Raw genomic sequence first — 72,089 nt, 5'->3', positions numbered from 1 at the left:
GCCAATAATTAGACTGCTTCATTTTGGCACATCACATGACTAGCAGGAAGATCTATTCCTTTGCCAGACTTATCCACCGAGAATCTTGGAATTTAAGTCATCTAAAGCCCAAAAAGCTAAATAAAGACTAATCTATTGTTCATTGACAAATACACTATATTGCCAACACTGCTGGGATGACTTCCTTTCCGCACACATGAACTTGAATGGCATCCCAGTCTTAGTCCGTAGGGTTCAATATTGAGTAGTCCCGCCCTTTGTAGCTCAAACAGCTTCTAATCATCTGGAAAGTCTGTTTAATCTTTTCAGATACTCTGAGACTGCCACATGAGTTCATTATTTTCTTTTTCAAATTGAGTTTGCAGGAGACCTGCGGTTTAAAAGTGATTAAAGGAGTTTTGGATGCATTGCTCTTGGTCTCTTCAGATCAACAGTTATATCAACAATTCCTTTGGGTGCATTTACATGTGTTTGACTTTGGAAATATTTTGGGGAACGTTTATATTTGATTTGACCCATTTTTTTTCCTGGGCGACCCTTCTATAACCTATTGAATCCTTTTTGGAATGTTGCCTTAACAACAAATGTTATATCTTTTGCTTTAATGTTTGAAGCCCATGGTCAAAATGGCTGCAGTAGCTTATGGGCATAATGGAGCCATCCTAACACATCTGCCTCCTTGTTTGGCAGGAAAGGTGGCCCCTCATTCTTGTGGCCCCTGCTCCTGAGCCTTACCATGCCTCTTTCTACTCCCTACCAGTCTCCTGGGCTGTGGCTGCCAGTGTCCTATTTGTCTGGATAAACTGGAGTGAAGAACATACCAATGAGCAATCCCTCAAACCTTGGTCACAAATGTCACATCATACATACAGCCTAAGTAGTATCTGTTACTAATCAGCATCTTGAACTCTATTTGCAAATCATATTTTTCCCCTGGATGCCCCAGCTGTTGGAGTGGGAGAAGAATCTGCATCTGATGTTGGGGTACGGGAACTGCTGCAATGGGGTGGGGATGTACAAATGCATGTTACATGTGTATTTGGGAAATGTCATGTATTTTTTTTTTGTTTTGTGGTGCAGGGAAGTTCAGGCACTCCAAACTTGTGTGAAATGCCGTCACCTCCACCTGAGTTGCCTGAACATCCGGTAAGAGATGCTAAAGATGTTCTCCCTAATGAGTCTCCCATTTAGAGTATAACTCCGTTCCTGGCTGGGCAGGATTTGGCAACGTGATGTGTAACTTACTTTTTTCGGATCATTGCTTAGTCAGGAGCTGGAGGGAGTGATGTGCATGTGACAAATCAGCAGGAAGGTATCAGTCTGGGGAAAGATGCCAAACCATTCATTTCAGTCAAATGTTCATCCAGTGTAATGTGTCAGGGAAAGGCATTCACCAATACCTGGTCCTAGGGGTGGGACAAGAACATGATCTAGTGTTTGGTGTCAGACGAGCCCCCTGTCCTACTGTACCCTTGTGCTGTGTGTTACACGCTTTCATTTTTTGTTTGTTTCTCCTTGCAGCCAACATTGGATGCAGCTGGATCAGCACCCCGTCTACCTGGACCCAGTCGCCTTCTCAAGCTTGGGGAAAGGCTGGTGTTCAACATGGAGAGATTATGGGAGCAAAGGAGGCTTTCTAATGCATCCAGTAATATAGAAAGGTTACTGGAGCTCCAACATGAAGCCCTGCTTGGACTTGTCACCGCGGTCAGGGAGCAGACTGCAGCGTTGCAGGACCTTAGTCATGACATCCGGGCCTTATGTCAAGCAGGGGCTGAACAAAATGCGCCTTCGGCCAGAGGCTCCCAACCCCCGTGCAGTAGTAGTTTGGGGCCAATGCCAAGGTTGCCAAAGAGTTTCCCTGTAGAAAGTGCCCGGGAAGCAGCAGGGGAACAAGCCTTGGAGGTGCTGATTCTGGAACTACCCACTCTGGAGCAGCCCCCTTAAGAAACCCCACCTGAAGACCAGTATGCCTCCTTCCCCATGGATCCCTCTTCTGCACCTTCCTCACACTCCACTTTGCCCCTTGACCACACCCCCACTTTCACACCCCCTCCCCTTGTTTCTACACGCTCCTCCTCTCAATCCCGTTTCCACCCTTACCTTCCATGTCCTGCCCACTCTCCTCAGCCCTCAAATGCCCCTCCCCACATTCTCCCTGTCTTCCATTTCCCCCATTCAGCCTCTCCCCCAGCACTCCCTCCCCACCACTCTTTCCCAGCCCCTCCACACACTGTACCTCACCAACCCTCACACCCACCCCCTCTGCAGCAGCCTCCTCCTCCCCATTCATTTTGTATGTATTTTGTAATAAACATTATTTGGAAAGTAGCAGAACGTGTCTTTCAAATTGTCAGAAATGCATTTGGGGTAATAATGGTGGCTTGGTCATGTCGGGAATCCAACACAGGGGCTTTTCTGAGTATGGCTACCAATAATTCCTAATAGCGAACACTAAAAAAGCAGCACTTCAGAAAGAAAACTAAAAGGTGACCCTTCCAGAGGCATTGGGGGTTAGACTCTTTGGCCTTTCTGCTGCTTTCACCTGGTGGTCTGTCCTGCAAATAGTTTTAGCTGTTCCCCATCACACAAGTTCTCTGGCACATGTAGCGGTTGGCCATTATCTGCTAACCATTTGGCTGTCCCAAGGGAGCTTAGAATTCTCAGTGGACTCTGTGGGCAAGGCTAACGTTCCCCAATATGGGAACACACAATATTGCAGCTTGTTTTCTAAGTGTCGGCTAGCTTTTGTCTTTTTGGGGTGCTGATTTTGGCCAAGACTCCTGCATGGAACACTCACCTCCCCAGAGACTGACACTGCTGTCCAAATATGTTCCCTGTGCTACTTCATTGACACACACTATACAAGAAGTGTGTAATATCCAGGACACCAGGCGTGACACCAGGACACAACTTACACACAGTAAGCCTGCCAAGGAATGCTAGAGACACAGAAAAGTTGGGAGAATAAGAAGAAGGCCTTCTGTTGTTTGGACTATCATTATGCTGGACTAACTGGACCCAGACTAAGTTTGCTTTACACCCCGTGTAACATCTTGTCCTGAGATTGGTTGGGGAGCATAGGATCTTTAGCTGCCTGATTCTAGATGTGTGTGCCTATGGAATTTATGTGCCCAGTGGACACTTGTTCCTCACTTCATTCCCTCCCCACCTCTTGTTGCCAAAACACTGATATGTGAATGAGCAACAAGTTGGATCCAAGTGGTATGTGTGGAGCAGATAGACAATTTGCCCATTAGGGCCCCTTCTTTTCTGGGGGACATTGCATGTAACTGGTCTCATCCATAACTGATAGTCCATCCAAGAGCAGCTTTCAAGTCATGTGACTTCTGTGTAATGCCAATCCCAACTAGAGATGAGGTGATGGGAGACATCTTGACAGAGTTGGGCCACAGGATCCCCCCCACATTGTCTACTTGGCTGCACCCCCTTTTGGCAGTCTGCAAAACTACACCCCACCAAGCTATGTAGAAGTCCCTGGATGGAATGAAGAGCTACTCCAAACGTGAACAATGTAACGTGAATGGAGTGTTCTGTGTAAACTGTTGCAGCATTTCACAAGAGGAAGCAAACCAAGATTGGGAGTAGCTGCAGACAGCAAGCAGACAACTTCAATCTTTATGTATCCCAGCTTAGGATTGAAGGAGCTGGTTTACCTCTCGGAAACATGCAATCCTATCTGCTACAGTCCTAAAGCTGGACTTGCCAGAAAACACTTTGTTTGGACATTACCAGAAATTCCAGGTAAGCAAGATTGTCCAGTGCAGCTGGAGCTAGCAGAGTCCTGCAATGCTTTAGGGACATGCAGATCAGCTCCAACTGCAATGAAGAAGATTGCCGACCTGCAAAGGCTGAAGAAGGCCACAACACAGGGCACTGTCCAAGAGAAATAGAACATTTATTACCAACAATCAATAGAAAACTATAAAACATCATAAAAAATTGTAACTAAACTAAAATTGCTGCCTGAAATAGGCTCCAAGGCTGGGCTGGTCCTCGTCTGGTTCCACCTCCAGGGCTTGCTCCAGGTCCTGGATCCAGCGGCACATCCAGCCCAGGAGGCCACGAATGTCAGGATCGGGGAACAATGTAGAAAAAGCCAAACAAAATGTATTATCTGTAATAAAAAAGGAGACAGACTTGCTTCACACAACAACAGCATGCAATGCTTGTCTACCTTTGTCCATTATCCTGAAAGCACTCTATGCTGTTGTCACCTCATAATTGGAACACAGAACTTACATTTCTTGCCTGGATGATATCATGGCCCAAGGAGTGAGCTTGGAATCCTTAGTCCTAGATTACCCGCTTCCCACCCGCAATGTACTGTGGCCAGGCGGCAGCTACAGGCAAAGCAATGTACTTGTACGTCACTCTGGCTGTACTAACACAGGAGGCACACCACACACCCGAGCCGGCACACAGCACTCCCCTCCCCCGACTGCTGTGTCTGGTGGATACAGCGAAATGAAGATCCCAGTGATTGTGACCCGGTGATCATGTGATCTCTAGGTGATCCCAATGTAAGCAGTTATTATGAATCAATCTCATTCATAACAGCTCTGCTTCTCCTCCTAGTGAGCTGTGATTGGCCCACAGCTGTCACATGATACATGGGGCCAATCACAGCACCCTGTACCATGTGACCAGCTCCAGCCAATCACAGATCACTATCTTGAGCTGTCAAAAATCTAACTCACTGATGACAGTTGATGAATGAGTTCGGTTCTGACAGCAAGCTTTGCATTGCAGGAGAAATGACCATTATTTCTACAGCAAAGAAAAATGTGAAAAAAAAATCCCTGATCACCCCCCTCCCCCCACAGTAGTACAATGCTTACTATGGTAACATCCTACTATTCTGATAAAAGTATTAAAAAAAAAAGTTAAATACCATATTGAGAATTTTGTTTTAAATTTATTTAAGGTTTTTTTTTTTAACTACTTGCCAACCACTTACCTGCATTTTGTGGGCGAGCAGCAGCTCTTGGCAAAGTGGTGTAATCTGCATCGCTTCCTGTTTTGGGGTGTCAATGCGCCTGCGCCCCCCCACTGCCCCCCCGGTCAGTCCAGGGAGAGAAGAGAGAACACGGCACCGAGTAAAAGCACCACTACATTGTACACACAGGTTAGATTAGCACATTTAACCCTTTGATGGCCCCGTCACCCAGCCAGTGCCATTAGTACAGTGTCAGTATATAGAATGTATCACTGATCTCTGTATTCCTGCCACTAGTGACATCACATAGTGTCAGGGTCAGTAAGCCCCTCCCAGCCAGGGTCATCTGGCGTTAGATTGGCCGCACACTGTCGCACTCACGCTATAGGTCGCTGATCACCGCCATTACTAGTATAGTGTTTGTACGGATCAATATATTGATCATGAACAGAACTATACTAGTGCCGGCTTTGTATAGTGTCCCCAATACTCAGTGTTAGCCGGATCGGCCCGGTCACTGCCAGCACTAGTGTTCAGCCCCTCCACTGTTCTTCACAGAAGATTTGTACCAATTGTGGGCCAAGGCAATTTATACACCACAATACATGGCCGCCCCCCAAATTCAGCTCTTGTCACACAACTCACATGGAACTCTATCACCGTTTATGAAATTAAAACTTATTGGGCCGAACCCTCAACATGGACATTACAGAAAAGAATGAATTGCAGTCATGTTGGTCCGCAGACCCGATTCATCGTATGTCCGTGTTCTCTGCTGGTACATATATGTCCAACATGGACCAGCAATGTACTGGAACGTCGCTGGACTTGGAGTGGTTATACCGGGAGGATGCTTGCAGCTACAGGCATCATTCTAGTGCTGCTTTATTAGCTGGTGGTCGGCTTTCATGTAAGAGTAATCCTAGTGGCCAATTAGCTGCAGAATTGTTTTTACAAACAGCGAGATGGGACATCATTATAAATGATTTCCTATAGCAGCAAATCTGATGAGATGAATGAAGTGGGTGTAAAGTTGAAGCAGTGGATCTGCAGGGAGCAGCATCTTGAGCACAAAGCACTTTATGTTGTGGATGGATTTGCACACGGTTCAGTTTCCTTCATTTATTGATAAACCCCATAAGACCAATGAAGTGGGTGTAAAGTGGAAGCAGTGGATGTGCAGAGAATAGGATTTGGAGCCCCGAGCTCTTTATCTCTGAATGTCTCCACATATTTGTAGTGTATTTGTGATGATTTCTGTGCACACACAATAGGACAGCGCTGTGACACATAATGCTCTTCTAGATGACAGGGAATCCTTCCCTTTGTTACAGCAGCAGTCCGCTAGAAGGTTTTTGTAGGTTTGGAGTTGTTACACATAGCGCGGGTTTTATCCATTTATAGTGATGACATCATTGCCCAAATCTGGGGGTCACCAGCCATTTCCACCCTTTACTCCCAGCTGGGGGGCTTTGTATCCATATACCAGATGTTCTACAGGACTAAATCTGCAATCAATGTTACTGCAAAATCAGAGGGGCCAAAACCCCTCCCCCGAGCAGTCATATATTTCTGTCCCCCTTGGTGGGAGTGGAGGTGACCCCTCTATAAGGATCTACAGTCCATACACACCCAGCACAAGGCCGGGGTCACACTACCAGACGCTTCTTGGGGCTGCAGTTCCTCTGAGCTCCACAAGGTGGTGATCTCACTTCTACCCAGACAGGAAGTCTCTATGGAAGACAGACAGGAAGTGATGTCAGGTACAGACAGGAAGTGATGTCAGGTACAGACAGGAAGTGCCATGGATGAGGAAGCAGAGAGGAGACATTCCTGGATCTGGCAGCAGAGGAGGTAATACGTAGATGAACCCCTTCAGGGGGAGGAGTTGATGATAATATATTTGCCCCCAAAGCTGGCCTACATGGTTCAGTTTTATCGTTCAGCCAGCGGGATGACCATAAAACCTGAAGCGATTCCCCCATCCACACATTGGAGGTGGATGGGGGAATCCTCCCCGCTGCACTCTTGTATTCTGACAATGGGGGGACTCCTCCGCTCTCAGAATACACAGATCAGCACTGAAGCTATTGGCTGCAGCTGCTGGGGGAGTGGCTTTTATCTGGCAGTGGCCACACATGGATGGAAATGTGAGCGATCCCTGCTGAACCAGCTGAATTTCCATGGATCTATGGTCACCTTCAGTGACTTCCTCCCCTCCCCCTCATCTCCTTCATGATGGAAGTCATGCTGAGATCATCTCCCATTGGCTGAGCAATATTCTCATTTGTCTCTCAGCTCCTTCTTGCTATTCCTCGTCCTGCCTGTTGTTTCCTTGGATTGATTTTCTGTGTAGTGACCCCGGCTTGGTCTCTTGGATGCGCTCGTCTGTTGCTTGCCCTGACCTTTCTCCTGATTCCTGGATCTCCTCCTCATCTCTCCTCCATATCCTCTTACACAGCTTTTCTCCACACCTGCAGTGACCCTGGGGGGAGGAAACATCACACTGACCTGACAACTCCTCCTCCCAATGTTCCTCCATCCAGAATCAGAGAATCCTGTGACATCACACTGACCTCACAGCTCCTCCTCCCAATGTCCCTCCATCCAGAGTCGGAGAATCCTATGACATCACACTGACCTCACAGCTCCTCCTCCCAATGTCTTTCCATCCAGAGTCAGAGAATCCTATGACATCACACTGACCTCACAGCTCCTCCCCCCAATGTCCCTCCATCCAGAGTCAGAGAATCCTATGACATTACACTGACCTCACAGCTCCTCCGCCCAATGTCCCTCCAACCAGAGTCAGAGAATCCTATGACATCACACTGACCTCACAGCTCCTCCTCCCAATGTCCTTCCATCCAGAGTCGGAGAATCCTATGACATCACACTGACCTCACAGCTCCTCCTCCCAATGTCCCTCCATCCAGAGTCGGAGAATCCTATGACATCACACTGACCTCACAGCTCCTCCTCCCAATGTCCCTCCATCCAGAGTCGGAGAATCCTATGACATCACACTGACCTCACAGCTCCTCCTCCCAATGTCTTTCCATCCAGAGTCAGAGAATCCTATGACATCACACTGACCTCACAGCTCCTCCCCCCAATGTCCCTCCATCCAGAGTCAGAGAATCCTATGACATTACACTGACCTCACAGCTCCTCCTCCCAATGTCCCTCCAACCAGCGTCAGTGAATCCTATGACATCACACTGACCTCACAGCTCCTCCTCCCAATGTCCCTCCATCTGGCTTTTTTCTGATGCTCTTAGGATGTGGGGCCCCTTGGTATCCTCACATGTAAAGTGGGACTGTTGGTCCTGTGTTGTATGTAATGACATCAGAATGCTGCAACAAGCCTATACCCTGCGTAGTGTGGGGGTCCTGTGGGGGGGAATTATACCTCAGCCTGAAGTGGGGCTTTAATAAAATGGAGACCTGAATGGAGAGGTGAGGAGGATTCTGGGAATATCATTTGATGTGACTATTTGTGTTCAGATGTAGAGTTTTCCTCCTGTGAAGTCTGGAGATCATATGACATCACATTGCCTCCACCTCCCTCCCTGATAGAAGAGAGAAAGAAGAAGAAGATTCTAGAAGTCACCAGAGAGATCACTGAGCTGCTGACAGGAGAGGTGAGCGGTGCCGGGAATTCTGGGACATTCTCCAGTAACAGACAAGGGATGTGTCTGGATGGTGACTGTATCATTGTGTGTGTCAGGTTCCTATAAGGTGTCAGGGTGTCACTGTCTATTTCTCCATGGAGGAGTGGGAGTATTTAGAAGGACACAAGGATCTCTACAAGGACGTCATGATGGACAATCAGCCGCCCCTCACATCACCGGGTAAGAGGAGACTTTATTGTAAAGGAGAGAGCAGTACGGAGGATCCACCTAGATCCCCCATCATCTGATAAACACATAGAAACAATGGATTCAGTCAGTGTGTGTGTTTCCTACAGATGGATCCAGTCATGGGAACCCACCAGAGAGATGTCCCCGTCCTCTGTATTCCCGGGATTCCACACAGGAAGGTCACACCATCCCTCACCATCATCAGGTAGATGAGGAACAATCACTGATAGTATCATTAGGATCTGTACATTATCTGCATTGTTACCATTGATGTCATTTTTATTATATATTCAGAGTGGAAACCTGAGAGATCCTAAAGTTGAGGTTAAAGAAGAGATAAAAGAGGAGGAGGATGAGGATGGGGGGATGGAGGAGTCAGAGCTTCTAAAAGAACACAAAGATCTGTACCAGGACACCATGGTGGAGTCATCCAGCTACAGGAACCCACCAGAGAGATGTCCCCGTCCTCTGTATTCCCGGGATTCCACACAGGAAGGTCACACCATCCCTCACCATCATCAGGTAGATGATGACAATTATTGGTAGTTGTGATTTATACACAGCATGTTTGTTACAATGAATGTTTTATTATATCTTTCAGAGTGGAATCCTCGGGGATGAGAATATTGATGTTAAAGAAGAGTATAAAGAGGAGGATGAGGAGTATGGAGTGATGGAGGAGTTTTCAGAAGGACACAAGGATATGATGGAGCCACCTAATACCAGGAACCCACCAGAGAGATGTCCCCGTCCTCTGTATTCCCGGGATTCCACACAGGAAGGTCACACCATCCCTCACTATTACAAGGTTGGTGGGATGGAGCATCTAGTACATAAACTTGTGGAGACAATGTGTGGATTTTGTGTGTGATGTCACAATCATAAATCTTACATTTTACAGATGATATTTTCTCTCATTTCCTTGATTTAGAGTGGAGATCCAATCGATATAGAATTTGAGGTGAAAGCAGAAGAAGAAGAGGCGTATGTGAGGGATGATCAGCAGTCTATGGAGGAGGATGGAATAACGGGGACATTTATAGAGGAGGACACTCCTACAGAGATCAGCACAGGTGGGTCATGAACACTAAATCCATTCCTCCACCCATACTGCTCACTGATTGGTCCAGAGTAGGGCGGGGACTGGGTGATATCAGCCTGTAATCCCCTGGTCACTTTCCTGAGCTGTGTTCCCCGTCCTGTATTCCTGGATTTCTCTCGGATAATCTTCCTTCTCTGTGCTGCAGACACAATTTATGTCTCTAGACTGGATTTATGGAGGTTCTGGGGTTCAGCTGGCAGCAAAATGTTCATTTCACCATAGACGTTACTAGACCTAGGCACCTGGGGTGTGTCTTGGGTCTCCTTCCCCATGCCCGGGTCTAATAAAATCTTTGACAGAACAATTCTCCCAGGGTTCCTTGCTCTGTGGTCTGCTGGCTGTGCCGGGTGGAGGGATATGTCTGTAGTGTCTCAGACCCAAGTCACTGAGTGCAGTCTCAGGAGATGGGAGGCAGCGGTGTGGGATCTCTGCAACTTGTCTACAGTAAACATTTAATCTTCCACTGATTACTGAATACCAATATTATGAGTCCTGACCCTTACACTGTATAATTTATATTGTACATTACATACTCCTGACCCCTGCACTATATACTCTGTGTTGTACATTACATCCTCCTGACCCCTGCACTATATACTCTATGTTGTACATTACATACTCCTGACCCCTGCACTATATACTCTATGTTGTACATTACATCCTGCCTGATGTAGGTGGAGTCCTGGTTTGGGGGAACCAATCAGCTCCTGTCTAGTAATCCTCTTTGTCTTTGTATTTTAGTCCATGGCCGGGAGATGAGGAAAACCTCCGAGGATTGTCTCACTTTGTCTCCAGACTGGAAAGTAGAAGATGAGGACATCACACAGTATAGTCCAGGAGAAAACCCGGCTCCCTCCAATGTCCATCCGGCACCACCCAGTGTAGATGGACCATCGGATTCCTCGTATCCTGAGGAACCTCAGACTGTGCGGGACCGGGCCGGCCTTCCAACAGGGAAGAGCTTCTCCTGTACTGAGTGTGGGAAGGGGTTCTGTTCTAAATACAAACTTAATAGGCATAAAAGATCTCACACGGGGGAGAAGCCATATTTCTGTCCTGAGTGCGGGAAATGTTTTTCAGACAAGTCCAATCTTTATGCACATCAGAGATCTCACACGGGGGAGAAGCCGTATTCCTGTCCTGAGTGTGGGAAATGTTTTATAAAAAAATCAAAACTTATCATACATCAGAGGTCTCATGCAGGAGAAAAGCCGCATTCCTGTTCTGAGTGTGGGAAATGTTTTGTAGAAAAATCAAAACTTTTCATACATCAGAGATCTCACACTGGGGAGAAGCCGTATTCCTGTCCTGAGTGCAAGAAATGTTTTTCAAAGAAGTCCAATCTTTCCATACATCAGAGATCTCACACAGGGGAGAAGCCATATTCCTGTCTTGAGTGTGGGAAAGGTTTTGTAGAAAAATTAAAACTTCTCAGACATCAGAGGTCTCACACGGGGGAGAAGCCATATTTTTGTGCAGAGTGTGGAAAATGTTTTTCACAGACGTACCAACTGTATAAACATCAGAGATCTCACACGGGGGAGAAGCCATATTCATGTTCAGAGTGCGGGAAATGTTTTTCCGAGAAGTCCAATCTTCACACACATCAAAGATCTCACACGGGGGAGAAGCCATATTCTTGTCCTGAGTGTGGGAAATGTTTTTCACAGACGTCCACTCTGCACAAACATCAGAGATCTCACACAGGGGAGAAGCCATATTTCTGTCCTGAGTGCGGGAAATTTTTTTCAGAGAAGTCCAATCTTTACACACATCAGAAATCTCACAAAGGGGAGAAGCCGTATTCCTGTCCTGAGTGCGGGAAATGTTTTTCAAAGAACTCCAATCTTTCCACACATCAGAGATCTCACACAGGGGAGAAGCCATATTCCTGTCCTGAGTGTGGGAAATGTTTTTCACAGAAGTCCAACTTTTACAAGCATCAGAGATCTCACATGGGAAGAAACCACTTTCCTGTCCTGAGTGAGGGAAATGTTCCTCTCTGAAGTCCTGTCTTCCTGTGTATCGGGTCCCACACAACCCTAGAGGTGTATTAGTGCCTTGAGTGCGGGAAATGTTTTCTAGATGAATGTTGCTGGACATCCTAGCTCTCATGTGGGGAAGAAGCACACCCTGATATACACCCCAGATATACTCCATGGCTGATCTTCATCATGGAAGAAACAGTTCATAAGGAGATCAGAGGTCCCCAAAGACATGGATGAAGTGTGGGACCGGGTTGGCCATTGCTAGCAGTAGAAAAATAAAAATGGAGTCCTGCCCTGTGATTGGCTGAGTACATTTTGTGGTGGGAGATTTCACAAACACTTGGAGGTCTATGGAGAACAATGTTGAATGGATGTGACCGGCATTCTCCAGCTGGGAGGAGTTTTGGCCATATTTATTTCTTATGATCATTGGCTCCATCTAGTGGCCATAATATCATATTGGGCTAGTTTTACTGATGGAGAGATTTTAAAAAAATCACCTCATTGTGGCCACTAGATGGAGCCGGCGATCATAGGAAATCACTTTGTTACTTAACATAGGGCAGGATGTTGTCACAGCTGGAGGAATGATTGTCTCATTGGTCCAATGAATGTTCTATAAATAGAGCCCTTGATTTCCTTCATCAGACAGGGCTCCATACTAATCCCTGAGGTCATACTCCTGCACTCTGAGGTCACACTCCAGCACTGTGAGGTCACACTCAGGTCACACTCCCGCACCCTGAGGTCACACTCCCGCACCCTGAGGTCACACTCCCGCACCCTGAGGTCACACTCCTGCACCCTGAGGTCACACTCCCGCACTCTGAGGTCATACTCCCGCACCCTGAGGTCACACTCCCGCACTCTGAGGTCACACTACCGCACCCTGAGGTCACACTCCCGCACCCTGAGTTCACACTCCCGCACCCTGAGGTCACACTCCCGCACTCTGAGGTCACACTCCCGCACTCTGAGGTTACACTCCCGCACCCTGAGGTCACACTCCCGCACCCTGAGGTCACACTCCCGCACCCTGAGGTCACACTCCCGCACTCTGAGGTCACACTCCCGCACTCTGAGGTCACACTCCCGCACTCTGAGGTCACACTCCCGCACTCTGAGGTCATACTCCCGCACTCTGAGGTCACACTCCCGCACCGTAAGGTCACACTCCCGCACTCTGAGGTCACACTCCCGCACTCTGAGGTCACACTCCCGCACCGTAAGGTCACACTCCCGCACTCTGAGGTCACACTCCCGCACTCTGAGGTCACACTCCCGCACTCTGACACAGATAAAACTTTATTTTGGTGGTATTTATTCAACACTGGAATTTTTATTTTTTGCTATATAAATGAAAATGTCCAAAAATTTTAAAAAAAGTTTTATTCTTATGAAATTTTGCAAATAAACAATCTTTCTTCATAAATCAGCCAAAATGTATTCAGATATCTTTTTAGTAAAAAAAAAAAAATAACCCAAATTAGTTTATAACCAAAAATTATAAATTTTCAAAAACATTTTTTACATTTTTATTTTTTTATATTATTATTTATGTTTTTTTACACCCATAAAGGTTGTAAAATCAACCATTTCTCCTTTCTGGCTGCATTCCTGCAGCCATTGAGAAATACTGTAAGAGCTGTGATTGGTCACAGCTTGTCACATGATACAAGTCTGTTGGGAATAGCCCTGTACCATGTGACCTCGGTGATCATTCACAGATTTCACTAGTAGTAAACAATGATATCAGGAAGTGACATTCTCCTTACTACTATTCATGTGATCACTTGTCTTCTGTTCACTGGTCTTCCCAGTGAATGGCTGTGCAGGGAGGGGGATGTCAGGACAAGTCTGATGATTGGAGGAGAGCAGACTGAGCTCCCAGCACAGCTACAGAACTGACCATGCTACGGAGCCTACAGTCTACAGTCCCTAACATTCATACATACACATACTGGGGCCAATATAGACAGGAGCCAATTACCTTACAACATGTCTTTGGAGTGTGGGAGGAAACCGGAGTACCCAGAGGAAACCCATGCAGGCACAGGGAGAACATGCAAACTCCAGACAGGGAAGTGGTTGGGATTCAAATCAATGAGACTAGAGCTGCTAGGAGGAAGTGCTAACCACTGAGCCACTGTGCTGCAGAATATGTTTCTATAAAGGTGGGAAGTATGTAGCAGTGAATAGACCTCCCAGCAATGTTATTACCAGGCTGCAGCTAGGGGGCGCTCTAATGTGTACAGTGTGACCCCAGCAGAGTGATCCCATCTAGCCCACATTAACCCTCTCACTGCCAGAGCTGTTTCTGCATTTTTCTTTTGCGTACATATTAAACCGCTGTCTTTGGGCCTGAAGATTAGTAAACCCCCAAACATATATATCATGAAAGGAGAGGCCCTGGAGAATACAATGGTGATAGTTTTGAATTTTTGAGAATACAAATACATTATTTTACCAATTTGTTAGTAAAATATAAAAGATGAGGTTGTGCCAAGTCAATAGATACCCAACATGTCCAGCCCTAAAATGGGGCGTGCCACTGAGATGATGAAAAACGTTTTATATATATATACTGCTCAAAAAATGAGAGGAACACTTTGAAAACCCATCAGATCTCAATGGGGAAAAGTCTCTTGCTGAATATGTATACTGATATGGACAGGGCAATGTAAGGACACCCCATCATTTGAAGGAAATGAAAGTGATCGATCTACAGAGGACTGAATTCAGACACCATGAAAATCAAAGTGAAAAAGTGATGCAACAGGCGAGTCCATTGTGCTGAAATTTAATTGCAACTCAAAATGATACTCAGTAGTTTGTATGGCCCCCACGTGCTTGTATGCATGCCTGACTGACAATGTCGGGGGAGGCTCCTAATGAGACCACGGATGGTGTCCTGGGGGATTTCCTCTCAGATCTGGACCAGGGCATCACTGAGCTCCTGGACAGTCTGAGGTGCAACCTGGCAGAGTTGGACGGACCAAAACATGACATCCCAGAGGTGTTCTATTGGATTTAGGTTTGGTGGCCATTCAATGGTATCAATTCCTTCATCCTCCAGGAACTGCCTGCATACTCTCACCACATGAGGCCGGGCATTGTCATGCACCAGGAGGAACTCAGGACCCACTGCACCAGGAGGAACCCAGGACCCACTGCACCAGGAGGAACCCAGGACCCACTGCACCAGGAGGAACCCAGGACCCACTGCACCAGCATAGGGTCTGACAATGGCCTAATAGCAGTCAGGGGGCCTTTGTCTAGCCCAGGGGTGGGCAAACTTTTTGACTTGAGGGCCGCAATGGGTTCATATATTGGACCCGGGGGCCGGACCAAGAGTAGATGAATGATGTGTATGTGTCATCCATAGTAAGTATAGTAATATTCCCCCATAGTAATTAATCCCCCATATAGTAATTCATCCCCCATAGTAATTCATCCCCCATAGTAATTCATCCCCCATATAGTAATTCATCCCCCCTATAGTAATTCATCCCCCATAGTAATTCATCCCCCATAAAGTAATTCATCCCCCATAGTAATTCATCCCCCATAGTAATTCATCCCCCATATAGTAATTCATCCCCCATAGTAATTCATCCCCCATATAGTAATTCATCCCCCATAGTAATTCATCCCCCATATAGTAATTCATCCCCCATAGTAATTCATCCCCCATATAGTAATTCATCCCCCATAGTAATTAATCCCCCATATAGTAATTCATCCCCCATAGTAATTCATCCCCCATATAGTAATTCATCCCCCATATAGTAATTAATCCCCCATATAGTAATTCATCCGCCATAGTAATTCATCCCCCATAGTAATTCATCCCCCATATAGTAATTCATCCCCCATATAGTAATTCATCCCCCATAGTAATTCATCCCCCATAGTAATTCATCCCCCATATAGTAATTCATCCCCCATATAGTAATTCATCCCCCATAGTAATTCATCCCCCATATAGTAATTCATCCCCCATATAGTAATTAATCCCCCATATAGTAATTCATCCCCCATATAGTAATTCATCCCCCATAGTAATTCATCCCCCATATAGTAATTCATCCCCCATATAGTAATTAATCCCCCATATAGTAATTCATCCCCCATAGTAATTCATCCCCCATATAGTAATTCATCCCCCCTATAGTAATTCATTCCCCATATTAATTCATCCCCCATATAGTAATTCATCCCCCATAGTACTATTCCCCCCCAAGTAGTAAGCCAAGTCCCCCCTGTGTCAATTTACTTACCTTTGCTCCGCGCGTTCCTCTCGCCGTGTTCCCGCGCCGTTCCGGTCTTCAGGGCGGACTGTGAGAGGAGCCTAGCTCCCCTCACATTCGTCACGCTGCCCCGCCTACACACATCCTGACAGCCATCCTGACAGTATCACGCTCCGCGGGCTGGAATAAAAGGTCCGCCGGGCCGTATACGGCCCGCGGGCTGGATTAAAAGGTCCGCCGGGCCGTATACGGCCCGCAGGCCGTAGTTTGCCCATTGCTGGTCTAGCCTGTAGAGGTCTGTATGTTCCTCCATGGAGATGCCTCCCCAGACCATCACTGACCCACCACCAAAATAGTTATGCTGAACAATGTTATGGGCAGCATAACATTCTCCACGGCGTCTCCAGACCATTGCATGTCTGTCACATGTGCTCAGGGGGAACCTGCTCTCATCTGTGAAAAGCACAGGGCGCCAGTGGTGGACCTGCCAATTCTAGTGTTCAATGGCAAATGCCAATCCAGCTCTATGGTGCTGAGCAGGGAGCATAGGACCCACAAGAGGATGTCGGGCCTTCAGTCCACCCTCATGAAGTCTGTTTCTGATTGTTTGGTCAGAGACATTCCCATTAGTGGCCTGCTGGAGGTCATTTTGTAGGGCTCTGGCAGTGTTGTTCCTCCTTGCACAAAGGAGCAGATACCAGTCCTGCTGATGGGTTAAGGACCTTCTACGTCCCTGTCCAGCTCTCCTAGAGTAACTGCCTGTCTCCTGGAATCTCCTCCATGCTCTTGAGACTGTGCTGAGAGACACAGCAAACCTTCTGGCAATGGCACGTATTGATGTGCCATCCTGGAGGAGTTGGAGTGCCTGTGCAACCTCTGTACGGTCCAAAGAGACCTCATGCTACCAGTGGTGACACCGACCCTAGCCAAATGCCAAACTAGTGAAAAACAGTCAGAAAAGATGATTAGGGAAAAAATGTCAGTGGCCTCTGTGACGATTGCGCCATTAGACCCCAGCCCCTCTCACCAAACTTGTGACCAAAGGACTAGCCAATCTAAAACCGTGCTGTCACGTGCGTAACAATGCCACACCCAGCACAACAATTTTCCAGCTAATGGATCGCAGATCGACGTACCGGCAGCCTGAATGCGCTTGTTACTGGGTCAGGTTAATTATGCAATGAACCCTTCACACTGCCACCACCTCCTTTTTATACAGAGAAAGAGGAAACTCAGCAATACACTAGGATGATTGGTTAATTGACAGTATACCACTATCTCTACAGACCGGTTATACAGAGGGTTAAACACTCATTTACTTATTTCAGGTACTTATATAGTGCTGTCAATTTACACAACGCTTTCAACATATATACCTATATTGAACATTCACATCAGTTCTAACCCTCAAGGGGTGTACAATCTAAGGTCCCTAACTTACATTCATACATACACATATTACGGTCAATTTAGACAGGATCCAATTAACCTACCAGCATGCCTTTGGAGTGTGGGAGGAAACCGGAGGAAACCCACGCAAGCACAGGGAGAACATGCAAGCTCCATGCAGGAGGCACCATGATCAGGAATCGAACCCATGACCCATTTACTGCAAGGCAGACGTGCTAACCACTAAGCCACTGTGCTGCCCACAGCAGGGACTCGTAAATTGCAATTAAGAGCTATAGAAACAATTCAACACTTTCAGAAAGTAAGATTTATTACTAAAAGGTCAAAACGGCGCAGTAGTAATATTTACAGGAAGAAGATGTAACATATATATATATAAATATACAGAGCAATACAGCCTAGCAAACAGATAACAGAAAGAAGTTTAGGTAAGTAAGTACTTGCCAAATATATTTCTGGGGTTAAGCAGTTTAAAGTCTGATGAGCTAAAAAGGGGTTTCTGGTCTCTCATTGGGTTTCATTGTTGCCGTGAGATTCTCCTTTGCTTTCTGTCGGATAGATGTTATATTGAACGGTCCTCACTTGTCTGACTCCTCACAAGAACTAACTGCATCTTTTTCCTACACAAAATCTCTTCCCACGATGGACAAGCCAAGCCTTATTTGGCAAGAGGATTGTATAGACAGCCCCTTAACAAGGTACGCTGAACGTGTTCCTGAGGGAGGGGGACATCGGAGGAGAGAGACTGATTTGGGAGCTTAAGAGAAATACCAAAATATAGTTATTTGGAGCAGAATGGATGACCGCGCCCATCTCTGTGTGCATGATTGTGACAGCCTCCACCTGTAAAACCATGTCTGTTTTGGGGGTCGTCTCATTTTTGCCCATCTAGTGTACCTGTTGTTAATTTTATTAACACCAAAGCAGCTGAAACTGATGAACAACCCCCTCTGCTACTTACCTGAGCAGATCAATATCCCAGGAGGTTCATTGGCTTGGTGGTAGACTCTGATTAAAAAGTCTTCCTTTCATTTTTTTCAGCAATATCTATTCCTATGTATGATTTGAATGTCTGAGGTCAGCTCTTTATAATCCCATTTTTCTGACTGCTCTTCTTTATCAATGTCACACGTGAAGATCTCTTTGTATCATCTCAGCTTGAGTCTAGTAGGAACGTGTGGATTCTGTTCATTCCTTCCACCTTCCAGTGGCAATGTTGCTGCATATTCTTCTCAGGAAATTGTTGGCCTCATGGATCTGTTGCTACTAGAAGGTTTGTTATGGAATGACTGAGGCTCTGTTTTCATCTAAAATATAAAATCTATAAAAGAGATAACATCAACGCAGAGTTGGAGGAAACAGAACAGACCTCCCTGTTGGCCCCAAACTGATCCCCAAAAAACTGCCCATGAACCCCAATCCCTTCATCCTGGGGGGAGTAAAGATGATCAAACCTGATAAGGACACCCCGTCCTGGACTCATCTCCATCCCATCTCTTTCCTAAATGTCGATGTCTAAATCCTCATCCAATTTCTATCTAAATGGCTGAATTTATCCCCAAATCTCCTCATTTATAAAGTCTAAGTGGGCTTTGTTCCCTATAGACAAGCAGCCGACAATGTCTGACACACAATCCTCCTGAACCATCGAGTCCATCAGAGATCAGAACAGATGCTGCTTTCTTTGGATATGTACAAAGCAGATGAGACACCATCATGGTCCTATCTACCCCCCACCCTAACTCACTGGGGTCTAGGTGATGTCTTCCTGAAATGGGTCATGGCTCTATACAACCTCCATCTGTGATGAGTCAATGCCATGGAGTCCAGTCTTCCTGCTTTCTGATTTGTTATGGAACATGTCAGGGATGTCACCCCCCTCCCCCATTCATTCTAGTACCAGAACCGCTGGCTGCGCAGATCAGATCCAACCTGTGCATTAACCCTTTCTCTGCTGGGCCCTGAGATCCCCTTTTAACCCCTTGCCTACCGTGCACTGTCACCCCCTTCCTGCCCAGGCCAGTTTTCAGCTTTCAGCGCTCTCACACTTTGAATGACACCAACTTTTCATCATTTTTGAGACAGATAGAGCTTTCTTTTCTTTTCTTTTGGTGGTATTTAATCACCACCGTGGGGCTTTTATTTTTTGCTAAACAAACTAAAAAATTACAATTTTGAAAAAAGTTTCTGTTATAAAATGTAAAAAAGTAATTTCTCTCCTTCACTGATGTGTGCTTATGAGGCTGCACTGATAGATGGTACTGATAGGTGACACTGATGGGTACTGACAGGCATCATTGATGGGCACTGAAAGGTAGCACTGATGGGCACTGATAGGTGACACTGACTGGCAGTGATAGGTGACACTGACTGGCAGTGATAGGCAGCACCAACTGGCACTGATAGGCAGCACTGATGGGTACTGATAGATTGCACATATGAGGAGGCATTGATGGGCATTGACAGGTATCAGTGATGGGCACTGAAAGGCAGCACTGATGGGCACTGATAGGCAGCACTGATCGGTACTGATAGACTGCACTGATGAGGAGGCACTGATGGACATTGACAGGCATCACTAGTGGACACTGAAAGGCTGCTCTGATGGGCACTGATATTTGGCATTGATGTACACTGATTGGAGGCAAAGGTGGGCACTGAAAGGCAGCACTGATGGAGCTGCACTGATGATCATTGCCCTAATTAAAAGTGTAGAGGAGAGGACTGCCGATAGCAGCATTTCCTGTTTACATGTGATCAGGTGTGATTGGACACAGCTGATCACATGGTAGAGCCTACATCATTGGCTCTTTACCATGATCAGTGATCCACTGTGTCCCCGGGGGTGTGCATGCGCAGATAGAGTGGGAGGATGTCATATGTCCTCCCAGAACAAGAGAGCTCCCCCCCATCCCCCATTTCTCTGTACGGTGGGCAGGAGGCGGTTAAACTCAGGTGGTCAGACCATTTTTTTAAAGTTTCCATTTTTTATTTTTTACAAACAGCCTTGAAAATTGAGAAAATCAAATCTACACAAAACTGTCAAAGAGCAATTTTGTCTAAAAATTATAATTTTTCACTTACAGTTTCCAAATTGTATAAAACCGTACATTTTATGAAAGCACAGGATGGGTAGAATGAAGAGAAGGAGACCCCCCCCAAATCACACATTTTCTGAAAGCATAGGATTGGTAGAATGAAGAGAATTTGCCCCCCCCCCCCACAAACTACATTTTATGAAAGCATAGAACTGGCAGAATAAAAAGAAAGTGACCTCCCCCCAAACTGTACATTTTCTGAAAGCATAGAAGCGGGAGAATAAAAACGTGACCCCCCCTAAATCGTACATTTTCTGAAAGCATAGAAGCTGGAGAATAAAAAGGTGACCCCCCCTAAATCGTACATTTTCTGAAAGCATAGAAGCGGGAGAATAAAAACGTGACCCCCCCTAAATCGTACATTTTCTGAAAGCATAGAAGCGGGAGAATAAAAAGGTGACCCCCCCTAAATCGTACATTTTCTGAAAGCATAGAAGCGGGAGAATAAAAACGTGACCCCCCCTAAATCGTAAATTTTCTGAAAGCATAGAAGCGGGAGAATAAAAAGGTGACCCCCCCTAAATCGTACATTTTCTGAAAGCATAGAAGCGGGAGAATAAAAAGGTGACCCCCCCTAAATTGTACATTTTCTGAAAGCATAGAAGCGGGAGAATAAAAACGTGACCCCCCCCTAAATCGTACAGTTTCTGAAAGCATAGAAGCGGGAGAATAAAAACGTGACCCCCCCAAACTGTACATTTTCTGAAAGCATAGAAGCGGGAGATTAAAAAGGTGACCCCCCCTAAATCGTACATTTTCTGAAAGCATAGAAGCGGGAGAATAAAAACGTGACCCCCCTAAATCATACATTTTCTGAAAGCATAGAAGCGGGAGAATAAAAAGGTGACCCCCCCCTAAATCATACATTTTCTGAAAGCATAGGGCAGGTAGAATAAAAAGAAGGTGACCCCCCCAATCGTACATTTTCTGAAAGCATAGGGCAGGTAGAATAAAAAGAAGGTGACCCCCCCAATCGTACATTTTCTGAAAGCATAGGGCAGGTAGAATAAAAAGAAGGTGACCCCCCCAACCGTACATTTTATGAAAGCTTAGGACCAGTAGAATAAAAGAAGGTGCTAGTGATTTTTCAGGTCCCGTGATATTTGTGCAAATGTTAATAAAAATATATATATATTTTCACTAAAAAAATACATAAAAGTCATTGTTAGCCGAGACAAACAACAAAACTCACAAAATTCCCGCTAACTTCCCACTAAATATAAAACTGGACTGCGGTAATCAATAAGAAATATTTGTACATTTTAGATTGCGCCTTTTTGGGAAATGGTGAAAATCAAATATTTGCAAAACTGTAAATGTGCAATTTAGTCTAAAAATCTGAAGGTTATAATTTTTCACTTAATATTTCCAGAATTTGTAAATGACCCCCAAACCAGACATTTTCTGGAAGCATAGAACCAGTGGAATAATAAAAAGTGTTACAGATATATTAGACCCGCAATAGTTGGGCAAATGTTTATCCAATCTCTATTTTTATTAAAAATACACTAAAATCATTATTAGAGACATAAACACAACACAACGTACAACATTCCTGCTATAGTCCTACTAAGGCCTCGTTCACACAGGAAATCCTATAGTGTACGCCCTGCCAGGCCTCGGTTCCCCACACGGTGATGGACACGTGCTGTGCGGTCCCATTGGTGTCATTGGGGATTCAGAGACTGCATGGAGGACACAGCTGCTGCTCCCATCCTGACATCCATGAGGGTGCACAGCCCTGAATGCAGACAGTGTGACTTCTGGGACATGCATCCATATGGATGTCAGATTGAGATCAGCAGCTGTGTGTGTGCAGCCGCTGCGTGCCAATTGGCATCAATGGGACTGCTTGTGCAGGGATACACAGAGCACTGCTGTATACCCATGCGGGTGAACAAGGCCTGACATGGGCCTATGCTGTAATGTGCTCTGTAAGGATGACGCCTCACTGTTTTATTATTTTAATTGTTTTTATAATTTTATTGTATTTATTTTTTTGTGGGGGAGGGGGGTGGTTAGATATCAGAGGACTAAAGAAACCCTCAGAGTCCTCAATGCAACCTCAGCTGCACTGTAGATGAATAAATAGGAGTCTACTGTACAGAAGCTTCTATTCATTCATGAAACTATAGCAAAGAAAACACTCTTTACTATGCTTCAGTGATGAATGAACACAGGAGTGATCGGTACTGATCACTCATTGTGTTCATTCAGGAAGGGGCTGGTAAACATAACATGCCAACCCTCCACTCTCCATCCTGAACATGACACTGATCTCCCACTCCAGCAGCAGCTACAGCCATGGGCGGGGGTAGAGGGGAAGCCGTCCAGCAGCACTGCAGGGAAGGTGCTTCAGAGGATCAGTAAGAGGTCTAAGGACAAGGGGGGAGTCTGAGCGGCAGAGGGAAATATTTAGACATTTTGATTCCCCATGGCTCCCCTGCAGCAGCTGAAGCTGGTGGGAGGGGAGAGAAGAGGCCAGCAGCAGGGAAGCTAAAGGTAGATCTGTGCTGTGGGCGAGCAATGGGTGCTGCGTGGGGGGATCGGTGCTGTAGGGGGATGTTAGAGGTGCAGGGAGCCATCCTAGAGGACAGGCAGAGGGTCTGTGGAGTGGAGGGAAGCTCAGGAGACCATGAGGTTATAGCAGAAGGGGAAAGCCATGGACATACGTCGTACTGACCTGGCCAGCTGGAAGCAGTTCTATAGGTCAGTACAACACCCATCCATGGCAGCACAAGGGTTAATGATCACCTCGGGGGGGTTTAGGGCACCAACATTTTCCATCATTTCATCAGCACACACCATTCCAAGGATGGACATGTTGGGTGTCTATTTACTCGGCACAACCTCGTATTTTACCCCACAAAAAAAGTAAAATCTTACATTTGTGTTCTCTAATATGACATTTAGTGTATTTATTTACTGACATTTAATCTTGATAAATCATTGAGCTTAATCATGTGAAATACAAAACGGGAACTACCACCATTTTATTCTCCAGGGCCTCTGATGTCACAGAATAGATGTTTGGGGGTTTATCTCATCTTCAGGACCAAAATCTGCATTTTCCCATGTGTGCAAAATCATGCAGAAACAGCTCTGGCAGTGAGAGGGTTAATGTGGGCTAGATGGGATCACTCTGCTGGGGTGACATTAGAGCTCCCCCTAGCTGCAGCCTGGTAATAACATTGCTGGGAGGTCTATTCATTTCTCTGCTCCATACTTCCCGTCTTTATAGAAACGTCTCCTGACATTTGGGGGTCTATTCATAGAATGTTTGTATAGCAATTCCCTCAGTGAGAGTTCATGTCCATTCCTCCTGTGTGAATGGGGAACCAATGTTATTGGGATCACATCTGAGCTGCTGGAATGTCTTCCATTGATGGAAAATACATTGAAAACTTCTTCTCCTGCCATCAATGGCCGACCCGGTCCCACACTTCATCCATGTCTTTGGGGGCCTCTCATCTCCTTATGGACTGTTCCTTCCATGATGAAGATCAGCCATGGAGTATATCTGAGGTGTATATCAGGGTGTGCTTCTTCCCCACATGAGAGCTGGGATGTCCAGCAACATTCATCTAGAAGACATTTCCCACACTCAAGGCACTAATATACCTCCAGGGTTGTGTGGGATCCCTGATGTACAGGAAGACAGGACTTCAGTGAGAAACATTTCCTTCACTCAGGACAGGAATATGGCTTCTCCCCTGTGTGAGATCTCTGATGTTTGTGCAGACTGGACTTCACTGAAAAACATTTCCCGCACTCAGGACAGGAAAGTGGCTTCTCCCCCCGTGTGAGATCTTTTATGTTTACAAAGACTGGACCTGTCTGAAAAACATTTCCCACACTCAGGACAGGCATACGGTTTCTCCCCCGTATGAGTTCTCTGATGTATGTAAAGATTAGACTTCAGTGTAAAACATTTCCCGCACACAGTACAGGAATACGGCTTTTCACCAGTGTGAGATCTCTGATGTCTGGAAAGATCGGACTTCTGTGAAAAACGTTTCCAGCACTGAGAACAGGAATATGGCTTTTCCCCTGTGTGAGATCTCTGATGTTTATAAAGACTGTATTTTTGTGAAAAACATTTCCCACACTCAGGACAGGAATGTGGCTTCTCCCCTGTGTGAGATCTCAGATGTTTGTACAGAGTGGACTTAGCTGAAAAACCTTTCCCGCACTCAGGACAGGAATACGGCTTTTCTCCCGTGTGAGATCTTTGATGCCTATTAAGATAGGATTTATAACGGAAACATTTCCCACACTCAGTACAGGAGAAGCTCTTCCCTGTTGGAAGGCCGGCCCAGTCCCGCACAGTCTGAGGTTCCTCAGGATACGAGGAATCCGATGGTCCATCTACACTGGGTGGTGCCGGATGGACATTGGAGGGAGCCGGGTTTTCTCCTGGACTATACTGTGTGATGTCCTCATCTTCTACTTTCCAGTCTGGAGACAAAGTGAGACAATCCTCGGAGGTTTTCCTCATCTCCCGGCCATGGACTAAAATACAAAGACAAAGAGGATTACTAGACAGGAGCTGATTGGTTCCCCCAAACCAGGACTCCGCCCACATCAGGCAGCTTGGTCTCTGAGGAGCTTACAATTCCACCCTCAAGGGAACTAGGAAATGGCTCCTCTGATCTCCTACCAGGTCATTTCTTTATTCATGGACCTTAGTCAGAGAGTGAGGAAACAACCAGAACTGTCTTTTATAGGAGGGACAGTGATGAGGGGATTATAGGACGAGGGTCCCCACCCCCTCTATCACTCATCGCCATCTTCCCAACACAAGAAGTACTGCACTTCCTTATTTAGTCCATGATTTAGTCATGAAGAACAGCGGGGCTGAGCCCCACCAGAGGTCAGAGAGTGAGGATGGGGGGAGAACAACCAAGATGAAGACTGGACTGATCCTGAAGACCACCATCATTGGGGTATTGACTCCTCCCTCATTATCACTTTCTGTTTAAGGGTCCAAAGTTGGAGGATGTTATCACATTATTATCACCATGTAAAAGTCTGTGCTCCAATCACATCATCCGATATAAAATGTCCAGCTGGTAGGAAATAGGTGTAACCAAAGAGAATCCATATTATGTGTATATATAGCAGTGGGGGGAGGGGGAGAGCAGAAGTCAGGACTATGGAATGTACAACATACAGTATATAGTGCAGGGGTCAGGAGTATGTAATGTACAACATAGAGTATATAGTGCAGGGGTCAGGAGTATGTAATGTACACCATAGAGTATATAGTGCAGGGGTCAGGAGGATGTAATGTACAACAGAGTATATAGTGCAGGGGTCAGGAGTATGTAATGTACAACATAGAGTATATAGTGCATGGGTCAGGACTATGGAATGTACAACATAGAGTATATAGTGCAGGGGTCAGGAGTATGTAATGTACAACATAGCGTATATAGTGCAGGGGTCAGGAGTATGTAATGTATAACACAGAGTATATAGTGCAGGGGTCAGGTGTATGTAATGTACAACATAGAGTATATAGTGCAGGGGTCAGGAGTATGTAATGTACAACATAGAGTATATAGTGCAGGGGTCAGGACTCATAATATTGGTATTCAGTAATCAGTGGAAGCTTAAATGTTTCCTGTAGACAAGTTGCAGAGATCCCACACCGCTGCCTCCCATCTCCTGAGACTGCACTCAGTGACTTGGGTCTGAGACACTACAGACATATCCCTCCACCCGGCACAGGTGACAAATACTGGGAGAATTGCTATGTCACCACCATGAGGAATAAGATCAAAATCACACACCCCAGGTGCCTAGGTCTAGTAACGTCTATAGTAAAAATGAACATTTTTCTGCCAGCTGAACCCCAGAACCTCCATAAATCCAGTCTAGAGACATAAATTGTGTCTGCAGCACAGAGAAGGAAGATTATCCGAGAGAAATCCAGGAATACAGGACGGGGAACACAGCTCAGGAAAGTGACCAGGGGATTACAGGCTGATATCACCCAGTCCCCGCCCTACTCTGGACCAATCAGTGAGCAGTATGGGTGGAGGAATGGATTTAGTGTTCATGACCCACCTGTGCTGATCTCTGTAGGAGTGTCCTCCTCTATAAATGTCCCCGTTATTCCATCCTCCTCCATAGACTGCTGATCATCCCTCACATACGCCTCTTCTTCTTCTGCTTTCACCTCAAATTCTATATCGATTGGATCTCCACTCTAAATCAAGGAAATGAGAGAATATATCATCTGTAAGATATAAGGTCACATAAAAAAACACCCACACATTGTCTCCACGAGTCCATGTTCTAGATGCTCCATCCCACCAACCTTGTAATAGTGAGGGATGGTGTGACCTTCCTGTGTGGAATCCCGGGAATACAGAGGACGGGGACATCTCTCTGGTGGGTTCCTGGTATTAGGTGGCTCCATCATATCCTTGTGTCCTTCTGAAAACTCCTCCATCACTCCATACTCCTCATCCTCCTCTTTATACTCTTCTTTAACATCAATATTCTCATCCCCGAGGATTCCACTCTGAAAGATATAATAAAACATTCATTGTAACAAACATGCTGTGTATAAATCACAACTACCAATAATTGTCATCATCTACCTGATGATGGTGAGGGATGGTGTGACCTTCCTGTGTGGAATCCCGGGAATACAGAGGACGGGGACATCTCTCTGGTGGGTTCCTGTAGCTGGATGACTCCACCATGGTGTCCTTGTACAGATCTTTGTGTCCCTGTAGAAGCTCTGACTCCTCCATCCCCCCATCCTCATCCTCCTCCTCTTTTATCTCTTCTTTAACCTCAGCTTTAGGATCTCTCAGGTTTCCACTCTGAATATATAATAAAATGCCATCAATGGTAACAATGCAGATAATGTACAGATCCTAATGATACTATCAGTGATTGTTCCTCATCTACCTGATGATGGTGAGGGATGGTGTGACCTTCCTGTGTGGAATCCCGGGAATACAGAGGACGGGGACATCTCTCTGGTGGGTTCCCATGACTGGATCCATCTGTAGGAAACACACACACTGACTGAATCCATTGTTTCTATGTGTTTATCAGATGATGGGGGATCTAGGTGGATCCTCCGTACTGCTCTCTCCTTTACAATAAAGTCTCCTCTTACCCGGTGATGTGAGGGGCGGCTGATTGTCCATCATGACGTCCTTGTAGAGATCCTTGTGTCCTTCTAAATACTCCCACTCCTCCATGGAGAAATAGACAGTGACACCCTGACACCTTATAGGAACCTGACACACACAATGATACAGTCACCATCCAGACACATCCCTTGTCTGTTACTGGAGAATGTCCCAGAATTCCCGGCACCGCTCACCTCTCCTGTCAGCAGCTCAGTGATCTCTCTGGTGACTTCTAGAATCTTCTCCATGTTGTGTCTCTCAGGGTTTAGGGAGTCACATGGAGGCACTGTGATGGTCATATGATCACCTGACATCAGAAGAGGAAATCTCTGTATTGAGGAACCAATAGGAATATCATGTTAGACTCCCAGAATCCTCCTCACCTCTCCGGTCAGGTCTGTGTTTTATTAATAGAAAGAAGAGTGATGTCATGTGACCTCCCAGAATCCTCCTCACCTCTCCGGTCAGGTCTGTGTTTTATTAATAGAGATAAGAGTGATGTCATGTGATCTCCCAGAATCCTCCTCACCTCTCCGGTCAGGTCTGTGTTTTATTAATAGAGATAAGAGTGATGTCATGTGACCTCCCAGAATCCTCCTCACCTCTCCGGTCAGGTCTGTGTTTTATTAATAGAGATAAGAGTGATGTCATGTGACCTCCCAGAATCCTCCTCACCTCTCCGGTCAGCAGGTAGATGATCTCCAGGGTGAGGTTTAGTATCTTCTCAGTCATGTGACTCCGGTCCTCCTCCATCCTCATTGGTGCCATCATGTGATCTATACAGGTCTCCTTGTAGACGGATAACTTTGGGAAATGAAAGTAAGAATGATTTGGATGGTATTGGTCACACAATAATAGGATGTGGATGTGAGGGGGGAATAGGAGGGTTGCTGGACATTGAAGAATTACTCCCCCCATGGGAAGACATTTAGTCTGGACTGTTTAGGGTTTATAAAATTTTAAAGGTCCCGGGACCCTCTTGACCTGCTGCATCAGAAATCCCCTTTTCTCTGTTGGGTTTGTTTGGTCCCTGAACTGGTTTGATGAGTATTAGATCTGCAGACAAGGAATGATAAATACGATCCTTCCTATGACTTGTTTGCTCTGAGGCAGTGCTGTGAGGTCAATGTCGGCTCATCATGAGGTCCAGGAAGGGGAACTTGCTGGCCGGAATTGCTGGATAATCAGGATAATTGGCAGAACTCCGGCTGCAAGGCTCCAATCTCCAGCAGCCTGCTGACTGACAGGAGTGATGTCACTGTCACTCTCTGCAGTAAGAGAAGGGATTGGATTGGGTAGCAGGAGGATGGTGCTGGTGGAGTAGAGAGCTGTGTGGGAGGAGTCTGTTCTCATCTCTTCTATGTGTAGGTAGGAGGAGGACAGCAGGGGGGAAGGGTTTAATCTCTTAGTTGTCAAGTATTCTGACATTTCCAGGACATTGTACAGAGTGGCAGTGGATTTTTCTGGCTCTGACTTCCAACACCGGGAACTGCCAGATTCTGTGGTATGGGAAGGTATTGGACTGTCCGCCCATTAAGCAATACTATGCATACAGACCTCCCCAAGGACCAAGTGTCCTTCTTTGTTCGATTCTGTGTCTTGACCAGTGAGATGGAGAGGTGAAGACTCCCTACACGTGCTGACAGGAGTTCTTTAAGGAGGTCAGAAAAGTAAGGGAAGATGGGGTGGGAGGACCATCAGAGACCAAGAGTTCCTATGAGCCCTAAAGCCCCCTCTTACCTCAGAGCCTTGCAGCCTGAATACCCCCTCAGAGGCCCCCACAGTCCTTCAGCCCCACTAACCTCTCAGACCTCCCCAAGGACCAAGTGTCCTTCTTTGTTCTATTTTGTGTCTTGCAATATAATTCTTGACCAGTGAGATGGTGAGGTGAAGACTTCCTACACATGCTGGCAGGAGTTCTTTAAGGAGGTCAGAAAAGTAAGTGAAGGTGGTCATTGTCCTTCAAAGGCAGGAAACCCTCAGAGGATCCAGTTCTTTAGTCCCACTACCTCCTCAGAGACCCCTCAGCTCCTCTACTTCCCTCAGACCCCTCAGTATTTCCCTCCCTCTGACACCAATGATGGAACATATTCTTCATGGCCGGCTGGGGAATGTTTCCTTCCTCCTGAGCAGCAATGTAAGGGGCTCTATGCTCCATACTCCTGACCCCGGCACTCCATCATTGTGTTGGCTGCATAGTGTAATGATTGCCCATTGGCTGCCTGTGTAGTGTCATCATTGCCCTTTGTAGGCCATGTATGGTCAGGATGGTCCTTGTCTTGTCTATTTATTGTCAGTGCTGTTTGTTTAGAGGACCATATTACTAGAATTTATCTCCACAATGAGGAGAATGTTCCGGCCCCGGAAGTGGGGGAATGTTCTGCCCCTGAAGGGGTTCATCTGGGTTCCCACACTATATATGTGTGTATCATCATCTGCTGGAGATAAAAGACGTCACAGTGACTATGGAGGAAGAGGACGGACATGACTATGGAGGAAGAGGACGGACGTGACTATGGAGGAAGAGGACGGACGTGACTATGGAGGAAGAGGACGGACGTGACTATGGAGGAAGAGGACGGACGTGACTATGGAGGAAGAGGACGGACGTAACTATGGAGGAAGAGGACAGACATGACTATGGAGGAAGAGGACGGACGTGACTATGGAGGAAGAGGACGGACGTGACTATGGAGGAAGAGGACGGACGTGACTAAGGAGGAAGAGGACGGACGTGACTATGGAGGAAGAGGACTGACGTGACTATGGATGATGAGGACGGACGTGACTATGGAGGAAGAGGACGGACGTGACTATGGAGGAAGAGGACGGACGTGACTATGGAGGAAGAGGACGGACGTGATTATGGAGGAAGAGGACGGACGTGACTATGGAGGAAGAGGACGGACGTGACTATGGAGGAAGAGGACGGACGTGATTATGGAGGAAGAGGACGGACGTGACTAAGGAGGAAGAGGATGGGCATGATGGGGGTTACTGGGTGTAAATAGGAAATAACATCTGATTACCTCCTCTGCTGCCACTTCTGGTAACGTCTCTTTTCGACTTCAAAACCACTTCGAACTTTTTGTCTGACATCACTTCCTGTCTGTACCTGACATCACTTCCTGTCTGTACCTGACATCACTTCCTGTCTGTCTTCCATAGAGGCTTTTTGTCTGGACAGAAGTGAGATCACCACCTTGTGGAGCTCAGAGGAACTGCAGCCCAAGAAACATCTGTAAGGCTCCGTTCACACCTTGGCAGTTTGCTTTTTGTTTGTTTTGCAGTGCTTTTTAGCAGTTCATTTTGAGTTTTTGATATGTTTGTAAGGGAGAATGTCACCAGATAGCATATGAAGAACCTCTGCCCACCAGACCTCCTGTTCCCTGCCATGCTGCCTGGACTTCTGTTGACTGGTGAGTCCCTGAACCTATGTTGTGTCTATTGCTGCTCATCCCTCATAGTGCCTGGACTCTGGACTAAGTGGCTCCTGGATCTGATTGCTGCAGTTTGCCAGTCTGTACCCTTGATGTGCCATACCATGCTGCCCTGGTCTCTGCCCTGTGCTTGAAACACCCCACTTGTCTGTCCAGTTCCCTATACTGTGCTGACTTAGTCCCTTGTCTGCCCAGATCCCTGTCCTGTGCTGGACTCAACCACTTGTCTGCCCAGATCCCTGCCTTGTGCTGGACTAAACCACCTGTCTGCTCAGATCCCTGCCCTGTGCTGGACTCAACCACTTGTCTGTCCAGATCGCTGCCCTGTGCTGGACTAAGCCACCTGTCTGCTCAGATCCCTGCCCTGTGCTGGACTCAACCACCTGTCTGCTCAGATCCCTGCCCTGTGCTGGACTCAACCACGTCTGCCCAGATCCCTGCCTTGTTCTGGACTCAACCACTTGTCTGCCCGGATCCCTGCCCTGTGCTGGACTCAACCACGTCTGCCCAGATCCCTGCCTTGTTCTGGACTCAACCACTTGTCTGCCCGGATCCCAGCCCTGTGCTGGACTCAACCACTTGTCTGCCCGGATCCCTGCCCTGTGCTGGACTCAACCACTTGTCTGCCCGGATCCCTGCCCTGTGCTGGACTCAACCACTTGTCTGCCCAGATCCCTGCCCTGTGCTGGACTCAACCACCTGTCTGCTCGGATCCCTGCCCTGTGCTGGACTCAACCACATGTCTGCCCAGATCCCTGCCTTGTTCTGGACTCAACCACTTGTCTGCCCGGATCCCTGCCCTGTGCTGGACTCAACCACTTGTCTGCCCAGATCTCTGCCCTGTGCTGGACTCAACCACTTGTCTGCCCAGATCCCTGCCCTGTGCTGGACTCAACCACTTGTCTGCCCGGATCCCTGCTGTATCAGCTGGATTTGACCCTTGCTATATCCTACCCTGGTCCGCGTAGATCCCTGCCTAGTGTGCTGGACTTAACCACTGCTACGCTGTATTCACCCTGTGGGCTGGGTATATTCCCCTTGCCATACCGTCTGGTGGCCTGGTGTACTGGTTCTCCATTTTGCTTGGCCATCCTACATGGACTATCTATGTGGTATTACATTGCTACCTGGTGGACTATTTTGGTGTGCTTTGTCTTGTTATCCATACTGTGCCCTCACATTCCCCAATATACCCCGTATGTTGGGTTTTGTGTGATCTGCTCTGTGTGCTCTCTCTCTGCACTTCTAGTTTATCACTAGTGATGGGCTGAACACTCTCCGGTTCAGTTCATGGTAGAACATTCGAACAGACCAAACGTTTGCCGCCAACATCGAACCTATGGGACTCGAACTTGAAAATTCAAAAGTGCCCATTTAGAAGGATTATATGCTAGGTGTTAGCAATAAAAGTGGTATGGGGACTCGGGAACTGCCCTGATGGACATGAATCAGTGGAAAAAAAATTCTAATAGTACAGTTTTTAAAGGGGCAGTTATTTTTCATTGCTTAAAGCAGTGCTTCTCAATTATTTTCTGTCATGCCCCCCCTAGGAAGAAGAAAACAATTTGCGCCCCCCCGCGCGACTGTAAATAGTATCATTTGTCTATAAAATTGTTATAAGTAGGAATAGTGCCCCATCATTGGTGTCAGTGGGAGGAATAGTGCCCCATCATTGGTGTCAGTGGGAGGAATAGTGCCCCATCATTAGTGTCAGTGGGAGGAATAGTGCCCCATCATTGGTGTCAGTGGGAGGAATAGTGCCCCATCATTAGTATCAGTGGGAGGAATAGTGCCCCATCATTGGTGTCAGTGGGAGGAATAATGCCCCATCATTGGTGTCAGTGGGAGGAATAGTGCCCCATCATTGGTGTCAGTGGGAGGAATAGTGCCCCATCATTAGTATCAGTGGGAGGAATAGTGCCCCATCATTGGTGTCAGTGGGAGGAATAGTGCCCCATCATTGGTGTCAGTGGGAGGAATAGTGCCCCATCATTGGTGTCAGTGGAATAGTGCCCCATCATTGGTGTCAGTGGGAGGAATAGTGCCCCATCATTGGTGTCAGTGGGAGGAATAATGCCCCATCATTAGTATCAGTGGGAGGAATAGTGCCCCATCATTGGTGTCAGTGGGAGGAATAGTGCCCCATCGTTGGTGTCAGTGGGAGGAATAATGCCCCATCATTAGTATCAGTGACACCAATGATGCAGCACTATTCCTCCCACTGACACCAATGACACTTGCTGACCCCTGTTGCAGTATGGTGCTGCTGCAGCCAGCATATGTGGTTGCAGCAGCACCTCTGCACTGCACACTTACCGGCTTTTCCCTCACTCGATTTTCGCGGGTCCGCTCAGCTCCGCCTCCTCGCCCGTGATTGGCCACCTGTGTACCTTTCCTGAGCTACAGTTCTGGCGGCCAATCACCGGTGAGGAGGCGGAGCCAAGCGGCAGGAGTGAGGGAGTGGCCAGAGTGACGGAAGGAGCAGCGCTTCCTGGATGGATCATCGTGGGAGCCAGGTAAGAGACAGCAGCCCTCTGCCCACCCCTGTACGCACCCCTCTTGACGGAGCCTCACGCCCTTCCTGGGGGGCGCGCCCCACTATTTGAGAAGCACTGGCTTAAAGTAAAAAAAATAAATATTCATTTAAATATCATGCCTGGGGGTCCCTTAAACTACCTGCAAAGTTGCACATCTGTACAATGTATAGAACCTGCTGCAGCAGGACTGACACCGTAACCCTTCAGAGTTATTCTTGACAAGTGCAGGATTGGACCCGGCTCTAAAAATTCTAATTATATGTAATGCACCTCTCATACAGGTATAGAAAAATGTGGCCTTCAGTGTTGATGGTGCCTGAACACTGTGTCCCCTCACAGTTACTAATGCTGGGTGCAGTCATGGGCCCTGCAGTTGAGAACTGTTAAAAATTATAGAAAAATTATCCAGGGTTGATTCATGTTGATAAATGTCAGCTGGTCAGCGGAGTCTGTGGACAGACGCACTCTTATCCATCACAAAACCTCCAGCAGCACTGAATGTCCGTTCAGAAAGCACGCTGGATGCAGGACAGGCCAGTAGCTCGATGGCATATTGAGCAAGTTCTGGCCAGTGATCCATCCTCAAGACCCAGTAACCCAGTGGATGATCAGTTGGAAAGGTCTCCAAGTCTGCTCTTGCCCCTAGATAATCCTGCACCATATGATGCAGACCCTGCCGATGGGTGCTTAAACCTAACAGTCCTGGGTGCTGAGGACTAAAGAACTGTTTAATCGGTCAGCTGGCCGCCTTCTCCACCGCTCTTCCTTTGACAGAATGAAGCCTCAGAAACACGTTGTCCAGGAAATGGTGACCTCCCAGTATCTGGAAAGGTGTTGCACAATTTCAAGGCGTCCTCAGGATGTTTCATCCTCTGCTCCCTCTGGGAAGACTGGATGAGCTCTGCACCTTCACCCTTGTAACGTGGATCAAGAAGGGTTGCCAACCAGTAAAGATCTCGCAGACACTTTGAGGAAATCTTGAAAATGAAAGATGTACACACAGTGCGCTGGTTATGCAGCAAAGTCGAGGCCTTGTGTGCTTTTCTGCAACACTGGAAGACAGTAGGGAGCCATTCTGAGCAGATATCATCTGAGGGATCATGTGATCTGCTAAAGTTAAAGGCATCCTGAAAGACCTGAAACAGATGAAGTTTGTGAAACTTTTGCATTTCCTATTCGATTTTTCTAGCAAGCTGAAACCTTTGTCAGAGAGTCTTCAGAACAAGGAACTTATGATCTGTCAGGTAAAAAACAAACTAGAACAAGCAGCTAAAACTCTTCAGGATCTTTCTGATGGGAAAGGAAAAAATGAACTTGAATTTCTTAGTCAGTTTACAGAAGATGGAAAACGACATGGGCTGCAGCTGACCAACCTTCAAGGTGGTGACAGAATTTCAGTCTATACGCCAATCTGTATTGGCCAAAGCAGAAAGAGATTTCATTTTGAGGCTTTCCTCGTTCTCCTCAGATATTGTACAATCTGTCCATATATTGAACAGCGTGTCTTGGCCAGACAAAGCTCACATCCCCAACTTTGGATGGACTGAGTTGCACAGAATTGCAAAACATGTTTTTGATATTCAGTTTGAAGACAAAATTGAGCTGTTAGAAGCAGAGTGGGCTGACCTCAAACTCTCCATTCCAAATGGACTCTTTTAATGAGACTCTGAAAAGATTGAATCAGCAGAAAGATTCAGCAACATACTCCCTCTGATCAATTTCTGTGCCGTACTTCCCCAACAATCGCCTCATGTGAACGTGGCTATAGCTACCAAATCAGAATAAAGACGGTCTATCGTTCATCACTGACACGGGAGACTTTGGATGATCTTCTGATGATTGCTGTTAATGGACCACCACTAAAAGATTACAATCCACACACAGCCATTGAAGTGGTATTTTGTATCAGAAAGGGGACGTTACACAAGTCTTGGTCCTGCTGTACAATGAAAACCATAGCAAATCTTGATGTGAAACTGGCTTCCTACTGCTTTTTGGCATCCAAATAATTATTTTTTGGTGTTTTATTTTCTTAATTGAATAGAATTCAATCCGCACACAGCCACTGAAGTGGTATTTTGTATCAGAAAAAGGGTATTACACAAGTCTTGGTCCTGCTGTACAACACAAACCATGGCTGCTCTATGTTACAATGGTTACTATTGTTATGCCATGTTTTTTGGCATCTAAATAAGCACTTCTTTGTTTATTCTTAATGCACTACTTCTCTAAGCTCTCTTTTAATAAGATGCTGGAGATAAAAAATGCAAAATGTTTACTATTGTTATTTATGTTTTTTGGCCATCAAAAGAGGCACTTTTTTCTTTTTTCTTAATGCCGCACTTCTCTAAGGTCTCTGCTGGAGATAACAAATACAACATGTTTACAGTAATTATTATTCCATGTTTTTTGGCATCAAAATAAGCACTTTTTCTTATGCTATACTTCTGTAAACTAAACTTACATCCTTTAAATGAGACTTTACTGCAGTTACTAAAGATGCCGGAGATAAACAAAAGAAATACAAAATGTTCACTCCAGGTTTAAAGCTGTAAAACTTGATATTTTGATTGCACCCGATTGCTATTCAGCTATTGCTGTGATGTTTAAAGTGACATAATAAAGTTATAATTGCAGTTTTTTTATATTTTGGACTCTTTATTCTAAAGAAAAATGTAATTTCATAAGCTTTAAGGGGGTGTGGTTGGGGGCAGGGCTAGGGACAGGGTTGGGGGATGGGCTGGGGTTGGAGGTGGACCTGGGCAAGGTTGGGTGGGGCAACTGGTGGAGAGTAAGGTTTGTGCCTGGCTAGTAGGTCTAGACTCAAAATGGTTTATCCGGATGTATACAGTATATATATGACAAGGTAGACTACTTCATGTAACATTACATCTTCATCTCAGATTGTAAGCGGATTGGATTGGCCTGTGTATGGGATTCCAGATCAAGTCATGACAAGGTACACGTTGAGCGTTGAATATCTGGGTGTAGAGAGATCACGGGGGGGATTTGTATATCTGTTGTCACATGTTGCTGAGTTACTGATTTCTTACACGACATTTCCAGACAGTTGGATGTAATTCATTAATATTTGGAAGTAATTGCTGGCTTGTATTTCTCCCCATTATTGTGGATTAGATCATTGTACTGTTATCTTGTATTGTTTATTATTTATCATCACCTATTATATTTCATCCCCATTTTGTACTGATTTATATTATTAATAAATATATATTTTTGCACATTATTGCGTTTTATTTTGTCTTCCAATTATCACAAATACAGAACTGGGATGTCGGTTACTTTGTGAGAATTAGTAGGGAATCTCCTTCATTCCAGATCCCGCCTGTTTCCATGAATTGTATACGGATTATTTCCTCACAGATAAAGTTCTGACAATTTGTACCGTTCTGGTGTTTTTGATCCTCAGAAATGAGATCTGCCGTCATCAGACATGATGGATTTTCAGACATCTCTCCCATAGTTTGTAGACTCTATAACTAAAGTATATAAACCAATTAATACGGCGCTATACTAACAAACAAGCGATACAATAAGAATAAACACATAAAACTGACATTAGTGTAGGGTGAGGTGGACGGCTATGAGAGTATCATGCATTGGAGTGACAGGAAACATATGGTGAATATTGTCCTTAGTGAATCACACAGACTTCATGCAGGTGTGAGCTGCAATGTGCCAATCCTCTAAGGCTGGGGTGCCCCCTCACCTTCCTGCTCAGGCCCCCAGGGACCAAAGAGCCTTGGGTAGTAACTGTAATATTCCTCCAGATAACAGGTGGATCCCTCTGGCAGTAATGATGTAACTCACTCCTCCTGGTTAGCCTCAGCACTAGATGGTAAGCCTCAGCAATCGTTGGTATCCGTGGTGTCTCTCCGGTAATGGCTCTCCAATACGGTCACCAGTGAGGCAAGAGAGACTTATATAGTGTAAAACCTTTTATTTATTTTTAAAAGAAACTAAGAGCCTACTTACACAGATCTTCAGACAAGCAAGCCTTTACACCACTCCAAGGGTGTACTGTATTCGGAAAACGGAGCACCAAGATGGCGCCCACGCCGGATATGACGTCAGGCCGTCGATCGTAAGAAGCTCCTCCCACTGGCGTATCTACGCGTTACGTCACTCAAACACGTGACTTCGTCAGGATATACGCCTACTACTGGTGGAGCTTAATTTATTTGGTCGATTAGCCAATCAGCATTTCTACTAGGCGGTGCCAGCCGCCATTAAGGTGAAGTACAATACCGAAGACGATCTTCTGTATGCATTTGCGGCAATACGTACATTCAATACCGGAGTTGGTGGCCATAACAATATTGATTAAATTAATTAGGACGCATAATGATGCATAATGTATAAAAGGTGATAAAATGTGAATATAGATAAAAATAAAAGTAAAAATAGGTTGTCTTAGTGGGTAAGGTGCAAGCTCCAATCACAGGGCTAAGCACCCTAAGGTGGCACTCTACACATATCGACCGCCATACAGTACCACAAGGGAGAAAACATATATTGCCAATTGGATATGTGGGATCTATTATAAATCCAAAGACCCCCGCATTGTATGGTAATACATACTAGGTTAAAGTAAAAATAAATGAGTATATATAAAAAATATATTAAAAACCGAAAAATGCCACAAAGGCCCATTTATACAGTACACCATAGAGATGGTTACTATACATAGCATGTAAATATTGGACAAGCGATGGAAGGCCTAATACAGAGTGTGAAAAGTAACTAATGGGGGGTGATAGAAACCTGATTAGAAATTGCTGATGAAGCAATTCAGGTCGAATTCAACATTGAGGCCCCTAGGGGCTTGTGACCTCATAGGAAAATCCATTTGGATTCCATTTGGCTAATAGATCTAACTTTGTTACTCCCCCTCCAGTGCCTTTTATATTTCTCTATTCCCCAGAATTTGAGTTTAGAGGGGTCGTTATGATGATGGGTAGCGAAATGCCTGGGAACACTATGTTTGGTATGGCCCTTTTTAATATTTTGTATATGTTCCCTAATCCTCTTCCACATGGGCCTCTTACTTCTTCCTATGTATTGTAACCCACACTCACACTGCAGGCAATACACTACCCCCTCAGTATGACATGTTATAAGATCTTTGATACCTGACACATGTAGGATACCGGTCATCTACCTAGTCCCTAAAATCCATAAGGATCTCTATAACCCCCCAGGGAGGCCTATAGTGAACGGCATTGACTCCATTCTATCCAGACTGGGACAATATGTAGACATCTTTTTACAACCTCTAGTTAAAGAGACACGAGCTTACCTTAGGGACACTAAACATCTGATCCAATTACTTGATACCATCCAGAATACGGACAATTTAAGAATAGCCACTGCTGATGTCTCCTCCCTATATACTATAATTGACCATGAAAATGCAATTTCATCTACAAATTGGGGCTTGAGTAAATATAGCAATCTGCAAGTGAAACAGCAGAAGTATATTATTGACTGTCTAGATTTTTGCCTCACCCACAATTATTTTTGGCATGGACACCAATACTTTAAACAAATAAGTGGAGTTGCCATGGGCGCCTGCTTCGCCCCGAGTGTGGCCAACCTGTTTATGGCCCACTGGGAACAATATTCCATCTATCTCCAAACACCTAAGGAGTTGGTGCTATACAAACGTTACATAGATGACGTGATAATATTCTGGAGGGGTGATGAGATCTCCCTACAGTCATTTCTACAAACACTTAACTCTAATGATAAAAATATTTCACTTTCATGGGAAACTAGTGAAGAGTCCATTCATTTCTTGGATTTGAATATTTCAATTAAAAGAAACAGACTGATCACCACCACTTATTTTAAAAATGTTGACCGTAATGGCTACATTGCGCTGGACAGTTGCCACTATCCTAAGTGGCTCTTGAATATTCCCAAGGGTCAGTTTATCCGTTTAAGGAGAAATTGCACCAATATAGAGGATTATAACAACCAGGTCCAAAAGCTAGGGGATAGATTCGAACAAAAAGGCTATAGTAAACATTTTATTTCCAAAAAAATCGAAGAAGTGGGGAAAATGGACAGAACCCAATTACTGATAGATAAGAATAGGGAGGCACATCTAGATGACCATGTATCTATTATTTTAGATTACAATATGCATTACAAGAAAATTGAGAAACTATTTAAGAAGTACTGGCCCATCCTCCAATCGGATCCTCATTTAGAAAAGGTCCTACCCGCCAAACCACTATTCATATATAGGAAGGCTCCTAGCATTAGAACTAGTATAGTCAAAAATGTGATCGACCCCCCTCAGACCAATCGCAGCACTACACTTTTCGATCTAAAGGGCTTCTACCCGTGCAATACATGCTATGCGTGTAAGGCTACAAAGGGGGTCAATAGGAGAACGAAACAATTTCAAGCAACTACTACAGGAATGACATATACTATCAAGGAGTTTATAACATGTCATACTGAGGGGGTAGTGTATTGCCTGCAGTGTGAGTGTGGGTTACAATACATAGGAAGAACTAAGAGGCCCATGTGGAAGAGGATTAGGGAACATATACAAAATATTAAAAAGGGCCATACCAAACATAGTGTTCCCAGACATTTCGCTACCCATCATCATAACGACCCCTCTAAACTCAAATTCTGGGGAATAGAGAAATATAAAAGGCACTGGAGGGGGAGTAACAAAGTTAGATCTATTAGCCAAATGGAATCCAAATGGATTTTCCTATGAGGTCACAAGCCCCTAGGGGCCTCAATGTTGAATTCGACCTGAATTGCTTCATCAGCAATTTCTAATCAGGTTTCTATCACCCCCCATTAGTTACTTTTCACACTCTGTATTAGGCCTTCCATCGCTTGTCCAATATTTACATGCTATGTATAGTAACCATCTCTATGGTGTACTGTATAAATGGGCCTTTGTGGCATTTTTCGGTTATACTCATTTATTTTTACTTTAACCTAGTATGTATTACCATACAATGCGGGGGTCTTTGGATTTATAATAGATCCCACATATCCAATTGGCAATATATGTTTTCTCCCTTGTGGTACGGTATGGCGGTCGATATGTGTAGAGTGCCACCTTAGGGTGCTTAGCCCTGTGATTGGAGCTTGCACCTTACCCACTAAGACAACCTATTTTTACTTTTATTTTTATCTATATTCACATTTTATCACCTTTTATACATTATGCATCATTATGCGTCCTAATTATTTTAATCAATATTGTTATGGCCACCAACTCCGGTATTGAATGTACGTATTGCCGCAAATGCATACAGAAGATCGTCTTCGGTATTGTACTTCACCTTAATGGCGGCTGGCACCGCCTAGTAGAAATGCTGATTGGCTAATCGACCAAATAAATTAAGCTCCACCAGTAGTAGGCGTATATCCTGACGAAGTCACGTGTTTGAGTGACGTAACGCGTAGATACGCCAGTGGGAGGAGCTTCTTACGATCGACGGCCTGACGTCATATCCGGCGTGGGCGCCATCTTGGTGCTCCGTTTTCCGAATACAGTACACCCTTGGAGTGGTGTAAAGGCTTGCTTGTCTGAAGATCTGTGTAAGTAGGCTCTTAGTTTCTTTTAAAAATAAATAAAAGGTTTTACACTATATAAGTCTCTCTTGCCTCACTGGTGACCGTATTGGAGAGCCATTACCGGAGAGACACCACGGATACCAACGATTGCTGAGGCTTACCATCTAGTGCTGAGGCTAACCAGGAGGAGTGAGTTACATCATTACTGCCAGAGGGATCCACCTGTTATCTGGAGGAATATTACAGTTACTACCCAAGGCTCTTTGGTCCCTGGGGGCCTGAGCAGGAAGGTGAGGGGGCACCCCAGCCTTAGAGGATTGGCACATTGCAGCTCACACCTGCATGAAGTCTGTGTGATTCACTAAGGACAATATTCACCATATGTTTCCTGTCACTCCAATGCATGATACTCTCATAGCCGTCCACCTCACCCTACACTAATGTCAGTTTTATGTGTTTATTCTTATTGTATCGCTTGTTTGTTAGTATAGCGCCGTATTAATTGGTTTATATACTTTAGTTATAGAGTCTACAAACTATGGGAGAGATGTCTGAAAATCCATCATGTCTGATGACGGCAGATCTCATTTCTGAGGATCAAAAACACCAGAACGGTACAAATTGTCAGAACTTTATCTGTGAGGAAATAATCCGTATACAATTCATGGAAACAGGCGGGATCTGGAATGAAGGAGATTCCCTACTAATTCTCACAAAGTAACCGACATCCCAGTTCTGTATTTGTGATAATTGGAAGACAAAATAAAACGCAATAATGTGCAAATATAATATATATTTATTAATAATATAAATCAGTACAAAATGGGGATGAAATCTAATAGGTGATGATAAATAATAAACAATACAAGATAACAGTACAATGATCTAATCCACAATAATGGGGAGAAATACAAGCCAGCAATTACTTCCAAATATTAATGAATTACATCCAACTGTCTGGAAATGTCGTGTAAGAAATCAGTAACTCAGCAACATGTGACAACAGATATACAAATCCCCCCCGTGATCTCTCTACACCCAGATATTCAACGCTCAACGTGTACCTTGCCATGACTTGATCTGGAATCCCATACACAGGCCAATCCAATCCGCTTACAATCTGAGATGAAGATGTAATGTTACATGAAGTAGTCTGCCTTGTCATATATATACTGTATACATCCGGATAAACCATTTTGAGTCTAGACCTACTAGCCAGGCACAAACCTTACTCTCCACCAGTTGCCTAACCTAACCTTGCCCAGGTCCACCTCCAACCCCACCCCCAGCCCATCCCCCAACCCTGTCCCTAGCCCTGCCCCCAACCACACCCCCTTAAAGCTTATGAAATTACATTTTTCTTTAGAATAAAGAGTCCAAAATATAAAAAAACTGCAATTATAACTTTATTATGTCAATTTAAACATCACAGCAATAGCTTAATAGCAATCGGGTGCAATCAAAACATCAAGTTTTACAGCTTTAAACCTGGAGTGAACATTTTGTATTTCTTTTGTTTATCTCCTGCATCTTTAGTAACTGCAGTAAAGTCTCTTTTAAAGGATGTAAGTTTAGTTTACAGAAGTGTAGCATAAGAAAAAGTGCTTATTTTGATGCCAAAAAACATGGAATAATAATTACTGTAAACATGTTGTATTTTTTATCTCCAGCAGAGACCTTAGAGAAGTGCGGCATTAAGAAAAAAGAAAAAAGTGCCTCTTTTGATGGCCAAAAAATATTAAATAAAATAAATAACAATAGTAAACATTTTGCATTTTTTATCTCCAGCATCTTATTAAAAGAGAGCTTAGAGAAGTAGTGCATTAAGAAAAAACAAAGAAGTGCTTATTTAGATGCCAAAAAACATGGCATAACAATAGTAACCATTGTAACATAGAGCAGCCATGGTTTGTGTTGTACAGCAGGACCAAGACTTGTGTAATACCCTTTTTCTGATGCAAAATACCACTTCAATGGCTGTGTGCGGATTGAATTCTATTCAATTAAGAAAATAAAACACCAAAAAATAATTATTTGGATGCCAAAAAGCAGTAGGAAGCCAGTTTCACATCAAGATTTGCTATGGTTTTCATTGTACAGCAGGACCAAGACTTGTGTAACGTCCCCTTTCTGATACAAAATACCACTCCAATGGCTGTGTGTGGATTGTAATCTTTTAGTGGTGGTCCATTAACAGCAATCATCAGAAGATCATCCAAAGTCTCCCGTGTCAGTGATGAACGATAGACCGTCTTTATTCTGATTTGGTAGCTATAGCCACGTTCACATGAGGCGGTTGTTGGGGGAAGTACGGCACAGAAGTTGAACAGAGGGAGTATGTTGCTGAATCTTTCTGCTGATTCAATCTTTTCAGAGTCTCATTAAAAGAGTCCATTTTGAATGGAGAGTTTGAGGTCAGCCCTCTCTGCTTCTAACAGCTCAATTTTGTCTTCAAACTGATTATCAAAAACATGTTTTGCAATTCTGTGCAACTCAGTCCATCCAAAGTTGGGGATGTGAGCTTTGTCTGGCCAAGACACGCTGTTCAATATATGGACAGATTGTACAATATCTGAGGAGAACGAGGAAAGCCTCAAAATGAAATCTCTTTCTGCTTTGCCCAATACAGATTGGTGTATAGACTAAAATTCTGTCACCAGCTTGAAGGTTGGTCAGCTGCAGCTCATGTCGTTTTCCATCTTCTGTAAACTTACTAAGAAATTCAAGTTTGTTTTTTCCTTTCCCATCAGAAAGATTCTGAAGAGTTTTAACTGCTTGTTCTAGTTTGTTTTTTACCTGACAGATCATAAGTTCCTTGTTCTGAAGACCCTCTGACAAAGGTTTCAGCTTGCTAGAAAAATCGAATAGGAAATGGAAAAGTTTCACAAACGTCATCTGTTTCAGGTCTTTCAGGATGCCTTTAACTTTAGCAGATTCACATGATCCCTCAGATGATATCTGCTCAGAATGGCTCCCTACTGTCTTCCAGTGTTGCAGAAAAGCACGCAAGGCCTTGACTTTGCTGCATAACCAGCGCACTGTGTGTACATCTTTCATTTTCAAGATTTCCTCAACGTGTCTGCGAGATCTTTACTGGTTGGCAACCCTTCTTGATCCACGTTACAAAGGTCAAGGTGCAGAGCTCATCCAGTCTTCCCAGAGGGAGCAGAGGATGAAACATCCTGAGGATGCCTTGAAATTGTGGAACACCTTTCCAGACACTGGGAGGTCACCATTTCCTGGACAACGTGTTTCTGAGGGTTCATTCTGTCAAAGGAAGAGCGGTGGAGAAGGCGGCCAGCTGACCGATTAAACAGTTCTTTAGTCCTCAGCACCCGGGGCTGTTAGGTTTAAGCACCCATCGGCAGGGTCTGCATCATATGGTGCAGGATTATCTAGGGGCAAGAACAGACTTGGAGGCCTTTCCAACTGAGCATCCACTGGGTTACTGGGTCTTGAGGATGGATCACTGGCCAGAACTTGCTCAATATGCCATCGAGGTACTGGCCTGTCCTGCATCCAGCGTGCTTTCTGAATGGACATTCAGTGCTGCTGGAGGTTTTGTGACGGATAAGAGTGCGTCTGTCCACAGACTCCGCTGACCAACTGACATTTATCAACATGAATCAATCCTGGATAATTTTTCTATAATTTGTAACAGTTTTTAACTGCAGGGCCCATGACTGCACCCAGCAATAGTAACTGTGAGGGGACACAGTGTTCAGGCACCATCAACACTGAAGGCCACATTTTTCTATACCTGTATGAGAGGTGCATTACATATAATTAGAATTTTTAGAGCCGGGTCCAATCCTGGACTTGTCAAGAATAACAAGTGGTTACGGTGTCAGTCCTGCTGCAGCAGGTTCTATACATTGTACAGATGTGCAACTTTGCAGGTAGTTTAAGGGACCCCCAGGCATGATATTTAAATTAATATATATATATATTTTTTTTACTTTAAGCAATGAGAAATGACTGCCCCTTTAAAAACTGTACTATTAGAATTTTTTTCCACTGATTCTTGTCCATCAGGGCAGCACCCGAGTCCCCATACCACTTTTATTGCTAACACCTAGCATATAATCCTTCAAAATGGGCATTTTTGAATTTCCAAGTTCGAGTCCCATAGGTTCGATGTTGGCTGCAAACTTTTGGTCTGTTCGAATGTTCTACCATGAACTGAACCGGAGGGTGTTCAGCCCATCACTAGTGATAAACTAGAAGTGCAGAGAGAGAGCACACAGAGCAGATCACACAAAACCTGACATACGGGGTATATTGGGGAATGTGAGGACACAGTACAGATAACAAGACACAGCACAACAAAATAGTCCACCAGGTAGCAGCGTAATACCACATAGATAGTCCATGTAGGATGGCCAAGCAAAATGGAGAACCAGTACACCAGGCCACTGGACGGTATGGCAAGGGGAATGTACCCAGCCCACAGGGTGAATACAGCATAGCAGTGGTTAAGTCCAGCACACTAGGCAGGGATCTAGGCGGACCAGGGTAGGATGTAGCAAGGGTCAAATCCAGCTGATACAGCAGGGATCCGGGCAGACAAGTGGTTGAGTCCAGCACAGGGCAGGGATCCGGGCAGACAAGTGGTTGAGTCCAGCACAGGGCAGGGATCCGGGCAGACAAGTGGTTGAGTCCAGCACAGGGCAGCGATCTGGACAGACAAGGGACTAAGTCAGCACAGTATAGGGAACTGGACAGACAAGTGGGGTGTTTCAAGCACAGGGCAGAGACCAGGGCAGCATGGTATGGCACATCAAGGGTATAGACTGGCAAACTGCAGCAATCAGATCCAGCAGCCACTTAGTCCAGAGTCCAGGCACAATAAGGGATGAGCAGCAATAGACACAACATAGGTTCAGGGACTCACCAGTCAACAGAAGTCCAGGCAGCTTGGCAGGGAACAGGAGGTCTGGTGGGCAGAGGTTCTTCATATGCACATCATGGGTCCTCAGAAGGCTGTGTGTCCTGCCGCAGCATTTGGGCCACACAGACAGAAGTTGCCAGAAGATCAGAGAGTAGAGCAGAGTCCCAGTGTCCAGGAAGCTATCTGTCTCAGCAACTCTGTGCACCAGGTAACCTCTTTCTAGGAAGACATGCAGCCCTCAGTCCTGTGTGTCCATCACAGAAGTAAACTCAGAAACGTCTGACCCTTTCTGCCAGCATAGGGTTATTATATTGTCCTTTGAGTTCAGCCAAGCCTTAAGCATCCAAACCTGCTGCTGGCACATCTGGCTTTATCCAGCTACAGGACACAATGCTGTCTGTGCTTCAACAACACACACAAAAAAATACTTCTGCCCTTTGTTACAACCCCTGCCCCTTCCAAACATGTACCAGCAAGAGGCCTCAACATGCCTCTGCAAGGTACATGTCCCAGTTCATCAGCAAAACTACAACAGTATCCATGGGATGGCTTTTCATCTGAGGGCCACATGGGTATTAAAGCTCTTTCCAGCAGGACATCACTTTGGGGTATGGAAGCGGTTGGCTTAGGGACACACTTGAAGTGCTGGGAGGATAATTTGATCCACTAACATTATCTCTACAGAGGGACTCTGCTTTGGCTGCGGACAAACCGGTCACTGCCAGGCCAGCTGCCCTGTTAGAAAAAGACTCTCAGGTCCACCTCTCCCAAGCTGGTGCACTATGTGGATATGTACCAAGCTTCTGAAGAAATGCCACTCCAACCCCAGCCCTCTGGTCACCCTTGGACCACCCATGCTACGGATGTGGACAACCCAGGCATCTCCAGGCTAGATGCCCAAGGAACTTCACCCTCCCCGGAATCAAAACACCTGCCCTGATCCCAGTGTAACTCTGGTGCCAGAAGGAAAGAGCCTTTCACCATCTTAAAGTGAATTGATGCTTCCAACAACAACTGGTGCCCTTCTAGGAGTTTATGGAGTCCAGCCACTTACCCCAAGATAAGGCAGCAGCAGTTACAGGAGCTCTGCATAGATGTACAAAAAGTCGTTGGTTTCTGTGATACAGGCGCTTTCCTGACCATCATTGATCCCTGTGAGGTGAATTCTACAGGGAATTTCTTCTGTTGGGGTAATGGCAGGACTTTCTTTTGACATTCTCCAAGGGAATGACCTGTGAGAATTTAATAGTCTGTTTCTAAGGAGTGTGGCCCAGAGCTCTAGGAGTAGAACACAAATCTGGGACAGGCGTGATGCAAGATGCAAATTCATCACGGATCTACCCTGTTAACTATGTAAAGGTTCAGGTCAATCCCACCAACACCCCAAGGTTTAGGGGGGGATCTCTTGGTTTGGAAAACAGGTGGAGACATTTATGGAAGAGCACCCCAGACTTAATGCTGTAGATGGAGACAGCGAGGTCACATGCAGGCTAATTGTCCCGAGTTGTAGGGAGATGTCCAACTTTACAGCCACGGCTGGAACATATCTCACAGCCGTCCTTCCGGGATGTCCGGAGTGCATTCCACTAGGTAAATGATAAGCTGACTTTGGCTTGCATGTGCGATAGCCCATCGGAGGCCCATCTCCATGAGTACTCCAGCGTGCCACCGCCTCATTGTGCATGTGCGATAGCCCGTCGGAGGCCCATCTCCATGACTACTCCAGCGTGCCACCGCCTCATTGCGCATGTGCGATAGCCCGTCGGAGGCCCATCTCCATGACTACTCCAGCCTGCCGTCGCCTCACTGCACATGTGCGATAGCCCATTGGAGGCCCATCTCCATGAGTACTCCAGCGTGCCACCGCCTCATTGCGCATGCGCCCCCACAGCCACGCACCTTTTGGTGTGCATTCCAATTCACCTCCAGAAGCCATATTTGGCAATGGCAGCACTTGACCTCCCTCTGCTGCCAGTATAGTAACATTACTCATAAATATTCCATACATCTAAAGACAAAGATCTGCCCAATGACCCCACTGACAGCCCACACAAAGCAAGGACATTCTGGCTGCCATTGAAATGTATGTGTATACCTACTTTGTGTTCACATTTATCTCCATGGAAAGAAGTCAACAACTGAGGAACCAGCAGGCTTTTATCCAAAGGAATTATGTATTCAGTTCATTCATTTTTACTTTTTATACATTGTGCTGATCCAACAATATTATCCCCATGAACCCCAATGCAGCATTCCCAATATGTCATTATTTATTATATGGGGATATATATATATACACAGACTATATGACCTCCTCATGTATATATTACACTGCCCTGCGTTTCTTACAGCTTTAATGCCGGTGAATGTTTCTAATGTCTCTTACTATACCTCTTGATGTGTAATGTATTGTTACTTGTGTGAGCATGTTGTGATGTCACCTTTGTCCCGCCTCCTTTCCTGGGACTGCCCAACCCAAGTGGGAGGGTCCAACCTCTGTCCCAGGGTATATATAGAAGAGGGCTGTCATTGCCAAGTCAGCTCTGATGAAGAAGGGACTCCCTTCGAAACGCGTCAGCCTGACTCTGAGAAACTTCCCTCGTGTTTAGACTCGCGCTGGTCTCTGATTGGTCAAGTCTCACTAAGGACTTTACACGCTTGTTATACTTCTCTGTTTGTGAGGATATTTTCACATCCAATAAAATCACATTTTACTGAGGTAATGCACAAGGTTGGTGCGCTTTTTGTTTCACTTTCCAGTATTGGTGGGGCTTCCCCAGCCTTGTTTAGAGCCGCACAACCTTTGATGCCTTGGTGGGGAATTTCTTCAAGTTCCGGGTCCATCTATCCACCCTTGTTCTGGGCCATAGAGGGCAGGAGGGGTTGTTTTGTGTTTACACCCGCAGTACCATTCCTCCAGTCACTTTCTGGGTCGTTACCATCCCCCATTATTATCACTGTCCCAGCCCTTGCCATCTGTGGGAGGAGCTGAGTCTCCACCTCCTCATTAACACTGGGAGGCCTATAACAAACTCCAATGATGACCTTTGTAGTACCGCCCCCCATGTGCAGTTCCACCCATAATACTTCAGCCTCATCACACTCTCCATCAACTAGGTCCTCATTCACACTCGCTCTGAGATCACTTCTCACATAGAGACAGACTCCACCCCCTTTCCTATTTCCCCCGTCTCTCCGAAAGAGAACCTAGCCAGGAATATGAATGGCCCAGTCATGTGAGGAATGAAGCCAAGATTCAGCAATACCAATTCAATCCTAGTTCTCTTCATGCACCAAACCTTCCAACTCACCTATTGTGCTGGGCACACTTCTGGCATTGGGGAACAAACACTTTCATTCACTGACACCTTGTTCATTCACTGACGCCTCCTTCATTCACCGACACCTTGTCCAATCACTGTCACCTTGTCCAATCACCGCCACCTTGTCCATTCACCGCCACCTCGTCCATTCACCGACGCCTTGTTCATTCACCGACACCTTGTCCATTCACTGACACCTTGTTCACATGGATTTTGAACATTTTTTATTTTCATACAAATGGTACCAATTCCACTGGTTTTTTGTAACACCAACAAGTACTGACCCCGTCTGATCTGTCTACCCCGTTAAAACTGAATTCTCCCTCCCCCCTCCATCCTAGTTTATATACTCCTCCAGCCTTCCCATAAACCCCTCCCCCAGCACAGCAGACCCCCTTCCATTTATATGCAGACCATCTCTAGCATATACAGTGAAGGAAATGTGTATTTGCTCCCCGGCTGATGCTGAATGTTCGCCCCTCACACAGAAATGATCGGTCTAACAATGGAATGTTCGGTTTATTGTAACACTGAGAGACAGAATACAACAACAAATTCAGCAAAAATACGTCTAACAAATGATGACTGATCTGCATATTCATGAGGGAAAGAAGGATTTGATCCCCTTCACAAAACATGACTTAGTACTTGGTGGCCAATCCCTTGTTGGCAATCAGGTCATATGTTTCCTGGAGTTGGCCCCCAGGTTCGCACACATCTCAGGAGGGATTTTGGCCCACTCCTCTTGGCAGATCCTCTCCAAGTCATTAAGGTTTGGTGGCTGACGTTTGGCAACTCAAACTTTCAGCTCCCTCCACAGATTTTCAATCGGATGAAGGTGTGGAGACTGGCTAGGCCACTCCAGGACCTTAATGTGCTTCTTCTTGAGCCGCTCCTTTGTTGCCTTGGCCGTGTGTTTTGGGTCAATGTCATGCTGGAACACCCATCCACCACCCATTTTCAATGCCTTGGATGAGGGAAGAAGGTTCTCACCCAAGATTTGATGGTACATTGCCCCGTCCATCGTCCCTTTGATGCGGTGCAGTTGTCTTGTCCCCTTAGCAGATAAACACCCCCAAAGCAGAATGTTTCCACCACCATGTTTCACAGTTGGGATGGTGTTCTTGGGCTCATAGGCAGCATTCCTCCTCCTCCAAACACGGCGAGTTGAGTTGATGCCAAAGAGCTGCATTTTGGTCTCCTCTGACCACAACACTTCCCACCAGTCCTCCTCTGCATCATTCAGATGTTCAGTGGCAGACTTCAGACGGGCCTGGACATGTGCTTTCTTGAGCAGAGGGACCTTGCGGGGGCACTGCAGGATTTCAGTCCTTGTCGGCGTAGTGTGTTACCAATTGTTTTCTTGGTGACTGTGGTCCCAGCTGCCTGGAGATCATTGACCAGATCCTCACGTGTAGTTCTGGGATGATTCCTCCCTGTTCTCATGATCACTGACACTCCACGAGGTGAGATCTTGCATGGTGCACCAGACCTAGGGAGACTGACACTTGTTTTGTGTTTCTTCCATTTGTGAATGATTGCACCAACTGTTGTCACCTTCTCACCAAGCTGCTTGGCCATAGTTTGGTAGCCCAGTCCAGCCTTGTGTAGGTCTACAATCTTGTCCCTGACATCCTTGGACAGCTCTTTGGTCTTTGCCATGGTGGAGAGTTTGGAATCTGATGGTTTGATTGCTCCTGAGGACAGGTGTCTTTTATCCAGGTAACACAATGAGATTAGCAGAACTCCCTTTAAGAGACTGCTTCTAATCTCAGCTTGTTACCTGTATGAAAGACACCTGGGAGCCAGAAATCCTGCTGAATGATAGGGGATCAAATACTTCTTTCCCTCATGAACATGCAGATCCGTCATCATTTGTTAGACGCATTTCTGCTGAATTTGTTGTTGTATTCTGTCTCTCAGTGTTACACCGAACATTCCATTGTTAGACCGATCATTTCTGTGTGAGGGGCGAACATTCAACATCAGCAGGGGAGCAAATACACATTTCCTTCACTGTAGGCTGCACCCCAAAAGTCAGCCCAGTGCTCTAGGTCAGGACTACATTTTTATTCTTCTCCTGCAATCAATGGTCAACACGGTCCCACACTTCATCCATGTCTTTGGGGGCCTCTGATCGCCTTATGAACTGTTTCTTCCATGATGAAGATCAGCCATGGAGTATATCTGATGTGTATATCAGGGTGTGCTTCTTCCCCACGAGAGCTGGGATGTCCAGCAACATTCATCTAGAAGACATTTCCCGCACTCAAGGCACTAATATACCTCCAGGGTTTTGTGGGACCCCTGATGTACAGGAAGACAGGACTTCAGTGAGGAACATTTCCCTCACTCAGGACAGGAAAATGGCTTCTCCCCGTGTGTAATCTCTCATGTCTGTGAAGATTGGACTTATCTGAAAAACATTTTCCACACTCAGGACAGGAATACGGCTTCTCCCCCGTGTGAGATCTCTGATGTTTACGAAGACTGGACTTCTGTGCAAAACATTTCCCGCACTCAGGACAAAAATACGGCCTCTCCCCCGTGTGAGATCTCTGATGTTTATGAAGACTGGACTTCTCTGAAAAACATTTCCCGCACTCAGGACAGGAATACGGCTTCTCGCCCGTGTGAGATCTTTGATGTGTGTAAAGATTGGACTTCACTGAAAAACATTTCCAACACTCTGGACAGGAATATGACTTTTCCCCCGTGTGAGATCTCTGATGTGTGTGAAGATTGGACTTCCGTGAAAAACATTTCCCACACTCAGGACAGGAATATGGCTTTTCCCCCATGTGAGATCTTTTATGCACATTAAGATCAGATTTAGATTGGAAACATTTCCCGCACTCAGTACAGGAGAAGCTCTTCCCTGTTGGAAGGCCAGCCCGGTCCCGCACAGTCTGAGGTTCCTCAGGATACGAGGAATCCGATGGTCCATCTACACTGGGTGGTGCCGGATGGACATTGGAGGGAGCCGGGTTTTCTCCTGGACTATACTGTGTGATGTCCTCATCTTCTACTTTCCAGTCTGGAGACAAAGTGAGACAATCCTCAGAGGTTTTCCTCATCTCCCGGCCATGGACTAAAATACAAAGACAAAGAGGATTACTAGACAGGAGCTGATTGGTTCCCCCAAACCAGGACTCCACCCACATCAGGCAGCTTGGTCTCTGAGGAGCTTACAATTCCACCCACAAGAGAACTAGGAAATGGCTCCTCTGATCTCCTACCAGGTCATTTCTTTATTCATGGACCTTAGTAAGAGAGTGAGGAAACAACCAGAACTGTCTTTTATAGGAGGGACAGTGATGAGGGGATTATAGGACGAGGGTCCCCACCCCCTCTATCACTCATCGCCATCTTCCCAACACAAGAAGTACTGCACTTCCTTATTTACTCCATGATTTAGTCATGAAGAACAGCGGGGCTGAGCCCCACCAAAGGTCAGAGAGTGAGGAAGGGGGGAGAACAACCAAGATGAAGACTGGACTGATCCTGAAGACCACCATCATTGGGGTATTGACTCCTCCCTCATTATCACTTTCTGTTTAAGGGTCCAAAGTTGGAGGATGTTATCACATTATTATCACCATGTAAAAGTCTGTGCTCCAATCACATCATCCGATATAAAATGTCCAGCTGGGAGGAAATAGGTGTAACAAAAGAGAATCCATATTATGTGTATATATAGCAGTGGGGGGAGGGGGAAAGCAGGAGTCTGGACTATGGAATGTACAACATGGAGTATATAGTGCAGGGGTCAGGAGTATGTAATGTACAACATGGAGTATATAGTGCAGGGGTCAGGAGTATGTAATGTACAACATGGAGTATATAGTGCAGGGTTCAGCAGTATGTAATGTACAACATAGAGTATATAGTGCAGGGGTCAGGAGTATGTAATGTACAACATAGAGTATATAGTGCAGGGCTCAGGAGTATGTAATGTACAACATAGAGTATATAGTGCAGGGGTCAGGAGTATGTAATGTACAACATAGAGTATATAGTGCAGGGGTCAGGAGTATGTAATGTACAACATGGAGTATATAGTGCAGGGGTCAGGAGTATGTAATGTACAACATAGAGTATATAGTGCAGGGGTCAGGAGTATGTAATGTACAACATAGAGTATATAGTGCAGGGCTCAGGAGTATGTAATGTACAACATAGAGTATATAGTGCAGGGATCAGGAGTATGTAATGTACAACATGGAGTATATAGTGTATTTAGTGTTCATGACCCACCTGTGCTGATCTCTGTAGGAGTGTCCTCCTCTATAAATGTCCCCGTTATTCCATCCTCCTCCATAGACTGCTGATCATCCCTAACATACGCCTCTTCTTCTTCTGCTTTAATCTCAACTTTTATATCTATCAGATCTTCACCCTAAACCAAGAAAATTAGAAATTTCACATAATATATAAATATAAGCTAACATGAAAAATCCAAATATTATCTCCACAAGTCCATGTTCTAGATGCTCCATCCCACCAACCTTGTAATGGTGAGGGATGGTGTGATCTTCCTGTGTGGAATCCCGGGAATACAGAGGACGGGGACATCTCTCTGGTGGGTTCCTGGTATTAGGTGGCTCCATCATATCCTTGTGTCCTTCTGAAAACTCCTCCATCACTCCATACTCCTCATCCTCCTCTTTATACTCTTCTTTAACATCAATATTATCATCCCCGAGGATTCCACTCTAAATGCATAATACAAATCCCATCAATGGTAACAATGCAGATAATGTACAGATCCTAATGATACTATCAGTGATTGTTCCTCATCTACCTGATGATGGTGAGGGATGGTGTGACATTCCTGTGTGGAATCCCGGGAATACAGAGGACGGGGACATCTCTCTGGTGGGTTCCTGTAGCTGGATGACTGCACCATGGTGTCCTCGTACAGATCTTTGTGTTCTCTTAGAAGCTCTAGAAATTCTGAAGGACCCTCTGCACACTGGTATATACCCTTTCAAGCAAACTATGCAACAAATAGGGATATTTGGTTCACACATATTGCAATACATGTTTAAGCTGCCAACTGCGTCAAAGTAATCCCTCTATGGCCAGTCCTACTCTGCCCTGCCAACGCAAGTGCTACTGCGGACACAATGCTAGCATAGGGGAAAAGACACAATGGGGAGAGCTACAAGGTTCAGGTCTGGCTACTGACCCAACAATACAACAAACAAGAGATCCCTGTGCTCAAATCCATACAGCTAGTGCATGCATTTATCCATCAGGTGCTAAAGGGGTGTAACCACATTAACTCTAGAAATTCTGAAGGACCCTCTGCACACTGGTCCAAAGTCCTACTCTGCCCTGCCAACGCAAGTGCTACTGCGGACACAATGCTAGCATAAACATGTATTGCAATATGTGTGAACCAAATATCCCTATTTGTTGCATAGTTTGCTTGAAAGGGTATATAGCAGTGTGCAGAGGGGCCTTCACCTGATGGATAAATGCATGCACTAGCTGTATGGATTTGAGCACAGGGATCTCTTGTTTGTTGCTCTTAGAAGCTCTGACTCCTCCATCCCCCCATCCTCATCCTCATCCTCTTTTATCTCTTCTTTAACCTCAACTTTAGGATCTCTCAGGTTTCCACTCTGAATATATAATAAAACTGACATCAATGGTAACAATGCAGAGAATGTACAGATCCTAATGATACTGATAATGATCAGTGATTGGAGAATGTCCCAGAATTCCCGGCACCGCTCACCTCTCCTGTCAGCAGCTCCATCATCTTCTTGGTGACTTCTAGAATCTTCTGCATGTTGTGTCTCTCAGGGTTTAGGGAGTCACATGGAGGCACTGTGATGGTCATATGATCACCTGACTTCAGAAGAGGAAATCTCTGTATTGAGGAACCAAGAGGAATATCATGTTAGAATCCCAGAATCCTCCTCACCTCTCCGATCAGGTCTGTGTTTTATTAATAGAGATAAGAGTGATGTCATGTGACCTCCCAGAATCCTCCTCACCTCTCCGGTCAGGTCTGTGTATTATTAATAGAGATAAGAGTGATGTCATGTGACCTCCCAGAATCCTCCTCACCTCTCCGGTCAGCAGGTAGATGATCTCCAGGGTGAGGTTTAGTATCTTCTCAGTCATGTGACTCCGGTCCTCCTCCATCCTCATTGGTGCCATCATGTGATCTATACAGGTCTCCTTGTAGACGGATAACTTTGGGAAATGAAAGTAAGAATGATTTGGATGGTATTGGTCACACAATAATAGGATGTGGATGTGAGGGGGGAATAGGAGGGTTGCTGGACATTGAAGAACTACTCCCCCCATGGGAAGACATTTTGTTTGGACTGTTTAGTGTTTACTACAATTTTGAGGTCCGGGGGCCCTTTTCTCTGTTGGGTTTGTTTGGTCTCTGAACTGGTTTTGATGAGCTTTAGATCTGCAGACAAGGAATGATAAATCTGATCCTTCCTATGACTTTTTTGCTCTGAGGCAGTGCTGTGAGGTCAATGTCGGCTCATCATGCAGGGATGGTCACTTTACATCACCCGACGCCCGGGACATGTAGTTCTGGGGGCCGAGCAAGTATTGTTTTTATTCTTTATTCCTGCTGTGGGCAAGCCACAGGGCTCTCCTTTCAGGTGCCAGCCTCTGCCACCCCATCTGTGTGAACCTCCCCTGTACCTACTATGCTTCTCTGGCTCTGCTTGCCCATCTGTGGGCACAGTTCAGCGGGTGCCAGAGGGTAGAGGGGACAGATGTCAGGGCTCTGTCCTTGGCAGAGGTGTTAGGAGACCTGGCAACCCTGCCAGTACCTTGCATGGCCGCAGAGGTTCACATTGGCTCAAATTTGGTGGCAAACGACCTTTATAAGGAAGCCCTGCACTACTCTCAAGTGCTGGTTGATCTTTGGCTCCCCAGTACCTTGTTCCTGTTCTACTGTTATTTCCTGTTCCTGTGCTACTGTGATTTCCTGTTACTGACTCGGCTTGCTCCTGGACCTGTCTTCTCTGCTTAAACCCTGACCTGACCTCGGCTGGCTAACGGATATTCTCTCTTGCTCCTCTGTGCCTGACCTCGGTTATCCCATCTGACTATGTCTGTTCTGATCTCCACCCAGTACCAGACCTTGGCTTTCAACCGGCTATCCAGTAATCCTGTTCCCCAGAAGGGCTTTCATACCTCACACAGGCACCACCTGTCTGCAGACCTCATCTCAGTGCATCAGCTGTGCTCCTGGGTGGACCACCAATAAGCACTCCTACAGGTGACCTGTGCCACTTTGGTCCTGACTCCTGCTGTCCCAATCTCAGGGGAGTCTGGAACTTAGCCGCAAGGGAAGCCCTCTCTCCATTGGCATCTCTCACCAGGTACGTGACAGTATCAATCAGCCATTATGTCTGAGGCCGAGAGAGGTGCTTCTGCATTAGAGGCCTTGTGCGAACAGATGACGGCACTTACGCAAGTGGTCAAGGATCTGCAGGAGGAATATTTTCAGCTGGAGGGACATCTTCATTCGCTCACTACTGCTGCGACTTCTGCAGACCAGAATCCATTGCCTAGTCCTATCCCTACAGTGGCACCAGCCAGTTCACTTTCCACTGTTACACCCGCTGTGGTACTACTCAGGGTTACCATTCTGGAACGCTTCCTGGGGACCGACGTAAATCCCGAGCCTTCAAGAATGCTTGTGAGTTGTATTTTGCACTGCAACCCAGGACCTTCTCACTTGAGACAGTTAACGTGGGTTCATCATTTCTGTCATATCTGACGAACCTCAATCATGGGCACACAGCTTACTGGAACAAAAAGAACCAGCGCTAAACTCAGTGATCACATTCGTTGAAGCCATGGCAGCTCTTTATGATGACCCACAGAGGACCTCTACTGCTGAATCCACCCTTCATGCTCTACAACAAGGCCGACGGCATGTGGAGGACTACATTGTGGAATTCCGCAAATGGTCCGCCAATACCGGGTTGAATGACGCAGCCCTAAAATACCAGTTCCATCTAGGTCTGTCTGAGTCCCTCAAGGACTAATTAGCTAGGGTGGAGTCTCCCTCCTCCTTGGAGAATCTAATTCAACTCGCTACCTAATTGGATCAACGGCTACAGGAGAGACATTCTGAACATACCCAGACCCTTTGCCAAGGGTTTTGCCAAGGGTTCCAAGACCAGTGGATTCTGTCCCTATTTCTCCGCCTATCAGCACTCCTGAAGTAAAACCCATGCTAATTGGCCTTCTCTGACCTGCCTTATCTCCAGAGGAAAGATTACGCAGACGGCAGGCAACCTATGCCTTTACTGCGGGGCTGTCATGGATCCACACCGCACACACATGCCCACGGCGCCTAGCTAACTGAGGTGTGGACGTCCGGCCATGACTTGGGGTAAAGAGGGAATGAGGGGTCTTACTTTGAGCATATAAGACTGGCCATGATACGCATTCACAGCTCGCACTGCATCTGGCCACTACTAGAGGGAGACTCCACTCCAATCCACACACAGGCAGATACAAATCTTATATACAATCTGGTGCAATCTAAGGGTTGGGGAGCAGTCTAGCAATTGGCAAACACTTCTAGCATTCCTCCAGCTATCCTACAAGCTAGAACCCCGGTGTGAATGACGATTCCACTGTCCACGCACCCCCACACCAGTCACACAACAAACGGTAGCTTGCCACCATCCAACAGTTTGTCGGCAGACTGGTCTGCTGGGCCACCACACACACAGATCTCCGTCTGGCAGATCTGCTACTTTACAATCTGCATGCAATTTGCCAACACACAGTGCAATTGCATACAGATTGGCAATGAACTTAGACCGAGCATATATAGACACTGTAATACAATAATCTCTCCGGAGATATGAGCCCGAGCTTAAGTATCCAGAAGTCACTTATTAACTTTATGATTTAATATCCTGAAAGTGGGCTGTGCATAGAATATGTACAAAGTATAAAAAGTTACAAATAATACAGAAAATACAAAAAGACACACAATTGGCTATTGACTATAAAATAAAAGGGAATAAAAGCAGAAATAAAACTTTTACTAAGAGTTATCCTGTGACTGGAGCAAGTTAGAGAAAGTCCGTGATTCGCCAGTAAAATAGAAATGGCTCTGTACGAATCACCCCGTCCATATCTCAGGGTCCTCAATTTATTGAAATATGGACATAGGCTGGACATTAGCCCTTGGCCAATCAACCCTATACCAGCCCACAGGACGTTCTGGGTACTGAAGTACCCAAAGTTGATTGGACCAGGAACGGTTTGAATCACCAAGTCAGGGATAGAATTTCCGACACCAGCGCATCAATCTGATCGCGACAGTACCAATCACTGTTCAGCTGTTGCAATCAGGTGCCATATAACTGTTTTCTGCATTTCTCTGGGATTCTACAGAGGCTATAAATACAGTTTTACATGCAGATGTAGCCTACAGTGTGTCCAATCAAAAGGAAGTATTTTCATCTCTCTGCAACTAATATTGTATCTTTTATGAGAGATGAAATATATTCCTCTGATCTGTGGATATAAATCACAGCTAGCAGACAAAGTGGAGCCCTCTCCTGGTCTCCTGCTGCTTCCCGAAGCTGAAATGGTTGGAGCTCTTCTTTTAGATTTCAAGAAGGTGGCAATCTCTGGCTACATAGGTGACAACGTTTTATTGACATGCTCTGTCCTTTCAGATGCTAATTGGTGAACATATGTCTCTGACTGAATTCGGAACACTTATCTTTAATAACATGGACTGAAACTAAATTTACAATGACATATTTCTACTGATCACATCTCAACTACTCAAATCTTACATTTATGTCACAGGGCCATGGGCCATTTCTTAGGCAACTGCCCAGTGCGACCAAGTAAGTCCAGCCAGCCTCATCCTTCATATCTCCAGTTATCCAGAACCTTAACCACCCATGTCATTCTACCCATGTCATTACAGGTGGCTGGAAAGGAAGTCAAGTTGTGGGCAATCATTGATTCAGGAGCCTGTAGTTTTTTCTTGGACATCAACCTTGCCCAGAACCTAGGTATTCCTCTTCGTCCTAAAACACAAAGGTTTAATGTACTCCTAGCAGATGGCACCGCTCCTAGCTCAGGACCCATTACCCAAGAAACCATTCCCATCCTAGCCACAACTGACTCTGTCCATCAGGAATTCATCTGCTTTGACATCCTGAGATCTCCCATGTTTCCAGCCATCCTAGGAATACCTTGGTTGCAAGCTCACAATCCACAAATCAACTGGCTCAAGAAAGAAGTCACCTTCCAATCAAATTACTGTATTCAGCACTGTGGCACTCCCACACCCACCAATTTCCCTGTGTGCCTCTCAGTTCAGCCTACATCAGATACCAGTCATTCCGTTCCCCCTGCCTACCACCATTTCCTTGATGTATTTGATAAAAAGAAAGCTGACACTTTACCATCTCATCAATTATATGATTGCCCTATTGGGCAGCTTCCAGGGGCAGCCAACATTTGCCAACGTTTATCAGAAGTTCATCAAGGGCTTCTCAACCATTATAGCCCCCATTACCCAACTCACTAGCCAGCATACACATTTTCTCTGGAGCCAAGAAGCACAGACAGCCTTCGAGCAGTTAAAAAAGCAGTTCACTTCTGCTCCTGTATTACAACACCCAGAGCCAACACTTCCTTCATCCTGGAGGTGGAAGCATCGGAGGTGGCTACAGGAGCCAAGGTCCAAAAGCTCTGCTCCTTCTGGTAGCTTTTTGCTCTAAGAAACTAAGCCAAGCTGAAAGGCACTACGACATAGGCAACAGGGAACTTTTGGAGATCAAAATGGCGTTCAAAGAATGGAGGTACCTTTTGGAAGGAGCTAGTCACTCAATCATGATCTTCACAGTTCATAAGAATCTAGAATATTTAAGATCTGCCAAGCGCCTAAGACCGCAGCAAGCTAGATGGGTCCTATATTTCTCCATCTTCAATTTTCACATGACCTACCGCTCAGGATCCAAGAATGGGAAAGCAGATGCTCTATCACGTATGTTCCCAGATTCAGTTGAAACTTTGCCCCCGATACCATCCTGTCGGCCCCAAATTTTTTGTTGATTCAGCCCAGTCTGAAGCTTTTGATTGAACAGGCATCTGCACGGTGTGCCGTACCTCAGCAGAACTCGTTAAGAAGGCAGGATGGCTTTCTGTGGCACCAGGATAAGATCTTTGTACCCCAGGAGGTAGGATCCCAAGTTTTCAAGACATTCTACGACCATCAACTGGCTGAAAAACAATGGACCTGATCCAGCGATCGTTTTGGTGGCCCAACTTAAGTCAGGACTGCAGAACGTAAGTAAAATCCTGCACAGTATGTCTACGTAGCAAGGGAGACAAAGCCAAGGCATGGGGGTTTCTGAGGCCCCTATCCATTCCTAATCATCCCTGGGAAATGATCACAATGGACTTTATTGTACACTTGCCGCCCTCTGAGGGGTTTACTACCATCCTAGTAGTGATAGATCGGCTATCCAAGATGGCCCACTTTCTGCCAATGATAGGAACTCCGTTGGCGCCTGAGACGGCACATATTTTTATTAAGGAAATCGTTAGGCTACACGAACTGCCCAGCAATATCGTGTCAGACCGAGGGGTTCAATTTACCTCCAGGTTCTGGAGAGCCTTATGTAAAACCCTGAAAGTGGAACTCTGCCTATCATCGGCCTACCACCGTCAAAGAAATGGGCAAACTGAACAAACTAACCAAACGTTGGAACAATATCTACGATGTCTCTCCGCCTTTTCCCAGGATGACTGGACATCTCTACTCCCATTAGCAGAATGTGCATACAATAATTCCGTCCATTCCACTACGAATCAGTAGTAATTTTGGGCTAATTACGGATTCCACCCTTCATGCCTGCCGGATACCATACTCGAAACCTCGGTACCTGCAGTTCAGGACAGAATCCGCAGGATACAGGACAACTATTGAGCTCTCCAGAAATCCATACAAAGATTGCAAACTGACTACAAAAGATACTATGACAAGAAACAGAGGGGAAATCCTTCTCTGCAGGTTGGAGACCAGGCTTGGTTATCAACAGCCAACCTAAAACTTCCTTGCCCATCGTGGAAGTTGGGACCAAGATACATTGGGCCCTTTCAGATCCAATGAGTAATCAATCCAGTGGCATATGAGCTATCTCTTCCCGAATCATATGGGATTCACCCAGTCTTCCATGTTTTTCTGCTCAAGACAGCAGTTCATGATCCATTTCCGGGAAGAGTAGAACCTCCTCCGCCACCAATAACAGTTGGGGAGGATGCAGAAAACGAGACAGAATCAATCCTGGACTGCAAGAAGCGAGGAAGGCAGATTCATTTCTTGATCAAATGGAAGGGGTACTCTCCTGAAGAAGGCTCCTGGGAACCAAAGACAACATACATGCCCCAAGACTTCTCCAGGAGTTCTACTCCAAATATCCAGACAAGATGGCCCAAGTAGGCATCTGGAGGCTGCCCTTGGGGGGGCACTGTCAAGGCTCTGTCCTCAGCAGAGGTGTTAGGAGACCTGATACCCCTCCAGTACCTTGCATGGCCACAGTTCACATTGGCTCAAATTTGGCAGCAAACGGCCTTTATAAGGAAGCCCTGCACTACTCTCAGGTGGTGGTTGATCTCTGGCTCCCCGGTACCTTGTTCCTGTGCTACTGTGATCTGTGATTTCCTGTTCCTGTGCTACTGTGAACTGTGATTTCCTGTTCCTGTGCTACTGTGATTTCCTGTTCCTGTGCTACTGTGATCTGTGATTTCCTGTTCCTGTGCTACTGTGATTTCCTGTTCCTGTGCTACTGTGATCTGTGATTTCCTGTTACCGACTCGGCTTGCTCCTGGACCTGTCTTCTCTGCTTAAACTCTGACCTGACCTCGGCTTGGCTAACAGATATTCTCTCTTGCTCCTCTGTGTATGACTTCAGCTTGGCTTACGGATATTCTCTCTCGCTCCTCTGTGTATGACCTCGGTTATCCCATCTGACTACGTCTGTTCTGATCTCCACCCAGTACCGGACCTTGGCTTTGAACCGGCTATCCAGTAATCCTATGTTCCCCGGAAGGGCTTGCATACCTTGCACAGGCACCTCCTGTCTGCAGACCTCATCTCAGTGCATCAGTTGTGCTCCAGGGTGGACCACCAACAAGCACTCCTACAGGTGACCTGTGCCACTTTGCGCCTGACTCCTGCTGTCCCACTCTCAGGGGAGTCTGAAACTTAGCTGCAAGGGAAGCCCTCTCTCCATTGGCCTCCATCACCAGGTAAGTAACAACGGAGGAGAGCGGACAAGTTCACTCCCTTCTTGTCCTGACCCAGAAGTGATGTTATGACAGATTTCCCGACCATCGAGGCCGGCAAAGAATGTAATGCGGTGCGATGTGCACTACATTACATCCAATGGAGTACAGGGGAGACATTGGGGGTCTTTTAGACCCTGGATGACTCAATAAAGAGAACCTGTCATCAAAAGTCATCTCATAGAGGACTTTGTCCCCTTAAGTAAAAATGTTTTTTTAATTGTAAAGAATGAAAGTTACACCCAAGTACATAACTCCTCCCCCCAACCCCCACATATATGCACACCCAAACATAAGAGCACACGCTGGAGCGCCTACACGTGATAACATTGATTGTGATACACGTTACATATCACCGGTCACACCAGAATGAGAGGATAATTCTAGGATCAGACCTCCTCCGTACTCTATACTGATGACCTAGAAGGGGCTATAAATGTGTCCCCTATAGATAATACCGGGGACTAAAGGTTGTCACCATTTCAGCACACACAACTTAAGGTTTGACATGTTGGATATCTATTTACTCGCTGCAACCTCGGCTTTTATATTTTTACACATAAATGGGTCATTTATTGCTTTTTGTGCCCTGAAATCAGCTTAAGTGTATTTTTTAATGAAATTTGGCATTTCCTAGACTTTGTGATAATATTTTGTGACATAAAAAATTGGAACTGCCACTATTTTATTCTCTAAAGTCTCTAATTTCAGAAAATCGATAGTTTGGGGGTTTTGTGTCGTCTTCAGGCTAAAATAATTTTTTTAATGTGCAAAAAATGCAAAAACGTCTCTGGGAGTGAAAGGGAGGAAGGATAAGCAGGACACTCCCCTTTCCTGAGCAGCAGCCAATCGGTTCTCATTACACTGCAAGGTCTCTCCCCTCCATGCTAGTCCCCGGGTGCAGTGCTAGAGACAGGTGGGGGAGGGGAGGAGGAGATAAACAGCGCAATGTTACACATATTAAATGTTTTAGTTGCTATAAAGCCCCTTTCATTCTTTAACCCCCAGATATTCCTAAAAGAGCCTCAGATTTATATACATTTTCTGTTACAAAGGAATGTTTCCTTCCTCCTGAGCAGCAATGTAAGGGGCTCTATGCTCCATACTCCTGACCCCGGCACTCCATCATTGTGTTGGCTGCATAGTGTAATGATTGCCCATTGGCTGCCTGTGTAGTGTCATCATTGCCCTTTGTAGGCCATGTATGGTCAGGATGGTCCTTGTCTTGTCTATTTATTGTCAGTGCTGTTTGTTTAGAGGACCATATTACTAGAATTTATCTCCACAATGAGGAGAATGTTCCGGCCCCGGAAGTGGGGGAATGTTCTGCCCCTGAAGGGGTTCATCTGGGTTCCCACACTATATATGTGTGTATCATCATCTGCTGGAGATAAAAGACGTCACAGTGACTATGGAGGAAGAGGACGGACGTGACTATGAAGGAAGAGGACGGACGTGACTATGAAGGAAGAGGACGGACATGACTATGGAGGAAGAGGACGGACGTGACTATGGAGGAAGAGGATGGACATGACTATGGAGGAAGAGGACGGACATGACTATGGAGGAAAAGGACGGACGTGACTATGGAGGAAGAGGACGGACGTGACGGTGGAGGAAGAGGACGGACGTGACTATGGAGGAAGAGGATGAACATGACTATGGAGGAAGAGGATGGACATGACTATGGAGGAAGAGGATGGACACGACTATGGAGGAAGAGGACGGACACGACTATGGAGGAAGAGGATGGACGTGACTATGGAGGAAGAGGACGGATGTGACTATGGAGGAAGAGGACGGACGTGACTATGGAGGAAGAGGACGGACGTGACTATGGAGGAAGAGGACGGACGTGACTATGGAGGAAGAGGACGGACGTGACTATGGAGGCAGAGGACGGACGTGACTATGGAGGAAGAGGACGGACATGACTATGGAGGAAGAGGACAGACGTGACTATGGAGGAAGAGGAAGGACGTGACTATGGAGGAAGAGGAAGGACGTGACTATGGAGGAAGAGGAAGGACGTGACTATGGAGGAAGAGGAAGGACATGACTATGGAGGCAGAGGACAGACATGACACTATGGAAGAAGAGGACGGACGTGACTATGGAGGGAGAGGACGGACATGACTATGGAGGAAGAGGACGGGCATGACTATGGAGGGAGAGGACGGACGTGACTATGGAGGAAGAGGACAGACGTGACACTATGGAAGAAGAGGACGGACGTGACTATGGAGGGAGAGGACGGACATGACTATGGAGGAAGAGGACGGGCATGACTATGGAGGAAGAGGATGGACGTGACTATGGAGGAAGAGGGCGGAGATGACGGGGGGGTTACTGGGTGTAAATAGGAAATAACATCTTATTACCTCCTCTGCTGCCACTTCCACCAACATCTCCTCTCTGCTTCCTGTCTGTACCTGACATCACTTCCTGTCTGTGCCTGACATCACTTCCGGTCTGTCCCTGACATCACTTCCTGTCTGCATTCCATAGAGACTTCCTGTGTGAGTATAGGTGAGATCAGCACCTTGTGGAGTTCAGAGGAACTGCAGCCCCGAGATCCATCCCATAATCCCCCTTCCTGTATAATATGTACCTTACAGGGATACTACGGGAGATGAAACATTACTGAATAAAGGAAGAAGAAATAAATGTAACTCTTATGTAACCAACTGTTCAACAAACATCTCTTATTACATATAGAAAAGTCTTACAAACACAGAACACAAAATACAAATGTATAGCTAATGAGAGCGATCCCGCCAAACCTGATCCTTCTGGGGGGGACAATGCAAAAATATATATCAATCCACTCATAATGACATCATCTTCTGGGAGTGTCTGCACATCCATCCATTTCATACACATTTCACTGTCTCAGCAGATCTCCTGCAGACTATTAGCACCCATTTCCCTCTCTATGTCTCAGCAGATCTCCTGCAGCCTATTAGCTCCCATTTTCCTCTCTATGTCTCAGCGGATCTCCTGCATCCTATTAGCGCCCATTTCCCTCTCTATGTCTCAGCTGATCTCCTGCAGCCTATTAGCTCCCATTTCCCTTTCTATGTCTCAGCGGATCTCCTGCAGCCTATTAGCTCCCATTTCCCTCTTTATGTCTCAGCAGATCTCCTGCAGCCTATTAGCTCCCATTTCCCTCTCTATGTCTCGGCAGATCTCCTGCAGCCTATTAGCTCCCATTTCCCTCTCTATGTCTCAGCAGATCTCCCGCAGCCTATTAGCTCCCATTTCCCTCTTTATGTCTCGGCAGATCTCCCGCAGCCTATTAGCTCCCATTTCCCTTTCTATGTGTCTGTACTCTGTGGGGGCGGGACTTGGGAGAATAAGACTCTGTGGGGGCGGGACTTGGTGAGCAGTACTCTGTGGGGGCGGGACTTGGTGAGCAGTACTCTGTGGGGGCAGGACTTGGTGAGCAGTACTCTGTGGGGGAAGGACTTGGTGAGCAGTACTCTGTGGGGGCAGGACTTGGTGAGCAGTACTCTGTGGGGGCAGGACTTGGTGAGCAGTACTCTGTGGGGGCGGGACTTGGTGAGCAGTACTCTGGGGCGGGACTTTGTGAGCAGTACTCTGTGGGGGCAGGACTTGGTGAGCAGTACTCTGTGGGGGCAGGACTTGGTGAGCAGTACTCTGTGGGGGCGGGACTTGGTGAGCAGTACTCTGTGGGGCGGGATTATGATTAGATTTACTATTCCATTCATTTTCTGCTCATATAAAGATGGAATTCAGATATAAAGACGGGAAGTATGGAGCAGAGAAATGAATAGACCTCCCAGCAATGTTATTACCAGGCTGCAGCTAGGGGGAGCTCTAATGTCACCCCAGCAGAGTGATCCCATCTAGCCCACATTAACCCTCTCACTGCCAGAGCTGTTTCTGCATGATTTTGCACACATGGGAAAATGCAGATTTTGGTCCTGAAGATGAGATAAACCCCCAAACATCTATTCTGTGACATCAGAGGCCCTGGAGAATAAAATGGTGGTGATTGTTAAGGTGTTCCCCGTACACAGATTCCCCTTCATATCCGCCTTTATTTCCTCCTTTCCCCCATTTTCTATGTTGGGATCTTTTCTACAATACTTTGTTATAATAATGGAACACGTTGTGTATTGTATTGTACACCAATAATAATGACTCCGCCCCCACATTCCAGACAAGGGATCTTCCTGACCAATCAGATTTCTGCCTTTACTATTTTCTGATTTTATGACTACAATCTTGTTAAAAGTAAAAATATAATAAAGAGTAAAAAAACAAAATTGTGTGTCGGTGTAACGATGAAACATTTCTCATAGGTGACTTCAAAAGCCTTTACAGGTCATCAGTTTACGGTTAATCATGAATAATGGACTAGAGTGCAGGGCTCAGGAGACTATTATATACAGCCCTGCAAACTAAGTGTAGTGGTCAGGAGTATATGATTATTATTATACAGGATATATATAACACCAACAGTTTGCGCAGCGCTGTACAATATAAGGGGGGCGGTACAATTACAACACATTTCAGTACAGAAGGAATAGGAGGGTCCGGCTCAAGGAGCTTACAATCTGAAGGAAGGGGGAGGGGATACAAAAGGGATGATCTGGTGGAGGTGATTCAAGTACAGTTCTTAGGTGGAGGTGGGGTAGGCTTCCCTGAAGAAGTGAGTTTTCAAAGATCACCTAAAGGCAGACAGGGTGGGGACTGACCAGACATACTGTGGTAGGGAGTTCCATAGGATGGGAGAGGCTCTGGAGATGTCCTGGAGGAGAACATGGGAGGAGGTGATGAGGGAGCTAGAGAGGAGGATATCATGGGAGGAGCGGAGTGGGTGATTTGGGCGGTATCTGTGGATGAGGTTGGTGATATAGCTAGGGGCAGTGTTGTGGATGGCTTTATAAGTTGTGGTTAGTATTTTGAATTTTATATGTTGGGTTAGTGGAAGCCAGTGAAGGGATTGGCAGAGAGGGGCAGCAGTCGCTGATCGGTTGGTGAGGCTAGCAGTAGTCGCTGATCAGTTGGTAAGGTGTATGAGTCTAGCAGCAGTCACTGATCAGTTGGTGAGGTGTATGAGTCTAGCAGCAGTCACTGATCGGTTGGTAAGGTGTATGAGTCTAGCAGCAGTCACTGATCGGTTGGTAAGGTGTATGAGTCTAGCGGCAGTCACTGATCGGTTGGTAAGGTGGATGACTCTAGCGGCAGTCACTGATCGGTTGGTAAGGTGTATGACTCTAGCGGCAGTCGCTGATCGGTTGGTATGGTGTATGAGTCTAGCGGCAGTCGCTGATCGGTTGGTAAGGTGTATGAATCTAGCGGCAGTCGCTGATCGGTTGGTAAGGTGTATGAGTCTAGCAGCAGTCGCTGATCGGTTGGTAAGGTGTATGAATCTAGCGGCAGTCGCTGATCGGTTGGTAAGGTGTATGAGTCTAGCAGCAGTCGCTGATCGGTTGGTAAGGTGTATGAGTCTAGCGGCAGTCGCTGATCGGTTGGTAAGGTATATGAGTCTAGCAGCAGTCACTGATTGGTTAGTAAGGTGTATGAGTCTAGCAGCAGTCCCTGATCGGTTGGTAAGGTGTATGAGTCTAGCAGCAGTCCCTGATCGGTTAGTAAGGTGTATGAGTCTAGCAGCAGTCGCTGATTGGTTGGTAAGGTGTATGAGTCTAGCGGCAGTCGCTGATCGGTTGGTATGGTGTATGAGTCTAGCGGCAGTCGCTGATCGGTTGGTAAGGTGTATGAATCTAGCGGCAGTCGCTGATCGGTTGGTAAGGTGTATGAGTCTAGCAGCAGTCGCTGATCGGTTGGTAAGGTGTATGAATCTAGCGGCAGTCGCTGATCGGTTGGTAAGGTGTATGAGTCTAGCAGCAGTCGCTGATCGGTTGGTAAGGTATATGAGTCTAGCAGCAGTCACTGATTGGTTAGTAAGGTGTATGAGTCTAGCAGCAGTCCCTGATCGGTTAGTAAGGTGTATGAGTCTAGCAGCAGTCCCTGATCGGTTAGTAAGGTGTATGAGTCTAGCAGCAGTCGCTGATTGGTTAGTAAGGTGTATGAGTCTAGCAGCAGTCGCTGATTGGTTAGTAAGGTGTATGAGTCTAGCGGCAGTCGCTGATCGGTTGGTAAGGTGTATGAGTCTAGCAGCAGTCACTGATCGGTTGGTGAGGTGTATGAGTCTAGCAGTAGTCGCTGATTGGTTGGTAAGGTGTATGAGTCTAGCAGCAGTTGTTGATCGGACGGTAAGATGAATAAGGAAAACATTAAACAAGAATGGAGTACATGGGAGGACACCACGGAGGAAGCCATTGCTGTCTAAAAAGAAGATTGCAGCACGTTTGAAGTTTGCAAAAGAGCACCTGGATGTTCCACAGCACTACTGGCAAAATATACTGTGGACAGATGAAACCAAGATTGAGTTGTTTGGGAAGAACACACAACACTATGTGTGGAGAAAAAAGGCCCAGCACACCAACATCAACACCTCATCCCCACTGTAAAACATGGCGGAGGGAGCATCATGGTTTGGGGCTGCTTTGCTGCCTCAGGGCCTGGATGGATTGTTGTCATTGATGGGAAAATGAATTCCAGAGTTTATCAAGACATTTTGCAGGAAAACGTATGACCATCTGTCCGCCAACTGAAGCTCCGCAGAGGATGGGTGATGCAACAGGACAATGACCCAAAGCATACAAGTAATTCAACAAAACAATGGCTGCAACAGCACAGAATACGCCTTCTGGAGTGGCCCAGTCAGAGTCCTGACCTCAACCCCATTGAAATGCTGTGGCATGATCTTAAGAGAACGATTCACACCAGACATCCCAAGAATATTGCTACACTGAAACAGTTTTGTGAAGAGGAGTGGTCCAAAATGACTCCAGATCGTTGTGCAGGTCTGATCTGCAACTACGGGAAACATTTGGTTGAGGTTATTGCTGCCAAAGGAGGGTCAACCAGTTATTAAGTCCAAATTTTCACATACTTTTTCCTCCCTGCACTGTGAATGTTTACATGTTATGTGCAATTAAACCATGGCAACATCTAATGTGTGTGTAGTATTATGTTCAGCAGACTGTGTTTTTCTATTGTTGTGACTTAGATGATGTTCAGAGCACATTTTATGCCCAATTCATGCAAAACTCCACGTAATCCCAAGGGGTTCACATACTTTTTCTTGCAACTGTATATACATAGAAAGTAGCACAGCAAAGAGATAACAAGGAGAAGTTAAAAGGTTAAGTTACTTGTCATGTTCAGCCTTAAGGTAAGCAGATCTAAGTTGCAGAGCGAAGGGTCTTTGATCTCCTGCTGTTACGATGTTAAAATTAGGAGATCTCTTTAGCTTTTTTTTTTAGGCCTGTTAGCCTGAGTTTTTAAAAGTCCCCCAGCAGGGGGAATGGCTCTGAGTAACTGACCAATACGCTGTTTAGGGAGGGGTCAGTCGAGCGAACTCTGAATTAGAACCAACATCTGTCATAATCCATGATATGAAACAGGAAAACCAGATCTGTTAAAAATGTTATCTTGTTTGTTCTTCTGGGGAATGCCTTGAACTCTTGAGAAGGTTCTGCCATCCATTCCTGAGGTGTGAAATCAAACAGGTCCCTTGGACAGAGAGTCTGCTGTCTCTATGGGGGGGCTTTGTAGTGCTGGACCCCCTGCTGCTCCAGTCTGCCAGCAACTTTTAACACTTACACATCTGTCCCTGTGCCTCTCAGGAAGGGAGGAGGTAAGGAATAAAGGATTGAGGAATACTTCTAATAAAACAGGGGAACTCCACGTCCATCTCTGATGAGCAAGTTTGCTACAATGCCGTTTGGACTTTGCAACGTTTCAGCATTTTATCAACAATGTTTTTCATGATCTGTTGCACCAATTTGTAATTGCCTATCTGGATGATATCCTTATCTTTTACGATAATTGGGAGGAGCACCGCACACATGTTTGCACAGTTTTTGAAAGATTAAGGAAAAATAGACTTTACATTAAATTGGAGAAATGTGAGTTTGAACAGACCCAGATCCAGTTCTTAGGCTATATCATTTCTCCAGAGGGCGTGAGCATGGATCCCGAGAAAATCAAAGCAGTGGTAGATTGGTCAGCATCTGGAAATGTTAAGGAAATTCAACGTTTCGGCAGGTTTGCCAACTTTTACAGAAAATTTATAAGAAACTTTTCTAGAGTGATAGCTCCAATCACACAGCTTACAAAGAAAGGGGTACCCTTCATGTGGACCTCTGAGGCACAAGCTGTGTTTGAAAAACTGAAAACTCTTTTCACTTCTGCACCAATCTTGGTACATCCCGATCCTGAACTACCCTTTATAGTGGAAGTGGATGCCTCCAATTCTGCCGTGGGAGCGATCCTGTCTCAGCGAAGTGGTGTAAAAATGCAGCTTCATCCTTGTGCCTTCTTTTCCCGTTTAATGTCCTCAGCCGAAAGAAATTAAGACATTGGGAATAAAGAGCTACTGGCAATTAAGGAAGCCTTTTCTGAATGGAGGCATCTGCTAGAAGGGGCTAATCACCCTGTAACTGTTCTCACTGACCATAAAAATCTGGAATTTATTCGTTCGGCCAAGAGATTGTCTTCTAGACAAGCTCGCTGGTCTCTATTCTTTTCCAGATTTAATTTTATTATATCATATCGACCGGGATCGAGGAATGGTAAGGCCGATGCCTTATCAAGGATGCTGCCCGATCCTCCCCTGGAGGGCAACTCCGAATGTTCCATCCTAACACAAAAGAACTTCCTAGGGGCCACAAGTGCAAAGACATTCTTGAGTCTTCTCAAAGAGGGGTATGAGAATGACCCACTTCTCAATGATCCTCCTAGGGACATGAACCTGGTGTTGTAGTGACTTTTGGGGGACTATTTATCAAAAATATGATTTCATTCCAACAGCAACAAGCCCAGCCGGCTGTTAAGGGTTAACCTTTCTTGGTTAGAATTCAAATGACCTTCTAGTGAAATTACACCCACAATGAGTGGAAGGAACCTGTTCCAGAGACAATAGGTTATTTGAATTTCTACAAGTAGTCAAACACGGCCCAAGACAGACAATAGTGAGAGCTGATGTCGGTGACTCTAAGACAGTAATGCCCGTAGCGTAAATGACAGGAAAGAAGTAGTGCAGGGCAGGCATGACTAGGCCTAGAGTGGG

The 72,089-nt window shown here is 45.8% G+C and overlaps 2 protein-coding genes across 2 annotated transcripts; one reads left to right on the top strand and one right to left on the bottom strand.

The window, feature by feature from the left end:
- The first annotated feature begins 9,403 nt into the window (after positions 1 to 9,403).
- On the top strand, positions 9,404 to 9,907 carry LOC149443067 (uncharacterized). The gene is made up of 2 exons (XM_089655951.1): positions 9,404 to 9,631; positions 9,755 to 9,907. The coding sequence occupies exons 1-2, from the start codon at positions 9,404 to 9,406 to the stop codon at positions 9,905 to 9,907; spliced, it is 381 nt and encodes a 126-aa protein (XP_089512077.1).
- An 8,944-nt stretch (positions 9,908 to 18,851) lies between these two features.
- Positions 18,852 to 55,777, bottom strand: LOC149443066 (uncharacterized). Its single transcript, XM_089655950.1, has 9 exons — positions 55,676 to 55,777; positions 55,341 to 55,475; positions 27,813 to 27,936; positions 27,599 to 27,696; positions 27,283 to 27,510; positions 26,997 to 27,203; positions 26,744 to 26,885; positions 24,752 to 25,183; positions 18,852 to 18,880 (listed from the first exon to the last, which is right to left on the bottom strand). The coding sequence occupies exons 1-9, from the start codon at positions 55,769 to 55,771 to the stop codon at positions 18,852 to 18,854; spliced, it is 1,491 nt and encodes a 496-aa protein (XP_089512076.1). The 5' UTR covers positions 55,772 to 55,777.
- Between the last annotated feature and the right edge of the window lie 16,312 nt (positions 55,778 to 72,089).

Source organism: Staurois parvus, unplaced genomic scaffold (assembly GCF_062004578.1).
Source record: "Staurois parvus isolate SC_StPar_1 unplaced genomic scaffold, SC_StPar_1.0 ptg000878l, whole genome shotgun sequence".
NCBI lineage: Eukaryota > Metazoa > Chordata > Amphibia > Anura > Ranidae > Staurois > Staurois parvus.
Note: the sequence above shows the minus strand (reverse complement) of the source record. Positions and strands in the feature narration are given on the sequence as shown.

Excerpts from the sequence above, each read along its gene's own strand:
- LOC149443067 (XM_089655951.1), top strand. The coding sequence starts at position 9,404 with ATGTTTTATTATATCTTTCAGAGTGGAATCCTCGGGGATGAGAATATT. Across the intron at positions 9,632-9,754 it reads CCATCCCTCACTATTACAAG|AGTGGAGATCCAATCGATAT; the intron begins GTTGGTGGGATG and ends TCCTTGATTTAG.
- LOC149443066 (XM_089655950.1), bottom strand. The coding sequence starts at position 55,771 with ATGATGGCACCAATGAGGATGGAGGAGGACCGGAGTCACATGACTGAG. Across the intron at positions 25,184-26,743 it reads TCCTACAGAGATCAGCACAG|TCCATGGCCGGGAGATGAGG; the intron begins GTGGGTCATGAA and ends TTTGTATTTTAG. Across the intron at positions 18,881-24,751 it reads ATGTTTTTCACAAAAATACA|ATGAAAACAGAGCCTCAGTC; the intron begins GTCTTTATAAAC and ends TTTATATTTTAG.